The 57,758-nt window shown below is 48.0% G+C and overlaps 5 protein-coding genes across 6 annotated transcripts; all 5 read right to left on the bottom strand.

The window, feature by feature from the left end:
* Positions 1-6,776: 6,776 nt before the first annotated feature.
* On the bottom strand, positions 6,777-11,190 carry LOC141042305 (uncharacterized). The gene is made up of 3 exons (XM_073510147.1): positions 9,319-11,190; positions 7,149-7,993; positions 6,777-7,044 (listed from the first exon to the last, which is right to left on the bottom strand). The coding sequence occupies exons 2-3, from the start codon at positions 7,987-7,989 to the stop codon at positions 7,031-7,033; spliced, it is 855 nt and encodes a 284-aa protein (XP_073366248.1). The 5' UTR covers positions 7,990-7,993; positions 9,319-11,190; the 3' UTR covers positions 6,777-7,030.
* Positions 11,191-23,625: 12,435 nt separating this feature from the next.
* LOC141042774 (uncharacterized) lies at positions 23,626-24,513 on the bottom strand. Its single transcript, XM_073511664.1, has 2 exons — positions 24,487-24,513; positions 23,626-24,414 (listed from the first exon to the last, which is right to left on the bottom strand). Exons 1-2 carry the CDS (start codon positions 24,511-24,513, stop codon positions 23,626-23,628), a joined length of 816 nt encoding a protein of 271 aa, XP_073367765.1.
* A 5,158-nt stretch (positions 24,514-29,671) lies between these two features.
* Positions 29,672-32,643, bottom strand: LOC109739348 (cytochrome P450 71A1). The gene is made up of 2 exons (XM_020298436.4): positions 31,586-32,643; positions 29,672-30,362 (listed from the first exon to the last, which is right to left on the bottom strand). The coding sequence occupies exons 1-2, from the start codon at positions 32,552-32,554 to the stop codon at positions 29,742-29,744; spliced, it is 1,590 nt and encodes a 529-aa protein (XP_020154025.1). The 5' UTR covers positions 32,555-32,643; the 3' UTR covers positions 29,672-29,741.
* A 3,717-nt stretch (positions 32,644-36,360) lies between these two features.
* On the bottom strand, positions 36,361-40,068 carry LOC109739347 (ras-related protein Rab7). The gene is made up of 7 exons (XM_020298435.4): positions 39,799-40,068; positions 39,663-39,689; positions 39,470-39,569; positions 37,271-37,417; positions 37,103-37,183; positions 36,873-37,018; positions 36,361-36,720 (listed from the first exon to the last, which is right to left on the bottom strand). The coding sequence occupies exons 1-7, from the start codon at positions 39,849-39,851 to the stop codon at positions 36,651-36,653; spliced, it is 624 nt and encodes a 207-aa protein (XP_020154024.1). The 5' UTR covers positions 39,852-40,068; the 3' UTR covers positions 36,361-36,650.
* A 1,034-nt stretch (positions 40,069-41,102) lies between these two features.
* On the bottom strand, positions 41,103-46,005 carry LOC109739345 (proline-rich receptor-like protein kinase PERK15). 2 transcript variants are annotated; one of them, XM_020298434.4, is made up of 8 exons: positions 45,107-46,005; positions 43,946-44,446; positions 43,205-43,291; positions 43,029-43,099; positions 42,665-42,741; positions 42,337-42,484; positions 41,699-41,860; positions 41,103-41,577 (listed from the first exon to the last, which is right to left on the bottom strand). In XM_020298434.4, exons 1-8 carry the CDS (start codon positions 45,636-45,638, stop codon positions 41,257-41,259), a joined length of 1,899 nt encoding a protein of 632 aa, XP_020154023.3. In that variant the 5' UTR covers positions 45,639-46,005; the 3' UTR covers positions 41,103-41,256. The 2 variants fall into 2 exon arrangements, with proteins under 2 accessions (XP_020154023.3, XP_020154022.3); XM_020298433.4 differs by having other exon boundaries at positions 43,029-43,291; positions 45,107-45,956.
* Positions 46,006-57,758: the final 11,753 nt, after the last annotated feature.

The raw sequence follows: 57,758 nt of genomic DNA, 5'->3' as shown, positions 1-57,758 counted from the left end.
GCTGGAGTCCGGCTACTCATGCGACGTGTATGTGTTCCAAGAGAGTTCGAGACCACGCAATGTGTTGAAAGCTATTTCTAGAGAGTTCGAGACCACACAACATGTATATGTTTCATTAGCTGGTTGGAACTGACGCAAGCACAGCCAAACGCACCTCACACTACACTAGACATGACCACGACCTTCACAAGTTCAGGAGTACCGCACGCAAGATGCAGCTAAATAGAGATAAGATGTTGTTGCTCGACAATCATTATACATAGATGTTTCATTAGATGGTCATTTTGGCATCTGGCACTTGCACCATCCTGACACTGACGAGGACGGTACAAGCTCGTCCGTCAAACGAAGACCTTTTTTTTTTCTTATACGAAGAATACATCTCCAAACTTTGATTCACCCGCTCAGTTTGGTCATTGTATTACGGATGATAGGTTTATGTTCAATGTGCGTCAGTTTTAACAAATCAGGCGAAAAGATGCTAGTGATTCCGGTAAAAAGGAAAATGATGCTAACGAAGAGGCTATCCTGATCAGACAAAATGGATCGGGGAGGCCCATGTAGCTTCACCACATCTGCGGAATTGGATGAGCCTGGGGAATATCCTATTCGCCGCATTTTGCGTCGAACAGTCGAGGCTTCGCACAGACTCGCGACCGAGCCGTGTAATCTGGGCCGGCCCGTTAACGAGTTCAATCGTTTCCGATTTTGGGAAACTTCTAGAGTTTCCCAGCCGGTATTTTCTGGTTTTAGGAACCTTCTAGCAGGTTCCCTGAACCAGTTTTCTGGTTTTTCTTTGTTTTTTTTCGTTTTTCTGTTTATTGTTCTTCTTTCTTTTTTCTTTTCTATTCCTTTTCTGTTTCTTTTTTCGTTTCTTTTTTATATTTCAATTTCTTTTTTAATGTTCATGTTTGAAAATTTGTTTGGAAACTTCAAAAACTTTGTGCTTTTCAACAATTTCAATTTTTTTAAAATGGTAGTGTTTTCATAAAAAATCATATTAAAATATGTTCGCATTTTTAAAATTTTGTTCGGGAATTCCAAAAAAATGTTTCCGTTTTTCAAAAATTGTTCGAGATGTTTTTGTTCGTTTTTACAGAATTTTAAATAATGACCGCGATTTAGAAAAATGTTGCTGTTTTCAAAAATTGTTCACATATTTCAAAAAATGTTCTCATCTTCTATTTTTTGCTCATGTATTTAAAAAGTGTTCGTGTTTCAAATTTGTTTGGGATTTTCAAAATTGTTCTTCGTTTTCAAATTTGTTCTAAAAATTAATAATATGTTCATGATTTTAAAACTTGTTCCCATTTTGAAATTTTGTTTGAAAATTCGAAAAATGTTCATGTTTACGAAAAAAGTTTAGAAATTGTTCACAGATTTCAAAAAATATTCATGTTTTCTAATTTTTATTCGCGTATTAGAAAAATTGGTATTTCAATTTTGATTAGGATTTTCAAAATTGTTCTTCATTTCGAAATTTGTTCTAAAAGTTCAAAATATATTCATGACTTTAAAAATTGTTCCCATTTGGAAATTTTGTTCAAAAATTCGGAAAATGTTCATGTTTACGAAAAAAGTTCAGAAATTGAAAAATAAATCGACATTTCAGAGAATTGTTTGGGTTTGTCAAAAATGTTTCGTAATTTCGCAAACTAAATCAAATTTTGGAATATTGTTCGGGATTCTTTTCAAATAGGTTTAAGTCTGCTACCGCTATTTAGTCTTAAAACCTCGTGATGCGTATTTGTCACGAGTCCTCTTTAGTTATAGTGGCTGACAGCGAGCGCACTTGAGATGGTAGTCCAGGGTTCGATTTCCAGGATGAGCAAACTGCGAACTACCTTTTTAGCATGACATTCGCGGGGCACTGTAATGGGCCGGCCTAGTGGGGACACACCGTGTGCGTTAGGCCATCTCTTTGCCGCAGAATGCGGCACATAGGGGCTCCCGGAGCCTGGAGCTTAGAGCATCTCCAGCCGCGTCCCTAACAGGCCTCCCCAAGGCCCTTTTTATCGCCGGCGCTGAAAAAACGGCCCAGTCGCACCCCCAGAAGCCCAATTTTCACAGGTTCGACCCAAAACTGGTGCCGGCGGACCCAGGCCGAACCCGACGCGCTGCGGGCGCCCGGGGGCGCCGTGGGACGCGTTTTTGGCGCGAAAGAACGGCGGGCCCGCCGTGTCAGCGGCCCCCACGCTTCGTCGTTCTCATCGCCTCGGTTCCCGCGGGAATCAATGAGAAGGCTTGTTGGGGAACGTAGTAATTTCAAAAAAATTCCTACGCACACGCAAGATCATGGTGATGCATAGCAACGAGAGGGGAGAGTGTTGTCCACGTACCCTCGTAGACCGAAAGCGGAAGCGTTATGACAACACGGTTGATGTAGTCGTACGTCTTCACGATCCGACCGATCCAAGTACCGAACGCACGGCACCTCCAAGTTCAGCACACGTTCAGCTCGATGACGTCCCACGAACTCCGATCCAGCAGAGCCTCATGGGAGAGTTCCGTCAGCACGACGGCGTGATGACGGTGATGATGTTGCTACCGACGCAGGGCTTCGCCTAAGCACCGCTACGATATGACCGAGGTGGATTATGGTGGAGGGGGGCACCGCACACGGCTTGAAACAATCAACTTGTGTGTCTTTGGGTGCCCCCCCCCCCCCCCCCCCGCCCCCGTATATAAAGGAGCAAGGGGGAGGCCAGCCGGCCTTGGTGCACCCCAAGGAGAGGAGGAATCCTCCTCCTAGTAGGAGTAGGATTCATCCTTTCCTAGTCCTACTAGGAAGGGGAAAGGGGAAGGAAAGAGAGGGAGAGGGAAAGAGGGGCCGCGGCCCCTCCCCTAGTCCAATTCGGACTCCTCATGGGGGGGCACCTCCTGGGCTGCTGCCCTCTCTCTCCCCTTAGGCCCACTAAGGCCCAATACTTCCCCGGGGGGTTCCGGTAACCCCTCCGGCACTCCGGTTTTCTCCGAAACCATCCGGAACACTTTCGGTGTCCGAATATAGCCGTCCAATATATCAATCTTTACGTCTCAACCATTTCGAGACTCCTCGTCATGTCCATGATCACATCCGGGACTCCGAACTACCTTCGGTACATCAAAACACATAAACTCATATTACCGATCGTCACCGAACTTTAAGCATGCTGACCCTACGGGTTCGAGAACTATGTAGACATGACCGAGACTCATCTCCGGTCAATAACCAATAGCGGAACCTGGATGTTCATATTGGCTGCTACATATTCTACGAAGATCTTTATCGGTCAAACCGCATAACAACATATGTTGTTCCCTTTGTCATCAGTATGTTACTTGCCCGAGATTCGATCATCGGTATCTCAATACCTAGTTCAATCTCGTTACCGGAAAGTCTCTTTACTGGTTCTGTAATACATCATTCCGCAACTAACTCATTAGTTGCATTGCTTGCAAGGCTTATAGTGATGTGCATTACCGAGAGGGCCCAGAGATACCTCTCCGATAATCGGAGTGACAAATCCTAATCTTGATCTATGCCAACTCAACAAGTACCATCGAAGACACCTGTAGAGCACCTTTATAATCACCCAGTTACGTTGTGACGTTTGGTAGCACACAAAGTGTTCCTCCGGTATTCGGGAGTTGCATAATCTCATAGTCATAGGAACATGTATAAGTCATGAAGAAAGCAATAGCAATATACTAAACGATCGAATGCTAAGCTAACGGAATGGGTCAAGTCAATCACATCATTCTCTAGTGATGTGATCCCGTTAATCAAATGACAACTCATGTCTATGGCTAGGAAACTTAACCATCTTTGATTCAACGAGCTAGTCAAGTAGAGGCATACTAGTGACACTTAGTTTGTCTATGTATTCACACATGTACTAAGTTTCCGGTTAATACAATTCTAGCATGAATAATAAACATTTATCATGATATAAGGAAATATAAATAACAACTTTATTATTGCCTCTAGGGCATATTTCCTTCAGTCTCCCACTTGCACTAGAGTCAATAATCTAGATTACACAGTAATGATTCTAACACCCATGGAGTCTTGGTGCTGATCATGTTTTGCTCATGAGAGAGGCTTAGTCAACGGGTTTGCAACATTCAGATCCGTATGTATCTTTGCAAATCTCTATGTCTCCCTCCTTGACTTGGTCGCGGATGGAATTGAAGCGTCTCTTGATGTGCTTGGTTCTCTTGTGAAATCTGGATTCCTTTGCCAAGGCAATTGCACCAGTATTGTCACAAAAGATTTTCATTGGACCCGTTGCACTAGGTATGACACCTAGATCGGATATGAACTCCTTCATCCAGACTCCTTCATTTGCTGCTTCCGAAGCAGCTATGTACTCCGCTTCACACGTAGATCCCGCCACGTCACTTTGCTTAGAACTACACCAACTGACAGCTCCACCGTTCATATAAACACGTATCCGGTTTGTGACTTAAAGTCATCCGGATCAGTGTCAAAGCTTGCATCGACGTAACCATTTACGACGAGCTCTTTGTCACCTCCATAAACGAGAAACATATCCTTAGTCCTTTTCAGGTATTTCAGGATGTTCTTGACCGCTGTCCAGTGATCCACTCCTAGATTACTTTGGTACCTCCCTTCTAAACTAATAGCAAGGCACACATCAGGTCTGGTACACAGCATTGAATACATGATAGAGCCTATGGCTGAAGCATAGGGAACATCTTTCATTTTCTCTCTATCTTCTGCAATGGTCGAGCATTGAGTCTGACTCAACTTCACACCTTGTAACACAGGCAAGAACACTTTCTTTGCTTGATCCATTTTGAACTTCTTCAAAATTTTATCAAGTTATGTGCTTTGTGAAAGTCCAATTAGGCGTCTTGATCTATCTGTATAGATCTTGATGCCCAATATATAAGCAGCTTCACCGAGGTCTTTCATGGAAAAACTTTTATTCAAGTATCCTTTTATGCTATCCAGAAATTCTATATCATTTCCAATCAACAATATGTCATCCACATATAATATTAGAAATGCTACAGAGCTCCCACTCACTTTCTTGTAAATACAGGCTTCTCCAAAAGTCTGTATAAAACCATATGCTTAGATCACACTATCAAAACGTTTATTCCAACTCCGAGATGCTTGCACCAGTCCATAGATGGATCGCTGGAGCTTACACACTTTGTTAGCATCCTTTGGATCGATAAAACCTTCATGTTGCATCATATACAACTCCTCTTCCAGAAATCCATTCAGGAATGCAGTCTTTACATCCATTTGCCAATTTTCATAATCATAAAATGTGGCAATTGCTAACATGATTCGGACGGACTTAAGCATCGCTACGGGTGAGAAAGTCTCATCGTAGTCAACTCCTTGAACTTGTCGGAAACCTTTTGCAACAAGTCGAGCTTTGTAGACAGTAACATTACCGTCCGCGTCAGTCTTCTTCTTGAAGATCCATTTATTCTCGATGGCTTGCCGATCATCGGGCAAGTCAACCAAAGTCCACACTTTGTTCTCATACATGGATCCCATCTCAGATTTCATGGCCTCAAGCCATTTTGCGGAATCTGGGCTCATCATCTCTTCCTCATAGTTCGTAGGTTCGTCATGGTCAAGTAACATGACCTCCAGAATAGGATTACCGTACCACTCTGGTGCGGATCTTACTCTGGTTGACCTACGAGGTTCGGTAGTAACTTGATCTGAAGTCATATGATCACCATCATTAGCTTACTCACTAATTGGTGTAGGAGTCACAAGAACAGTTTTCTGTGATGAACTACTTTCCAATAAGGGAGCAGGTACAGTTACCTCATCAAGTTCTACTTTCCTCCCACTCACTTCTTTCGAGAGAAACTCCTTCTCTAGAAAGGATCCATTCTTAGCAACGAATGTCTTGCCTTCGGATCTGTGATACGATGTGTACCCAACAGTATCCTTTGGGTATCCTATGAAGACACATTTCTCCGATTTGGGTCGAGCTTATCAGGTTGAAGCTTTTTCACATAAGCATCGCAACCCCAAACTTTAAGAAACGACAACTTTGGTTTCTTGCCAAACCACAGTTCATAAGGTGTCGTCTCAACGGATTTAGATGGTGCCCTATTTAACGTGAATGCAGCCGTCTCTAAAGCATAACCCCAAAACGATAGCGGTAAATTAGTAAGAGACATCATAGATCGCACCATATCTAGTAAAGTACGATTACGACGTTCGGACACACCAGTATGCTGTGGTGTTCCGGGTGGCGTGAGTTGCGAAACTATTCCGCATTGTTTCAAATGAAGACCAAACTCGTAACTCAAATATTCTCCTCCGCGATCAGATCATAGAAACTTTATTTTCTTGTTACGATGATTTTCCACTTCACTCTGAAATTCTTTGAAATTTTCAAATGTTTCAGACTTATGTTTCATCAAGTAGATATACCCATATCTGCTCAAATCATCTGTGAAGGTGAGAAAATAACGATACCCGCCGTGAGCCTCAATATTCATCGGACCACATACATCAGTATGTATGATTTCCAACAAATCTGTTGCTCGCTCCATAGTTCCGGAGAACGGCGTTTTAGTCATCTTGCCCATGAGGCATGGTTCGCAAGTACCAAGTGATTCCAAAAGTCCATCAGTATGGAGTTTCTTCATGCGCTTTACACCAATATGACCTAAACGGCAGTGCCACAAATAAGTTGCACTATCATTATCAACTCTGCATCTTTTGGCTTCAATATTATGAATATGTGTATCACTACTATCGAGATTCAATATAAATAGACCACTCTTCAAGGGTGCATGACCATAAAATATATTACTCATATAAATAGAACAATCATTATTCTCTGACTTAAATGAATAACCGTCTCGCATCAAACAAGATCCAGATATAATGTTCGTGCTCAACGCTGGCACCAAATAACAATTATTCAGGTCTAAAACTAATCCCGAAGGTAGATGTAGAGGTAGCGTGCCGACCGCGATCACATCGACTTTGGAACCATTTCCCACACGCATCGTCACCTCGTCCTTAGCCAATCTTCTCTTAATCTGTAGTCTCTGTTTCGAGTTGCAAATATTAGCAACAGAACCAGTATCAAATACCCAGGTGCTACTGCGAGAATTAGTAAGGTACACATCAATAACATGTATATCACATATACCTTTGTTCACCTTGCCATCCTTCTTTTCTGCCAAATACTTGGGGTAGTTCTGCTTCCAGTGACCAGTTCCTTTGCAGTAGAAGCACTCAGTCTCAGGTTTAGGTCCAGACTTGGGTTTCTTCTCTTGAGCAGCAACTTGTTTGTCGTTCTTCTTGAAGTTCCCCTTCTTCTTCCCTTTACCCTTTTTCTTGAAACTGGTGGTCTTGTTGACCATCAACACTTGATGCTCCTTCTTGATTTCTACCGCCGCAGCCTTTAGCATCGCGAAGAGCTCGGGAATTGTCTTATCCATCCCGTGCATATTATAGTTCATCACGAAGATCTTGTAGCTTGGTGGCAGTGATTGAAGAATTCTGTCAATGACACTATCATCCGGAAGATTAACTTCGAGTTGAATCAAGTGATTGTTATACCCAGACATTTTGAGTATATGCTCACTGACAGAACTATTCTCCTCCATCTTGTAGCTGTAGAACTTATTGGAGACTTCATATCTCTCAATCCGGGCATTTTCTTGAAATATTAACTTCAACTCCTGGAACATCTCATATGCTCCATGATGTTCAAAACGCCGTTGAAGTCCCGGTTCTAAGCCGTAAAGCATGGCACATTGAACTATCGAGCAGTCATCAGCTTTGCTCTGCCAGACGTTCATAACATCTAGTGTTGCTCCTGCAGCAGGTCTGGCACCTAGCAGTGCTTCCAGGACGTAATTCTTCTGTGCAGCAATGAGGATAATCCTCAAGTTACGGACCCAGTCCGTGTAATTGCTACCATCATCTTTCAACTTTGCTTTCTCAAGAAATGCATTAAAATTCAACGGAACAACAGCACGGGCCATCTATCTACAACAACATAGACATGCAAAATACTATCAGGTACTAAGTTCATGATAAATTAAAGTTCAATTAATCAAATTACTTAAGAACTCCCACTTAGATAGACATCCCTCTAGTCATCTAAATGATCACGTGATCCGAATCAACTAAACCATGTCCGATCATCACATGAGATGGAGTGGTTTTCAATGGTGAACATCACTATGTTGATCATATCTACTATATGATTCACGCTTGACCTTTCGGTATCCAGTGTTCCGAGGCCATATCTGCATATGCTAGGCTCGTTAAGTTTAACCCGAGTATTCTGCGTGTGCAAAACTGGCTTGCACCCGTTGTATGTGAACATAGAGCTTATCACACCCGATCATCACGTGGTGTCTCGGCACGACAAACTTTCGTAACAGTGCATACTTAGGGAGAACACTTATACCTTGAAATTTAGTGAGAGATCATCTTATAATGCTACCGTCGATCTAAGCAAAATAAGATGCATAAAATATAAACATCACATGCAATCAATATAAGTGATATGATATGGCCATCATCATTGTGTGCCTTTGATCTCCATCTCCAAAGCACCGTCATGATCACCATCGTCACCGGCGTGACACCTTGATCTCCATCATAGCATCGTTGTCGTCTCACCAACTATTTCTTCTACGACTATCGCTACCGCTTAGTGATAAAGTAAAGCAATTACATGGCGATTGCATTTCATACAATAAAGCGACAACCATATGGCTCCTGCCAGTTGCCGATAACTCGGTTACAAAACATGATCATCTCATTTAATAAAATTTAGCACCATGTCTTGACCATATCACATCACAACATGCCCTGCAAAAACAAGTTAGACGTCCTCTACTTTATTGTTGCAAGTTTTTACGTGGCTGCTACGGGCTGAGCAAGAACCGTTCTTACCTACGCATCAAAACCACAACGATATTTCGTCAAGTATGTGATGTTTTAACCTTCGCAAGGACCGGGCGTAGCCACACTCGATTCAACTAAAGTTGGAGAAACTGACACCCGCCAGCCACCTGTGTGCTAAGCACGTCGTAGAACCAGTCTCGCATAAGCGTACGCGTAATGTCAGTCTGGACCGCTTCATCCAACAATACCGTCGAACCAAAGTGTGACATGCTGGTAAGTAGTATGACTTGTATCGCCTACAACTCACTTGTGTTCTACTCGTGCATATATCATCTATGCATAAACCTGGCTCGGATGCTACTGTTGGGGAACGTAGTGATTTCAAAAAAATTCCTACGCACACACAAGATCATGGTGATGCATAGCAACGAGAGGGGAGAGTGTTGTCCACGTACCCTCGTAGACCGAAAGCAGAAGCGTTATGACAACGCGGTTGATGTAGTCGTACGTCTTCACGATTCGACCGATCCAAGTACCGAACGCACGGCACCTCCGAGTTCAGCACACGTTCAGCTCGATGACGTCCCACGAACTTCAATCCAGCAGAGCCTTGTGGGAGAGTTCCGTCAGCACGACGGCATGGTGACGGTGATGATGTTGCTACCGACGCAGGGCTTCGCCTAAGCACCGCTACGATATGACCGAGGTGGATTATGGTGGAGGGGGGCACCGCACACGGTTTGGAACAATCAACTTGTGTGTCTTTGGGTGCCCCCCCGCCCCCATATATAAAGGAGCAAGGGGGGAGGCCGGCCGTCCTTGGTGCTCCCCAAGGAGAGGAGGAATCCTCCTCCTAGTAGGAGTATGATTCATCCTTTCCTAGTCCTACTAGGAAGGGGAAAGGGGAAGGAAAGGGAGGGAGAGGGAGAGGGAAAGAGGGGTCGCGCCGTCCTCCCCTTGTCCAATTCGGACTCCTCATGGGGGGGCGCCACCTCCTGGGCTGCTGCCCTCTCTCTCCCCTCAGGCCCACTAAGGCCCAATACTTCCCCGGGGGGTTCCGGTAACCCCTCCGGCACTCCGGTTTTCTCCGAAACCATTCGAAACACTTCCGGTGTCCGAATATAGCCGTACAATATATCAATCTTTACGTCTCGACCATTTCGAGACTCCTCATCATGTCCATGATCACATCCGGGACTCCGAACTACCTTCGGTACATCAAAACACATAAACTCATATTACCGATCGTCACCGAACTTTAAGCGTGCGGACCCTACGGGTTCGAGAACTATATAGACATGACCGAGACTCGTCTCCGGTCAATAACCAATAGTGGAACCTGGATGCTCATATTGGCTCCTACATATTCTACGAAGATCTTTATCGGTCAAACCACATAACAACATACATTGTTCCCTTTGTCATCGGTATGTTACTTGCCCGAGATTCGATCGTCGGTATCTCAATACCTAGTTCAATCTCGTTACTGGCAAGTCTCTTTACTCATTCCGTAATACATCATTCTGCAACTAACTCATTAGTTGCATTGCTTGCAAGGCTTATAGTGATGTGCATTACCGAGAGGGCCCAGAGATACCTCTCCGATAATCGGAGTGACAAATCCTAATCTTGATCTATGCCAACTCAACAAGTACCATCGGAGACACCTGTAGAGCACCTTTATAATCACCCAGTTACATTGTGACATTTGGTAGCACACAAAGGGTTCCTCCGGTATTCGGGAGTTACATAATCTCATAGTCATAGGAACATGTATAAGTCATGAAGAAAGCAATAGCAATATACTAAACGATCGAATGCTAAGCTAATGGAATGGGTCAAGTCAATCACATCATTCTCTAATGATGTGATCCCGTTAATCAAATGACAACTCATGTCTATGGCTAGGAAACTTAACCATCTTTGATTCAACGAGCTAGTCAAGTAGAGGCATACTAGTGACACTTAGTTTGTCTATGTATTCACACATGTACTAAGTTTCCGGTTAATACAATTCTAGCATGAATAATAAACATTTATCATGATATAAGGAAATATAAATAACAACTTTATTATTGCCTCTAGGGCATATTTCCTTCAAGGCTGTCGTGCTGGTCAGCCTCCATTGATGCCTCACGGGCGGCGCAATGAAGGCGCGGAGGGCGGCATTGTCATCCCCGACAGGGACAACGAGGAAGCTCCCGGGCCATCCAACCCCCACGCATCGGCGACGCTGGTCAGGGGTGCAGCAGGGACGACGGCGGCATGCAGGACGGTGGCAACGATGACGACGACGACGGCGACTACACCCGGTTCAACAGGCTCCTTGGCATGTAGAAGGCGGGCGGCGACGACGCCGGCGGCGTAGTAGTGCTAGGCGTAGTTGTCGTTTTTAGTTAGTTTTTAATTTATGTTTTTAGTTTTTGTACAAATATCAATGAAATCGTCTTGTTTGACGAATTTGTGTCGTGTTTTGGCCAATTTTCTTTTTCCAAAAAACGTCGTGGGGGCGACCTTGGGGTGGCGGTTGGAAAACCTACCACACCACGCCGAATTTACCGCCGGTTCGCCCTTAGGCGGCGCTATTTCAAGCCCCTGGGGGGCCGAACGGTTGGAGATGCTCTTAGAGCATCTACACCCGTGCGCCTCATACGGTCGAGCGGGTCGTCCGCTCACTGACCGGTCATGATTTTTCGACCCAGACGGGCTCCTTAAACGGGCCTCGAATGCCCGGGCTGACCGACATCTCTCATATCCAGCCCAAATATGGGGTGAATATGCCCCCCCCGCACGTCCGCCACGTCGGACTGGCGGTGGGGTCCCACGTGGAAACGCCCAGAAACCCGATGGTCCGAAGCTCGTCTCCTTCGTCGGACCGGTGTCGTCGTGTGGCGCCGCTCCCTGGAGGGGGGTGATACGTCCATTTTGCATCATGCTTTTATATCGATATTTATTGCATTATGGGTTGTTATTACACATTATGTCACAATACTTATGCCTATTCTCTCTTATTTTATAAGGTTTACATAAAGAGGGAGAATACCGGCAGCTGGAATTCTGGGCTGGAAAAGGAGCAAATATTAGAGACCTATTCTGCACAACTCCAAAAGTCCTGAAACTCCACGGAAGTTATTTTTGGAAATAAAAAAATACTAAGCGAAGAAAATACCAGAGGGGGCCCACACCCTGGCCACGAGGGTGGGGGCGCGCCCTACCCCCTGGGCGCGCCCCCCTGCCTCGTGGGCCCCCTGGTGGCCCTCCGGTGCCCATCTTCTGCTATTTGAAGTCTTTCGTCCAAGAAAAAATCATAAGCAAGCTTTCGGGACGAGACTCCGCCGCCACGAGGCGGAACCTTGGCGGAACCAATCTAGGGCTCTGGCGGAGCTGTTCTACCGGGGACACTTCCCTCCTGGAGGGGGAAATCATCGCCATCGTCATCACCAATACTCCTCTCATCGGGAAGGGGCCAATCTCCATCAACATCTTCACCAGCACCATCTCCTCTCAAACCCTAGTTCATCTCTTGTATCCAATTCTTGTCTCTAAGTCTGAGATTGGTACCTGTAGGTTGCTAGTAGTGTTGATTACTCCTTGTAGTTGATGCTAGTTGGTTTATTTGGTGGAAGATCATATGTTCAGATCCTTTACGCATATTAATACTCCTCTTATTATGGACATGAATATGCTTTGTGAGTAGTTACGTTTGTTCCTGAGGACATGGGAGAAGTCTTGCTATTAGTAGTCATGTGAATTTGGTATTCGTTCGATATTTTGATGAGATGTATGTTGTCTCTCCTCTAGTGGTGTTATGTGAACGTCGACTATATGACACTTCACCATTATTTGGGCCTAGAGGAAGGCATTGGGAAGTAATAAGTAGATGATGGGTTGCTAGAGTGACAGAAGCTTAAACCCTAGTTTATGCGTTGCTTCGTAAGGGGCTGATTTGGATCCATATGTTTCATGCTATGGTTAGGTTTACCTTAATACTTCTTTTATAGTTGCGGATGCTTGCAATAGGAGTTAATCATAAGTGGGATGCTTGTCCAAGCAAGGACAGCACCCAAGCACCGGTCCACCCACATATCAAATTATCAAAGTACCGAACGCGAACGCGAATCATATGAATGTGATGAAAACTAGCTTGACGATAATTCCCATGTGTCCTCGGGAGCGCTTTTCTCTATATAAGAGTTTGTCCAGGCTTGTCCTTTGCTACAAAAAGGATTGGGCCATCTTGCTGCACTTTATTTACTTCTGTTACTCGTTACCCGTTACAAATTATCTTATCACAAAACTATCTGTTACTGATAATTTCAGTGCTTGCAGAGAGTACCTTACTGAAAACCGCTTATCATTTCCTTCTGCTCCTCGTTGGGTTCGACACTCTTACTTATCGAAAGGACTACGATAGATCCCCTATACTTGTGGGTCATCAAGACTCTTTTCTGGCGCCGTTGCCGGGGAGTGAAGCGCCTTTGGTAGGTGGAATTTGGTAAGGAAAAATTTATATAGTGTGCTGAAATTTACTGTCACTTGTTACTATGGAAAGTAATCCTTTGAGGGGCTTGTTCGGGGTATCTTCACCTCAACCAGTAGAGCAAAGAGTTACTCCTCAACCTACTGAACCTACTGAAAATGAAAATGTCTACTTTGAAATTCCTTCGGGTATGATAGAGAAACTGCTAGCTAATCCTTTTGCAGGAGATGGAACATTGCATCCCGATTTACACCTAATCTATGTGGATGAAGTTTGTGGATTATTTAAGCTTTCAGGTATGCCCGATGATGTTATCAAGAAGAAGATCTTCCCTTTATCTTTGAAGGTAGATGCATTGACATGGTATAGGCTATGTGATGATATGGGATCATGGGACTATAAGCGATTGAAATTGGAATTTCATCAGAAGTTTTATCCTATGCATCTTGTTCATCGTGATCGTAATTATATATATAATTTTTGAACTCACGAAGGAGAAAGCATCGCTCAAGCTTGGGGGGGGGGGGCTTAAGTCAATGTTATATTCATGCCCCAATCATGAGCTCTCAAGAGAAATGATTATTCAAAATTTTTATGCTCGGTTTTCTGACAACAATCGCACCATGCTCGATACTTCTTGTACTGGTTCTTTTATGATGAAGACTATTGAATTCAAATGGGATTTATTGGAAAGAATTAAACACAACTCTGAAGATTGGGATCTCGACAAAGGTAAGGAGTCAGGTATAACACCTAAGTTTGATTGTGTTAAATCTTTTATGGATACCGATGTTTTCCGTAAATTTAGCACTAAATATGGACTTGATTCCGAGATAGTAGCTTCTTTTTGTGAATCCTTTGCTGCTCATGTTGATCTCCCTAAGGAGAAGTGGTTTAAATATAATCCTCCCATTGAAGTAAAAGTAGTTGCACCTATTAAAGTTGAAGAAAAGACTATTACTTATAATGATCCTATTGTTCCTACTGTTTATGTTGAGAAACCACCCTTTCCTGTTAGGATAAAGGATCATGCTAAAGCTTCAACTGTGGTTCGTAAAATTAATATTAGAACTTATACACCTCCTGAGCAAGTTAAAGTTGAACCTAATATTTCTATTGTTAAAGATCTCTTGGCTGATAATATCGATGGGCATGTTATTTACTTATGTGATGAAACTGCTAGAATTGCTAAACCTGGTGCTAAAGATAAACATAGACATGTGGTAGGCATGCCTGTTATTCTGTTAAAATTGGAGATCATTGTTATCATGGCTTGTATGATATGGGTGCTAGTGCTACTGCAATACCTATTTCTTTATATCAATAAATTATGCATGATATTGCACCTGCTGAGATAGAAGATATAGGTGTTACAATTAAACTTGCCAATAGAGATACTATTTCACCGATTGGGATTGTTAGAGATGTTGAAGTCTTGTGTGGGAAAACTAAATATCCTGCTGATTTTCTTGTTCTTGGTTCCGCTCAAGATAGCTTTTGTCCTATTATATTTGGTAGACCCTTCTTGAACACTGTTAATGCTAAGATAGACTGCGAAAAGGATGTTATTACTATTGGTTTGCGTGATATGTCTCATGAGTTTAATTTTTCTAAATTTCGTAGACAACACCGTGAAGAGGAATTGCCTAGTAAGGATGAAATTATTGGTCTTGCTTCTATTGTCGTGCCTCCTGGTGATCCTTTAGAACAATATTTGCTAGACCATGAAAATGATATGTTTACGAATGAAAGAAGGGAAATAGATGAAGTATTCTTTAAACAAGGACCTATTCTGAAACACAACTTGCCTGTTGAAATCCTAGGGGATCCTCCTCCACCCAAGGGTGATCCAGTGTTTGAGCTTAAACCATTGCCTGATACTCTTAAATATGCTTATCTTGATGAAAAGAAGATATATTCTGTTATTATTAGTGCTAACCTTTCAGAGCATGAAGAAGAAAATTATTGAAAACTCTGAAGAAGCACCATGCTGCTATTGGATATACTCTTGATGATCTTAAGGGCATTAGTCCCACTCTATGTCAACACAAAATAAATTTGGAGAAAGATGCCAAACCAGTTATTGATCATCAGCGATGGTTGAATCCTAAGATGAAAGAAGTGGTAAGAAAGGAAATACTGAAGCTCCTTGAGGCAGGTATATTTATCCCGTTGCTGATAGTCAGTGGGTAAGTCCTGTCCATTGTGTCCCTAAGAAGGGAGGTATTACTTTCGTTCCTAATGACAAAGATGAATTGATTCCGCAAAGAATTATTACAGGTTATAGGATCGTAATTGATTTTCACAAATTAAATAAGGCTACTAAAAAAGATCATTACCCCTTACCTTTTATTGATCAAATGCTAGAAAGATTATTCAAACATACACATTTTTGCTTTCTAGATGGTTACTCTGGTTTCTCTCAAATACCTGTGTCAGCTGATGATCAAGCAAAGACCACTTTTACTTGCCCTTTCGGTACTTTTGCTTATAGACGTATGCCTTTCGGTTTATGTAATGCACCTGCTACCTTTCAAAGATGCATGATGGCTATATTCTCTGATTTTTGTGAAAAGATTTGTAAGGTTTTCATGGACGATTTCTCCGTTTATGGATCCTCTTTTGATGATTGCTTAAGCAACCTTGATCGAGTTTTGCAGAGATGCGAAGAAACTAACCTTGTCTTGAATTGGGAGAAGTGACACTTTATGGTTAATGAAGGTATTGTCTTGGGGCATAAAATTTCTGAAAGAGGTATTGAAGTTGACAAAGCTAAAGTTGATGCTATTGAAAAGATGCCGTGTCCCAAGGACATCAAAGGTATAAGAAGTTTCCTTGGTCATGCCGGTTTTTATAGGAGGTTCATTAAGGACTTCTCAAAAATTTCTCGGCCTCTGACTAATCTATTACAAAAAGGTATTCCTTTTGTCTTTGATGATGATTGTGTAGAAGAATTTGAAATACTTAAGAAAGCATTAATCTCTGCACCTATTGTTCAGCCACCTGATTGGAATTTACCCTTTGAAATTATGTGTGATGCTAGTGATTATGCTGTAGGTGCTGTTCTAGGGCAAAGAGTTGATAAGAAATTAAATGTTATTCAATATGCTAGTAAAACTCTAGACAATGCCCAGAGAAATTATGCCACTACTGAAAAAGAATTCTTAGCAGTTGTATTTGCTTGTGATAAGTTCAGACCTTATATTGTTGATTCTAAAGTAACTATTCACACAGATCATGTTGCTATTAAATATCTTATGGAAAAGAAAGATGCTAAACCTAGACTTATTAGATGGGTTCTCTTGCTACAATAATTTGATTTGCATATTATTGATAGAAAGGGAGCTGAGAACCCCGTTGCAGACAACTTGTCTAGGTTAGAGAATGTTCTTGATGACCCACTACCTATTGATGATAGCTTTCCTGATGAACAACTAAATGTCATAAATGCTTCTCGTACTGCCCCATGGTATGCTGATTATGCTAATTACATTGTTGCTAAATTTATACCACCTAGTTTCACATACCAGCAAAAGAAAAAGTTTTTCTATGATTTAAGACATTACTTCTGGGATGACTCACATCTTTATAAAGGAGTAGATGGTGTTATTAGATGTTGTGTACCTGAGCATGAACAGGAACAGATCCTACGCAAGTGTCACTCCGAGGCTTATGGAGGACACCACGCTGGAGATAGAACTGCACATAAGGTATTGCAATCCGGTTTTTATTGGCCTACTCTCTTCAAGGATGCACGTAAGTTTGTCTTATCTTGTGATGAATGTCAAAGAATTGGTAATATTAGTAGACATCAAGAAATGCCTATGAATTATTCACTTGTTATTGAACCATTTGACGTTTGGGGCTTTGATTATATGGGACCGTTTCCTGCCTCTAATGGATATACACATATTTTAGTTGCTGTTGATTACGTTACTAAGTGGGTAGAAGCTATTCCAACTAGTAGTGCTGATCATAACACCTCTATTAAGATGCTTAAAGAAGTTATTTTTCCGAGGTTTGGAGTCCCCGGATATTTAATGACTGATGGTGGTTCACATTTTATTCATGGTGCTTTCCGTAAAATGCTTGCTAAGTATGATATTAATCATAGAATTGCATCTCCTTATCACCCACAGTCTAGTGGTCAAGTAGAATTGAGTAATAGAGAGCTCAAATTAATTTTGCAAAAGATTGTTAATAGATCTAGAAAGAATTGGTCCAAGAAACTTGATGATGCATTATGGGCCTATAGAACTACATATAAAAATCCTATGGGTATGTCTCCGTATAAAATGGTTTATGGAAAAGCATGTGATTTACCTCTCGAACTAGAACATAAGGCATACCGGGCCATTAAAGAGCTCAATTATGATTTTAAACTTGCCGGTGAGAAGAGGCTATTTGACATTAGGTCACTTGATGAATGGAGAACCCAAGCCTATGAGAATGCCAAGTTGTTTAAAGAAAAAGTTAAAAGATGGCATGACAAAAGGATAAAAAAGCGTGAGTTTAATGTAGGTGATTATGTATTGCTATACAACTCTCGTTTAAGATTTTTTGCAGGAAATCTTCTCTCTAAATGGGAAGGTCCTTACGTTATCGAGGAGGTCTATCGTTCCGGTGCCATAAAAATCAATAATTTCGAAGGCACAAATCCAAAGGTGGTGAACGGTCAAAGAATCAAACATTATATCTCAGGTAACCCCATAAATGTTGAAACTAATATTATTGAAACTATAACCCCGGAGGAATACATAAGGGACACTTTCCAGAACGTTTCAGACTCCGAAAAAGAATAGGTATGTGGTACGGTAAGTAAACCGACTCCAAAACAGTTCTAATGGCAATTTTTCTCCGTTTTGGAATATTTAGAAAAATAGGAAAATAAGAAGCAGTCCGGGAAGGACACGAGGCCTCCACGAGGGTGGAGGGCGCGCCCTACCCCCTGGGCGCGCGCCCCTTCCTCGTGGGCACCTCGTGCGCTCTCCGGACTCCGTTTTATTGCACAATACTTCTTTTGGTCGGTAAAAATTCATTATATAATCTCCCGAAGGTTTTGACTCTCGTATCACGCAAATATCCTCTGTTTTTGTTTCGAGTTGTTGCTGCTGCAGATTAGAGCAAGATGTCTTCTCAAGGGTCAGTCGGGGAGAGCCGGGTGTCTCATCCGGCATCGAGATCAAGGACAAACAGTGATGCTGACCACTTTGGGCCAGCAACGGAGGAAGAGATGGAGGCTGATTTGAAGAGGATAGATGCCATGGAGGAGGATCAAGAAGTCACTTCTCGCTTCCGAGCTGGATTCACGATGGGGGAACTACAAAGCTCGGCTATTCCAAACTCGGTTATCCCTTCCAATGTTAGATTTCTTTCTTACGAGAATATGAAAAGGAGTGTTACTTGTTCCCCCGCAGCTATGCAACATCCATGGGTGCAAGGAGCTTTAACCATCACGGGTAAGCTCCTTAAGGAGATAATGGATCTCAAGCAGCAACTCAATAAGCTCGAGGAAGAGAATCGTATACTGAGGAGTATCATCGCCAAGAATATCACACCACCACCTCCGAAGAAAGAGATATAATCACATGGGTATGGGCACTCCCCTTGGCAACTGCCAAGCTTGGGGGAGGTGCCCCGGTATCGTATCACCATCACACTCCTATCTTTACCGTTTTTCTTAGTTCGATCCTTTTTAGTAATATCTTGATCTAGTAGAATAAAGTTTTAGTATGATTTAGCTTTGAGTTTTGAGTTTTGCTTTATGATCCTTCTATGTAATCGAGTCCGTGAGCTATATAATAAAGATTAGTGTTGAGTCAAGGGCTTGATTATCTTGCTATGATCCTGAGTGAATAAAAGAAAAGGAAAGAATAAAAAGAAATAAAAAGAGATCATATTGATCTTATGGAGAGTAATGACTTCACATATAAAGAGTATGATGATTAAAAGTTGTTGAGAGTTGACAAACATAGCTTTGGTCATCGTTGCAATTAATAGGAAGTAATAAAGAAAGAGGGTTTTCACATATAAATATACTATCTTGGACATCTTTTATGATTGTGAGCACTCATTAAAATATGACATGCTAAAGAGTTGATGTTGGACAAGGAAGACAATGTAATGGGTTATGTTTTCTTATATCTGAAATAAAGTATATTGTCATGGATCATCCAACATGTTGAGTTTGCCTTTCTCCCTCATGCTAGCCAAATTCTTTGCACCAAGTAGAGATACTACTTGTGCTTCCAAATATCCTTAAACCCAGTTTTGCCATGAGAGTCCACCATATCTACCTATGGATTGAGTAAGATCCTTCAAGTAAGTTGTCATCGGTGCAAGCAATAAAAATTGCTCTCTAAATATGTATGATTGATTAATGTGGAGGAAATAAGCTTTATATGATCTTGTGATGTGGAAGAAATAGAAGCGACGGACTGCATAATAAAGGTCCATATCACAAGTGGCAATATAAAGTGATGTTCTTTTGCATTAAGATTTTGTGCATCCAACCCTGAAAGCGCATGACAACCTCTGCTTCCCTCTGCGAAGGGCCTATCTTTTACTTTTATCTTCTACCTTATGCAAGAGTCATGGTGATCTTCACCTTTCCTTTTTACATTTTATCTTTTGGCAAACACAGCATGTTGGAAAGATCCTGATATATATATATATATATATATATATATATATATATATATATATATATCCAATTGGATGTAAGTTAGCATGAACTATTATTGTTGACATTAGCCTTGAGGTAAAAGGTTGGGAGGCGAAACTATAAGCCCCTATCTTTCTCTGTGTCCGATTAAAACTCCGTAACCACAAGTATTGCGTGAGTGTTAGCAATTGTGAAAGACTAAATGATAGTTGAGTATGTGGACTTGCTGAAAAGCTCTTATATTGACTCTTTCTGATGTTATGATAAATTGCAATTGCTTCAATGACTGAAATTATAGTTTGTTAGTTCCCAATGAAGTTTCTGATTCATACTTTGCATTGTGAATAGATTATTACTTGAGGATAAGAAATCATATGACAATATCCATATATGTTGCTGTTATAAGAATGATCATGATGCCCTCATGTCCGTATTTTATTTTATCGACACCTCTATCTCTAAACATGTGGACATATTTATCGTTATCGGCTTCCGCTTGAGGACAAGCGAGGTCTAAGCTTGGGGAGTCGATACGTCCATTTTGCATCATGCTTTTATATCGATATTTATTGCATTATGGGCTGTTATTACACATTATGTCACAATACTTATGCATATTCTCTCTTATTTTATAAGGTTTACATAAAGAGGGAGAATGCCGGCAGCTGGAATTCTGGGCTGAAAAAGGAGCAAATATTAGAGACCTATTCTGCACAACTCCAAAAGTCCTGAAACTCCACGGAAGTTATTTTTGGAAATAATAAAAAATACTGAGCGAAGAAAATACCAGAGGGTGCCCACACCCTGGCCACGAGGGTGGGGGCGCGCCCTACTCCCCTGGACGCGCCCCCCTGCCTCGTGGGCCCCTAGTGGCCCTCCGGTGCCCATTTTCTGCTATATGAAGTCTTTTGTCCGAGAAAAATCATAAGCAAGCTTTCGGGACGAGACTCCGCCGCCACGAGGCGGAACCTTGGCGGAACCAATCTAGGGCTCTGGCGGAACTGTTCTGCCGGGGACACTTCCCTCCGGGAGGGGGAAATCATCGCCATCGTCATCACCAAGCTCCTCTCATCGGGAGGGGGCCAATCTCCATCAACATCTTCACCAGCACCATCTCCTCTCAAACCCTAGTTCATCTCTTGTATCCAATTCTTGTCTCTAAGTCTGAGATTGGTACCTATAGGTTGCTAGTAGTGTTGATTACTCCTTGTAGTTGATGCTAGTTGGTTTATCTGGTGGAAGATCATATGTTGAGATCCTTTACGCATATTAATACTCCTCTGATTATGAACATGAATATGCTTTGTGAGTAGTTATGTTTGTTCGTGAGGACATGGGAGAAGTCTTGCTATTAATAGTCATGTGAATTTGGTATTCGTTCGATATTTTGATGAGATGTATGTTGTCTCTCCTCTAGTGGTGTTATGTGAACGTCGACTACATGACATTTCACCATTATTTGGACCTAGAGGAAGGCATTGGGAAGTAATAAGTAGATGATGGGTTGCTAGAGTGACAGAAGCTTAAACCCTAGTTTATGCGTTGCTTCGTAAGGGGCTGATTTGGATCCATATGTTTCATGCTATGGTTAGGTTTACCTTAATACTTCTTTTGTAGTTGTGGATGCTTGCAATAGGAGTTAATCATAAGTGGGATGCTTGTCCAAGTAAGGACAGCACCCAAGCACCGGTCCACCTTAATACTTCTTTTGTAGTTGCGGATGCTTGCAATAGGAGTTAATCATAAGTGGGATGCTTGTCCAAGTAAGGACAACACCCAAGCACCGGTCCACCCACATATCAAATTATCAAAGTACCGAACGCGAACGCGAATCATATGAATGTGATGAAAACTAGCTTGATGATAATTCCCATGTGTCCTCGGGAGCGCTTTTCTCTATATAAAAGTTTGTCCTGGCTTGTCCTTTGCTACAAAAAGGATTGGGCCATCTTGCTGCTCCTTATTTACTTATGTTACTTGTTACCCGTTACAAATTATCTTATCACAAAACTATCTGTTACCGATAATTTCAGTGCTTGCAGAGAGTACCTTACTGAAAACCGCTTATCATTTCCTTCTGCTCCTTGTTGGGTTCGACACTCTTACTTATCGAAAGGAGTACGATAGATCCCCTATACTTGTGGGTCATCAGGGGGGCGCATAGTGCCTAGCCCGGCTATTAAGTCGACCGGCGGCACCGAAACCCTATCATCCACATTCTTCTCCGTCTGTCTGCCGTCGCCGCTACTTTTCACTCCCCCGTCCGCCTAGTAGCCATGCCCCCACGCCACCGGTGAGGAGCGAGCCATTTCTGACGCCGGAGCGCCGGCTCAAGCTCCTTGAGCAGATCCGGGCAAGGCACGAAACCCGGATAGCCGTGGGGCTAGCTCCGAATGCAGTGGATCCGGAGGAGGAGGTGGGAGGATGTGGGGGACGCTGGCAACGCGGATCTGCAGGCGGAGTAGCAGGTCATCCTCGATTCCCTCCGCTCAGAGTCGACTGTGGAGGCCAGACGCCATCACTGGCAGGAGATGGAGGCCGCGGAGGAGACGGAGATACTCACCTACATGGATGAGGTCGAGCAGAAGGAGGATGAGCCGGAGCCCTCCTACCTGCCTGTCCAGCCGGCGCCCGGCACCATTGTCGTGGACATCTCCGACGACGAAGAATAGTTAGGGTAGCACCTAGTATGTAGTACGAAGGATTTCTTTTGCATGCTTTGTATGGATCTAGGGGTCGAAATATGAGAGACTCGAATGCAGAGTGGCTAATTTGAGACATGACTGGTCATTGTCTGCGAACGGACTCGGTCGTGTCCATGGGCGTTTGAGGGGCCGTATTTGCAAAGTCCTGCTGTAGATGTTCTTACCAAGCCGGAGACGTGTGCTAATGTTTCACGAGATGACAAGTCTTGTATTGACACAACATTCTCCACATCAAGCTTGCTATAGGGCTAGTAAAAGGATCACTTGAGGCATTCATAATAAGTTGCATGAATTGCAGAGTGCCCACCGACAATAATAATCATATACTTTTCCCGTTCCTAAATATTTGTCTTTCTAGAGATTTCAACAAGTGACTACATACAGAGTAAAATAAATGAATCTACATTCTAAAATATGTCTATATACATCCGTATGTGGTAGTCCATTAGAAATCTCTAAAAAGACCAATATTTAGGAACAGAGGGAGTAGCAATTTGGTGCACAGTAGTGTTCCGTGCCACCTAGACTTGACCGCAACACTTGGCACAAATCTCTAAGCACCAATAGACGGTGGATACATGCATGATAGAAAATCATTTCTTTTTTTTTTGAATTTTCAAAGGGGGGGGGGAACGCCCCCACCTGAATATATTTCTCAAACCCAACATTCAGTACAATGGCACAAATGCCGGGGTGGCAGCAGAGAGAGAGAAAGAGGCAGGGGGCGAACCCCCTCTGCTATGTCACATGCAGTTTTGTTCTACCAGCGCAGGGCCAGTAGCCACGCATCAACATGTCCACGATCCGCAGAGCGATACCGGCCGCGCCAGAGGATGGCATCATCGCGACAGGCTTTCAAAGTGGCGTTCAGGGACGGCGTTTCCCGCCTGAACACAACCGCGTTCCGCCGCTTCTAGAGGTGCCAGCAGCACAGCTGCACGAACGCATGCGGCGAGGCTGAGCCGACCGCCATGGAGGCGTCGAAGAGGTGCAGGGCACGCACAGAGGCCCCCGAAGTGGAAAGGCGCAGAGAGCACCAGAACGCACGCGCGAAGGGGCAGCCGAAGATCAAGTGATCTGGCGTCTCCAGGCTCGCCCCGCACTCCGGGCACCCGGCGCCCTCACCGCCCAGGCGGAAGAGCCCATAGGCTGCGCTCGACGCCAGCCGCCCGCCTTTCTGATCGCAAAGGATCAGGCTGCGATGGTCAGCTTCGCCCTCGCCCTCCCCCGCCCGCCCAACGAGTGGGAGCAGGAGGAGGCGTTCCCGGGCGGCAGAAGTGGACAACCGCGGCACGAGCACCGCATCTAGGCCCAGGTTACGAACAGCCCAGACCGAGACCTCCGAGCACGTCGCATGCGAGGCCAGTGCCGGGAAGGCACACCGCATGGGCCCACAGGGAAGCCAATGATCCTCCCAGAAGGCCGTCATCCTGCCATCCCCCAGGGAGACGCGGGTGAGAGCGCGGTAGACAGGCATAAGCCCCCGAAGCGCAGCCCAGTGCTCGCCGGCGAGACCCGAGCTACGGGGGTCCAGTAGAAGACGCTCCCCCAGGCAAACCCAGGTCGCCCAGCGAGACAAGGGGATAGAGTGGAGTCGGTGCAGGATCTTCAGAAGGAGGGCGTCATTCTGCGTGGCGAGGTCGCGGACCCCCAGGCCTCCCTCCTCCTTGCCGCGGCACACTAGCTCCCAGGCGACGAGACACTGTGCACCGGAAGCTCGCTCGGCCGCGTTTCAGAGGAATGAGCGACGGAGGGAGTCCAGCGCGCGCACTACCTTGGGAGGCAGCTTGAGCGCGCCCATGGCATAGGTCGGGATGGCGTCCAGCACGGCGTTGATGAGGACCAGCCGCCCCGTCGGGCAGAGGAGACGGGCATGCTAGCCAGCAAGGTACCGGTCGACCTTGGCGATGATGAAGTGGAAATCCGCCAGGGAGAGCTTGTGGCACGACAGAGGGAGCCCCAGGTACGTCTGCGGGAATCCCTCCACCCGACACCCCATGACCTCCATGATCGCGGCCAGGTTGTCAGTCTCCACATTCATCGGGACCAACGTACTCTTCGAGTAGTTGATGACCAGGCCGGTAGCCGCAGCGAAGTCGTGAAGGATAGAGCGCAACCGGGCTGCCGTGGTCGGACACGCGCGCATGATGATGAGCGTGTCGTCCGCGTACTGCAACACCAGCAGCGGCTCCCCCTCCAGCAGTAGGTGGTGTAGCAGATCGTCACGGCGGATCAACCTCTGGAGCACGTCGGCGACGAGGAGGAAGAGGTAGGGGGAGATGGGGTCCCCCTGCCGCAGCCCGCAGCGAAGGGGGAACCACTTCCCCGGGACGCCATTGAGCAGGATCGCGGAGCGCGAGGAGCGGAGGATCAAGTCCATCCAATCGCACCAAAGCTCAGGGAAACCCCTAGCCAGCGAGATCACGCGTAGACTCGCCCAGTTGATGCAGTCGAAGGCTTTGGAGAAATCCAACTTGAAGACGATGGTAGGGCAGCACGCTTGAAGTAGCATTGCACCATCTCTGCAGCGTAGACGAAGTTTTCGGCAATGCTTCGCCCTGGGATGAACCCGGATTGGTCCTCGTCGATCAACAAGCTGATCTGCTTCTGCAGCCTGGTGGTGAGGCCGCGGCACAGGATCTTGATGTCAGCGTTTTGCAAGGAGACGGGGCGGAACCCGCCCGGCGTCGGCACCCCCCTCGCTCTTCGGGAGGAGGGCGATGAACGCTCTGTTAATCCCGTCTAGCCGAGCCGACCCGTCATAGACAGCGGCGAACAGGCGCTCGACGTCGCGCCCGACCGTGCCCCAGGCGGCATGGTAGAATGCCGGGCCCAACTCGTCGGGCCCCGGGGCGCTCGAACGATCGAGGGAGAGGACCGCACGCCTGATCTCGTCGGGGGAGAAGGGGGCCACAAGCGAGGGCCCGTGGACGCGGGGGGCAGCGGCGAGGAGGCCCATCACGTCGAAACGCTAGACGGGCGTCGTCGCACGGCCCAGGAGGCTGGAGTAGAAGCCCAAGAGCGCGCCCGCCTTTGCTGCATGCCCCATGACGTGGGAGCCGTCGACGTAGGACGCGGATGCAGTTCCCGCGTCGACGTTGGGAGGCCTGCGCGTGGAAGAAGCGGGTGTTTTCATCCCCCTCCCGCACGCCACGGCACTTCCCCCGCTGCTTCCAATATGCCGCCTGCCTGAGGATGGAAGCGTCCAATGCCAGGCGGGCATCCGAGCGAAGAGCAGCCTCATCTGTAGAGAGACAACGGTATTCCTCTAGGAAATCCATGAGATCAATAATAAAGGAGCAGTCATTCCTAAAAGTTGGGACGTAGCGGTGTTGCTTTTTCCAAGCTTTGGCCGCCGACCTGAAAGCTTTTTTTCGCGTGGCCAGCGCTCCGGCCGCGTCTCGGTCGCTAGTGCACCCCGTCCAGGCAGGGAGAGTGGAAGGGAGGAAGAGGGGGTTAGTTAACCAAGCAGTCTCAAAGAAGAAGCGAGTGGAGGCTGGGATTTTTGACGCGGCAGAGACGACCAGGGGGACGTGGTCACTGGTCGTGCGGGGGCGAGAGCAGAGCGAGGAGTCCGGAAAAAGGGCGTCCCACCCAGAGTCGAAGAAAACCCTGTCGAGGCGAGCGAGAGTGGGGGGAGAGCGTTTGTTGGTCCAGGTGAAAAGACGGTCAGAGAGCGGCAGCTCAAGCCACCCAAGGCCATTAATCATGGCGTTAAAGGCGCCGCCCGGGCGGCGTCGAAACGATCATTGTTCTTCTCACCCGGGCTCCGGATGAGGTTGAAATCACCTAAGGCAAGCCAGGGGCGCGAAATAGAGACGGCAACCGCCTCCAGGTCGTCGACCAAGGCCTGCGTGTAGGAGTGATCAGCGGGAGCGTAGACGTTCGTGAGAGCGAAGGAGAGGTCCGTGGAGACCGAGCGAAGGACCGTGGTTAGAGAGTAACCGGAGGGGGTGGAAGAGAGTAAGTCGAAAAGGCGGGGATCCCAGGCCGTAACAATCCCCCCGTGACTCCCGTCGGCGTCCTTAACGGTGAAAGTCGAGAGGCGCCCTGGGAGGAAAGAGGCGAGCTTCAAGGAGTCTAGGTGAGCGAGTTTCGTCTCCTGAAAACAAGCGATACAGGGGTTGATTGATTCGACGGCCGCCCGGACACGGGCGCATTTATCGGGATCGCCTAAACCTTGCACATTCCAGGAGAGGAGGGAGAGTTTGACACAGGGGGGCTAGCCATGGAGACACAACGGCGGCACCCGAGCACAAGCAGAAGAAAGAACCGATACAAGCCTCCCAAACAGGCGGGGTGAAACAACAACAACAACGGTGCTCGGGGCGATACAAGCAAGCCGGGGGTGTCTACACATCGTCGGGACGGCGCACCGGGGCAGCCGGGATGGCCGCAGCAGAACGGAGCTCCGCCACCGCTTTCCTCCCGAGAGGGCGAACCACGGCCTCGACCACCTGGTTACAAATGGCTTTCCCCTGGAGCCTAGGAGAGCAGCCGAGAGGGCCTCTTTCAGAGCCCGACGCTTCACCGCCTTCTCCTCAATGCTGACAAAGGTGGCCGGCTCGAGAAGGGCGAGGCGGGGGCTGCGGCGTTGCACCCCGAGCGCAAGGGAGGCCTTGGCGCTATCGGCATCATCAGCTTCGCCCGGCAATGACCACGGATGAGCGGCCATGCCCAGAGCTGGCCGGAGAGGACAGGAAGAGGCCAGCTGCCCCCCGCCGCCACCCCCCCCCCCCCCCCCCCCCCCCCCCCCCCCCCCCCCCCCCCCCCCCGCCCGGTGCTCCGCCAGCACCGGCCCGGCGCCCAGAGAGCACTGCACGGGGCGGCCGAGGAGGGGGGGCTGGTTATGAGCGAACGGAGGCGGCCCCTCGGGAAAGAAGGGAATGTACTCGCCGTCTTCGCCGAACGACGCATCCATGTCCCAGAACTTGATAGCTTCGATGGAGACCACACGAGCCCCCCAGCGCCCACCCCATGGCCAGACGTCGGAAGGGAGGTCGCGCGGCCGCTCCATGAGGACGACGGCACGAACCATGGCCAGCTCGCGCCCAGAGATGACCCGCGGGTCCACCTCCAGCAGCTTGCCGAAGCCGGAGAAGGCAGCGCGGATCCCAGTAGGGTTGAGAAACTCGACGGGGAAGGCGGAAGCAGCGAGGAGGACGCAGAAGCGAGCGCGTTGGGGGACACGCCCGAATTCTTCCTCCCGGTGCAGGTCGATGCGGGCCTCCTCATGGAAGAACGGCTGGCGGCACATGGCGGCCTCACGGTCCGCCCACGAGGCGAACCGCAGGTACGTGACGCCGACCGAGGAGGGTACAACGTCGAATGAGAGGTCCCCCACGCCACGCGCGAGCGCCGTCTGCACCGCCACCGTCGAGTTGATGAACACGGACGGCGGCTCGATGGAGACGACGGCGAGGCGACGAGCAGCCCCGTAGTCGCCCCGACGGCGGCTCGACGGCGAGGCATGTAAACCTCGACGAAGGCGGGGCGATCAGAGTCGTTGCCGAAGGACGGGGCCCCGGAGGAGACCACCGTCCCGGCAGAGGAGGATGAGAGCGACGAGCGGCTCGAGGAAGATTGCCCGAGCGGCAGCAAGAGCTCCGGCGGGGGTGGGGCTGGGGCCGCTGGGATCATCAGCGACGCCCTGGGGTGGCTTAAAGCCGCGACGTCGTCCGGCGAGGGCACCGGAGACGCGCAGACCGTGGTGATGGAGACGTCGCGCGCAGGGGGCGGGGGGGAACCGCCAGCGCCACGTTCGTCCCCGGGGGAACCAATGCGGCGGGGGCGGAGGGATGGGGGGACCCCCGCCGTGCGCCGGCCAGCACCAGGGTAGGGGGTTGTGTGGGGGCGGGGGCGGTGGTGGAGGCACAGGAGAGGCGGTGGGAGCGGGAGGGCGCATCGCAGCGGTGCGAGGGTGGGGAGGAGCCATGGGGCAGGAACGGGAGCGAGCTCTGTGGCCGGAGCGGCGGCACCGGCGACAGCGGACGGGGTCCCTACAGTCGACTACAAAATGCCGCGTCGAGAGACACCGGAAACACCCGTCGAGGGAGAGGGGCGCAACAGGCGGTGGGTGGCGGTGAACGGGCGGGGCGGGGGGAGATAACAGCGCCTGGAGAAAGGAAGGACGCTGGGTAGGCGAGACAACGACGGGCGTTGAAGGCGCGGCGTCAATGCTTCCCTTCTCGCCGCGCGGGGACAGAGGGGGGTTCCCTCCGACGACAGCAGCGGGTTGGTTTTGGGAGACGGGGAACCACGCGGGGGCTCGTAGGAATGGGCAGCAGCGGAGGCAGAAGAGACCTAGGGGGAGGGCGGCGACGCCGAGCCGAAAGGCTACGAGCGGTAACTCCCACAGTAACTCCACGCCCCGCGGTGGGTGGGTGGGTGGGCACGGTGAATGCGGAGACTGCCAGCATGGCGTCGGTGCGAGACGCGTGGAGGAGAAGCTTCACGGAGGCACCGGCGGGAAGCCCGCCGGAGACGATAGCCTGAGCAATATCCGGGCTGGCGACAGGGACGGAGAAAACCCAATCCCCGACCGCGGTCGCCACGAGCTTCTCGGGTGCATGGCAAAAAAATATGGACACGAGGCCCGAGACCGTCGATGCACTGAAGCAAGCTGCCGCCGAAGGCGGCGTGACCCAGACGACGCTGGGTTCAGAGAGGGCGGGGTATGCGACGGGGTCGAAGGCAACCCCATGCGAGTGGACGGAGAGGATGCCGGCATGGAAGGCCGAGCCTGGACGGGGAACGACGACGAGCGCGGGACGCGTACCTGGGGGGCGCGTGGGGCGGCGACGGCCGCCAGGTCGTCGGCCAACGGGCGGAGCAGGCGGTCCCGCAACGACGGAGGCGGTGGCTACAGCTAAACTACGCGGAGGCGCCGCGCCGGCGGCGTCGCCAGGCTCGTCGCCTGGGGCGTCGCCAGACGCAGTCTCCATCCCTTCTACCATGCCTTTGAGCCTAGAAAATCATTTCTGGCAGCTCAAGCAATCCCAAAGTCGTGTCTACAGAGGCAGGTGCAGCTCAAGGAGACCACGGCCTAGCAACCAGATGCAGCGTGGCCTTGAGCCGGACAGACAGCCCATACAGCTCGCTCATGTCCAACTTCGACGCCCCGGCCGCCGCCGGCGGTGGCAGCTCCCAGTCGAAATGGTACAGCAGGCTGGCGAGCGCCAGGTCGATCGACGGCACGGCGAAGCCGACGCCGGGGCACCCCCTCCTTCCGGCGCCGAACGGCACGAACCTGAAGTCCTGCCCCAGCACGTACTCCGCCGGGCCGTCCGCGAACCTCGCCGGGACGAACTCCTCGGCGCGCTCCCACGTCGCCGGGTCGCGGCCGATGGCCCACGCGTTAACGACCACGCGCGTCCGCGCCGGGACGCGGTAGCCCAGCAGCTCCGTGTCCTCGAGCGTCTCCCGGGGCAGGAGGAGCGGCAGGGGCGCGTGCAGCCGGAGCGTCTCCCTGATCACGGCCCTCAGGTAGCTCATCTTCTCGAGGTGGTCCTCGGTGACGTGGCCGGCGCCATTGACGGCCGCGCGGACCTCGTCCTGGAGCTTGTGCATCTCGGATGGGTTGTTGATGAGCTCCGCCACGGCCCATGTCAGAGTCGTGTAGGTCGTGTCGGTGGCCGCGGCGAACATGTCCTGTTTCATCGACATCAATCGTGTAGAAAGAACATGAAGTTACAGGGTTTTGGGAAACCAAAATGAAGACGTAGAGTTTCATTTCATTGATCTGATGAAGATAAATAGTTAACTCTCGGGACTCAGACTATCTGAGGTCGAGCTCAAATAATCTGACATAAACAGTAAAATCCGAAAATTTCAAAATAAATTCAAACAGTTCGGATTTTCCCTTTCCAACAAACACTGAAAAAATGTTTTACATGCGTACAAAAATTCGTGATGAAATCACTTTCCTAGAAGTGTAGACAAAAAAAAATTAGTGGTAAAAAAAGACTATTTTTGGAACATGGAGTTTGTTTTTTTGCCCACAGCTCCACAAATGTGATTTCATCACGAAATTTTGCATGCATGAATTTTTTTCTCAACGTTTGTTCCAAAAAAAAGTTCAGATTTTTCTTTAAAAGAACAAAAAATTCAGATTTTACTCTTCATCCAAGCTCATTTGAGCTCGAGCTGAGAAGAGCACTTTCGTAACTTTCGCTGCTTTGTTTCGGGCCATCGAGGCAGAATAAAAAGACCATGAAAGCACGAAACGGGAGAACCAACCTATGTCGTTTTGCCATGAGTGACACGCTAAACAATTTTGCTGGACGTCAGCCACATGAATATCGATTTTGGGTCTCACCAGAGAAGCAGCAGCCTCTAGATCTATAGTATTAGGGTGGCAGGCTCGCCGAGTGTCTATCTTAAGATGACAGCTGGCTTCAAAATTCATTTTGAATCGATTGGTCTCTAGCCAGTCCCCACGCTGAAACACTAAACGCCACCCGTTGGATCGAGAACCAAAACATCAGTGTCTACCAACATTGGCTACGATGGTCATGCCATCGATCGGGCACGTGGTGGCCGCTGTCAAAGCACCTCCATACGCTAACGACGATCATTGTGCGCTCGACGTTTTTGTCACTAACTTGTAGCGACAAGGAGCCGGATACGTACGCCGGCCGCTGCCCACCGCTTGTGAGCACCGTCGGCGTTTGCATCACCGGACGGCCGTCGTACGCGCACATGCGTGGAGCTGATCGCTACCGTACGCTCGCCGCGGCATGCACATCTTCGTCTAGCTTGTTCCCTTGACTACATGCTCTGCACCTACTGTATCTACCCAAAAATGCTAGACTTAATGGCGAAATTTGTATGCGAGCACACACTACAAATGTACAGGTGCCAGCGTTACGTACCAGGATGATGGCCTTGATGCCGACCGTGTCGAACCGGACTCCTCCGGAGTCTTCTCCATCGTCCTCGCTGACGTCCAGCAGCACGTCCACGAAGTCCCGGTGATCGTCCTCCCCGTCGCCAACGAGCCGTCGCCCTCCGCCGAGACGCCGCTGGCGGTGGTCCGAGATGACCCGCTCGAGCAGCCTGTCCATCACCTTGCCCGCCCGTGCCACCTTGGCGTCCAGCCCCATGAGCGCATCCACCCACGCCAGCCACGGGACGAACTCCCCCACCGCGGCCGTCCCCAGCAGCTCCTCGAACTCGGCGAACACCTCCGTCAGGTCGTCGTCGATCCCGTACCCGCCATCGTCGCCGAACGCAGCCCGCGAGATCACGGCGCTGGTGTAGGATATGAGCTCGTCGGTCAGGTTCACGACGTCACCCTCGGGCCGCGAGCAGCTGGCGGCAGCGCGCCGGACGCGGTCGACCAGGGCGCCGGCCTCCTGCTCCCGGACGCGGCGGAAGGAGGCCACGCGGCGGGCGCTGAGGAGGTGGAGCACGCACACGCGGCGCGCCTGCCGCCAGTACTGGCCGTAGGGGGCGAAGGCCATGTCGCGGCCGTACAGGAGGCGCTCCGCCATGCGCACCGCGGGGCGGCTCGCGAAGGCCAGGTCGTGGGTCTTCATGACCTCCAGCGCCGCGTCCGCCGAGGAGGCCACGACGGTGGGCACGCCGCCGAGGCGCAGGAGCATGACGGGGCCGTGCGCCTCGGCCAGGGACCGGAGCTTCCGGTGCGGCAGGGAACCGAGAAGAGGGAGGTGGCCGAGGATGGGAAGGCCCCACGGCGACGGAGGCAGACGTGGGCCGCCATTGCTTCCGGAAGGCTGAGGTTTCTTGGCGAAGAAGAGGACGAAGGACACGATTGGCACAAGCAGGGCGAGGATGAGCAGGGGTGAGTGCAACAATGCAAAAAGCGACGAGGCGTCCATGTCTATACCGCAATGCGACGGACGGTCCCAATGCGACGCAAATACAGTGCACTCTGCTCATGTTTATATACTGTTATTAGTTCATGTGCGTATCCTTCTTTCTTTCTTGTGTCACGTCTTGCATCTTTTCAACTTACGTGATGTGCATGTGTTCTAATTGGATGTGCGACAACAATAAGGTTCACTCTTCGGTGGCCGCCCATTTGTGCCTGTCCACTGAGTCCACTCTAACCTTATCACTTCAAACGCTCCATCCCTTTCATAATCTCTATCCAAAATACAGAGAATGAATCACGCAGAAAAAAATCTCTAAAGGCCAAGAATGGGGAGAAAACGGTGAGTTTGCATATAAATGTCAGAAATCATCTCTACCCGCACGAGTAGATCGTAGGGAAAAGAAACACCAACGCTCACAAAAAGGGCATTCCACCTTTCTAATCTATCTACCGTCTAGCACCGGTTTCTCATCACAAGTTGTGCAAACATCTTGCACATGGCCAGTGCTTGGGAACGCCAACAATGTCGGTGTTCTCCACCCGACCAGCAAAGGGCACCCGGTAGGTGGAGAGAGCAGAGAAGTGGGTGTCGCTCTCCCATGCCCAAATTAGAGCGTCCTCAATGCCCTGAAGAAGTTGCACGATCCACCAGCCAAATGAACAACACCCCAAGACTTCCCTCGCGTCGCCCCCGCCCTGGGCAACTCGGGGGATTCTCCAACCCTAGGCGCCGCCGCCGCCCTCTCCTCCTCCCCTCCTCGCGCCGCCGCCGGGTGAAACCCGTGTGGCAGACGACGGTGGCGGGGGGACTTCCTCTCCCGACTCCCCTTCCTCCGCGGGCGACGGATCTAGGCAGCAGGCGGTGTCCTGCGGCGCACGCGGTCGGGCGCGAGGTGGCAGAGCTTGGCGAGCGGTGGCGGGGCGTGGGGCAAGCGGCGGCAGGCCTCGGGAGGTGGTGGCGGGCGCTGGGCTCACGGCGGCGCTCCGGCGTGTGCAGGCGGCGGTGGCACCTGTGCGCGGTCGGCGGCTCCCTCTTCGGCCCGAACGGCGCGGGGGGTGGCTGCGGCCCGGCGTGGTCGGCGATCTGGATGCGGTGGGGCCGGTGGCTCGCTGCAGGATCTCCTCGGCTACCTAACTCTTTCATTTCTTGAGTAACAGAAGCAGAGGCAGAAGAATGCCTTCTGGAGTCAAAAGTCAACTTGATCTCAGCCTCGATATCCAACACGGTATTCTGATGTGCCGAAAAATTTGAGGAGCCTATCCCCTTTGTTATGGTATCCCCTAAGCAAAATGGCTTCTCTAGCTGGCCAAACGCTTGGGCGCTCTACATACGATGTAGAAAAAATCAGATACATAGAACTAATATATAGATAATCGAAATTGAAAAGAACTGTCTTTTCTGTATACTTTCCCGTTCTATTGCTACCGCGGGTCTTATGCAATTGATCGGATCATATAGATATCCCTTCAACACAACATAGGTCATCGAAAAGATCTCGGACGACTCACCAAAGCACGTCTGCCGGAGATCCAGGGGCGTCATCGTCTCCGACTCGATCTGCTTCGGTTCGTGCTAGATCCGGTACAAGGATACTATCATCATCTCCCGGTGCTGGCTACATGGATCTGACGGCGACGGCTGGACCCTTGGTCTAGTCTTCGACAGAGAAGGCGGCGGCCGTGCACAAGAAGCGGATGGAGTTCTTGGAATAGATCTAGGTGAAAACCTGCTCTTGGCTAGATGCCAAAGCTGGCGGTGGCGGCGCTCTACGGTGTCGTTCCCTTCTTGAATGCATCACCGTGGAGAAGTTCTAGACTACGATCTGCTACCTCCGGGGGAAACCCTAGATCGATATATCAGAAGACGGCGGCGCGTTTCTGTCGTTTCCCCCTTGGGGCGTCTTTCTTGGAGCTGTACGCGGGCTCGAGGGACCAGTGGACGACGTCTTTGGTGGAGCGGTGCTTCATCATGCACTTTGATGGTGACAGATCTCGATGGCATGGCGCTCTGGAGGTTAAGCGTCTGATGTGTGATGCTGGACTCGCGCAGGAGGGTGACGCTTTCTGGCATCGTGGTGGCGTTGACGGCAGCTAGACCGGGCAAGGTAGATGCAGCAGTACAACTCTGAAGATGGATTGGTGGCAGGTGGCTGCGGCGGCCTCATACCCGGCAGGCGTCCTGGTTGAGGAGTGCGCCGGACTGGTGGGTGCCCTATACTCGGCAGGCGTCCTGGTTGGGACCTCGGTCTTAGATGTTAGGTTTGGCTGCGAGGTCTGTTTGGTATTACACCCAGACTATCAGCATCCCTTCATCAAATGGATAGGAGTAGCGACAGATGTTGCCTAGATGATGACTTTAGTCTTACTGTTGGATGACTTTGTAAGGTCTTGTGTAAATAATTAATAAAGTGGCTGCATGCATCGTCCAGATGCCGGGGGTCCTCCTCCTTTTCTAAAAAAATGAATTCGTTGAGCACCTCTCATACATAATAGGCGCAAAAATGCTACACTCACGGACAAGTACGGGCTGATTATGGACCCCATAACGTAAAATCTCTCTCACCCCTGATTTCAGGGGGTGGACCCTGCCTCCCCCTTAATCTCCAACTAGAAGATGCCACCTAGCAGTAATCCGTAGGATCCGTAAAATTGATCCGTGAGTGTAGCGTTACTCTGTTAGGCGTCACATCCACCCACCAGCTTCTGTCCAACCCCTCACATAGGATGTGCCTTTGGATGGCCTTCTTAACGCAAGCGAAGAGGTTGGGCACGATATCTTAAAGCCTCCCCTTGCTCAACCACCTGTCCAGAAGAGCGCCGAGGCGACATTCCCCAACCTACACCCAGTAGCGGACTTGTAGACCATTGCGGTTTGCATGATTTCCTCAAAACCAAGGTGCGCCACGTCAATGAATGTCATTCTCACGTTGTTTTCTTTCGATGATTGTCATTGTCCCTCAAAACCCCATCCCACTTACAGAAACCTTTCAAAACTTGTGACTGGAAATTGCCCATACTTGTCGGCTTAAAATTGCACAAACTGAAGCTTTCCAAAATCTGACACTGGTTGAAACCTGCTAATGCAACCTCCGATTTGTTTTCCCCCTCCTAACTTCTGAAACTAAACAAAACCGGTCCAGTTTGGAATGCATTTCAACGGTGTAGCGCAGCTAGAAGCTACCGCAACTTTTGGCGAGTGGCTTCTAATTCTGATCGATGCGGACAAATTGTTGATTTGGCAGTTTATTTTTGGGAGTTCTCAGCATGACCACGACTTTCAGAAGTTCACGAGCACCGCACGGAACATAGACCAGATGTTGCTGCTCTGTAGTAGGAAATGAATATGAGTTGGTCGTATTGCATTTGGGCACATGCATATCGCTGACGGGAAAGGCGAATTGAGTAGTTCAAATGGCAGAGTAGTCGAGTATGTTCTCGCTGGATCCGCGAAAAGAAAGAGTATGCTCTCGATGGAGATGTCAACAACAGAAATCAAGACAAACTGTAGCACTCGTTGAAAGTGAGCATGATCCATCCAGAAATTTGATAAATGAACACAATCAGGGACCTACACAGCACACAAGAGTGGGATCTGCAAAGTCCAATCTTGGAAACCATCGAAATCGTTGCAGCAAACAACAGCATGAATACACAGATATGAAAACCGTAGTGGCTGATCATATATACCATGGAAGACGGGAATGGAATGAAAAAGATGGGTAAAAGATGAACCATATAGATATAGATCTGGATCTACCATCAAAATGGTTAGAAGAGGAAAGCACGAATATTGGGCCGTTCTTCTGTCCATTTACAACCTTCATAAATATATATTTGATCTTTCTGAGATATGTACGCACCACGACAACCAAAACCTCGCAAAAACTAAAAAGAATGCCAACTCTATACCATCTAACCCTCATACAAAGAATCAGAAGTTATGAATGAAATTTCTCCCATCTCGCTGGAAGGGAGTGAATACTAGACAACCATATGTAGCAACTGATACAAGATAGCAGCTTTCAAACTAAATATATATATCAAACTCGGGAAGAGCGAGCATCACCAAGCCAATCGAAACTGAGGAGGATCCGTATCTTCTAGCATTCACAGCCTGACGAGCGTTGTTGCCTTCCAGCACCGCCCATGTCGATTGTATCAGGGAGATATCTAAAAGAATTTAGCAAAACGTCAATATAACTGCTAACATACTGTTAGTATCTCTGTGTTGCTATTTCGAAATGCCCTCCCCTCCGAGGAAAATAATAGAGAGAATTATCCTTTTGTATAAACAATGCATCTACTGCAAGAAGTAAACTTACATATCTTCTTCAGGTTCATTCTTGATAGCATTCCTTGCTATACACTCGAAAGCTGCTTCCACATTGAAGCCTTCTTTAGCAGACGTCTCAAAATAAGGGATGTTTCCCTTGGAAGCACACCAAGCTTTAGCCTTTTTCTCGGAAACCTAAAAGACGAATAATCTCAAAAATATCAATATATATCAAGTCAAAGCAAGAAAAATAGGCACTTTGTCGTGAAGAATACTCACAGTCCTGCTGTTACCACCATCAACATCAATCTTGTTTCCAAGTAAAACAAAAGGGAAATTCTCTGGATCTGATGGGCTAGCCTGCAACCAGAATGACAGGCCAAACTTTCAATATACCATACATATTGCAGTATATTTGATTGACTGGCAACTAAGCAAGCTACTTACTTGAATTAGAAATTCCTCACGCCAGTTGTTGAGTTTTTCAAATGACTTGGTAACATTGACATCATATACAAGAACACAACAGTCAGCTCCCCGATAAAATGCCACACCAAGACTCTGAAAACGTTCCTGTCCTGCCGTGTCCCATATCTAAGTTCCAGGAAAAACGAAAATGTGGTACGATTAAATGCGAGTGGAACTATTGTTTCACAAGGAACAAAGTAGACAGATGTACATTCAGTGTTCTTATATAAAATTAATCAGGCTATATGTAATGATTAACTACACACACACAATCCATGCTTCTTTGCAATAGAAGAAAGACACAAAGCAGCAAGCACTACAAAATGAAGGCTTCACAGCAACCAAAAACAATATACATGCAAAAGCAGAACTAACAAAAAAAAACTATAAGCTGCTAGGCCATTTGCACTAGCAAAATAACCTCAACCATATTAAGCGTCCGGTGATTGCACACAGAGTTACTTCACTGAATTGTGCAATATACACAATTTAAGTAATAAAATCATTGGACGGATATTAACGAACCGTAACAGAATGTTGTTCAAATTTGTTTCCAGCTTTTTTAAAGATAGTACAATTATTTTCACTTGCAGTCAAGATTATTATCTATACTTCAGTTCATTTCATCTTAGAAAAGTATCTAATGTTATTAACTAGTACTCACAGCCATAAGATAATTTGTAAATCAAGTAAAATAGTTAAAATCAAATCAACCAGCATACCAAGTTTTTTTTAACAGGCATACCAAGTACATAGTTTGATATTATATAACTAAAAAGACAGCAGTCTCCGAAAAATATCCATTTGTTTATGCTTATTCAAATAAACTATCTGGCGGGATAAAAAGACAAATGTCTGAACCTCAGGTATAGGTATAAATGAATTGTTTAGCTATCCCATATGGTCATATCCTTGATTTAAATATGATGAATGAGAGATAGGCCATAGAGAACGCAACTGAACAGCCTGTTTCATTGCTGTCCTGTTAAATAGAAAGGATGGCAGGGTCTCTGAGCGTTCAATACTCTAGTCCAGATTTAAGGAAGTTGAGTGCCAGCAGATAACAGCTCAAAAAGTAGTTCATTCCCAGTCATAAAAATCTGGAAATTTCTTAGTCTTAACCAAAGCAAGCATACCGGTACATGGTCCATAAGTTTGAGTAATACTACCTATGTGTTCATCAATTTATGACAATCAGAGACTGGAGGATTGGGGTGCATCAATTATACTATATGTAACAGAGTAACAGAAAGAGACCCCATAGTAAGATAAAAAAAAAGGATAGGACCTATGGCTACAATATAAGTAATATTGCATAGCTTATTAATAGTAACTCACATTATGACATTAGTGAAGCCATAACTTAGCAAAAGTCGTGTTTCCTCTGGACTTGGACATATTTTATTTTTCTTTGTTCATGCATATAGTGTTGGGCCACTGGAAGTGTTAAGACAGCTTTCTCTCTGTCTTAAACTCTTAATGCACTGACATGCAATTCCCCTGCATCATATCTAATTAGTATTTTTCCCTCTGAACTAGGTCTCAGTCCTCTAATCCTTGAGAAATTGTGATATAGAGGTAGTGCAAACCAAGTGGACAACTGAACTAGAGCTGAACTGATGTAATTTCTTATGACATATCTACCCCCAAACAAATCCAACCATCTGTAATCGCATTAACCTATCCAATAAACACCTACCAGCAGGATGTTTACAGAAGTACATAACTCTATAATAAACCAAAAATGTCACTTATGTTGACCTGAGTAACTCAGGAATCAACCTGTCATAAACAAACTGCAGAGTACAAGAGTCCTAGTTTAGTACCACTAAACTTGATCATCATCAAACCTACTCCCTCTGTTCCTGAATATAAGATGCTTTAGCATTTTTTTATTCCCATGTACCCATTTTAATGTGCATTAAATTATCAAAAACATCTTATATTTTAGGAACGGAGGTAGTGTTCAAGAATTCAGAACACTAACCAGACAATAAGAACTTCGCAAATTGATTTGACGCAAGTTCACATCTCAAACAGCATAAAATCCGTTAGTGCTAAAGATCTAAGACACCCAGAACTAACTACCCAACAGTAAATAAAAGCTAGCACCAAGCATGTCAATCCAATGGCAGTTGAGCTAGGGAAAAAAATCAATGAATAGAATGAATGAAGAACCTGTAGAGTGAAGAGGCGGTCGTCGATCTTGACCTCCTTGGTGAGGAAATCGGCGCCGATGGTGGCCTTGTACTGGTTGCTGAACTTGTTGTTGACGTACCTGCACAGGAACCGCCCAAATCGTTCAAACCCCCGCACAGAAATAACCAGAATTAGACGAATCAGACAGGGCGCGATTGCCGTTCGGCCTTACTGGTTCATCAGCGACGTCTTCCCGACCCTGATGGCGATCCGAGAACAGAAGCGCACAGGTTGATCAGAGGACAGTGGAAAATCACGCAAAAAGGAAGAAAAAAACTGGGGAAAAGGCGTGACTGAGTTCCGCGCACCCGCTGTCGCCGAGGATGATGACCTTGAGGAGCATTCGCCTGCGCGACGCCATGGCCGCGGATCTGAGGAGAGGGGGCGGGGCTACGCGCGAGGCGGGGAGAGGGGGCTGAGGAGATCGGAAGATTTTTGCGCTGTGTGTTGGTCTGGTTCGGCCTTGCTTTGGTTCGGGATTGGTGTGTGCGCGCCGTTGTCACGGAAAAGGAGAAAGAACCAAAGGCGTTTTTGTTGGGTTGGAAGGTTTCGCCGCTCCGCCTCCACCTGTTTCGTTTGGGCGGACGCGTTGCCGGGCGGGCGAATTATTATTCCGTCAATTTTTAGAGTAGCGACAGACAGACAGCAGTATTGTTTTTTTTTTGCGAGGTAAAGGGAAATTTTATTCAAAATAATAGGGTTACAATCTAGAGGTAACAATTCCTCAATACATGAAGGACCTCTGTTCATCCAAACAGCCGTGCAAGACTCAGTACGACTGTAAACAGCCAATCAATTTGCTACCCTATTTTGCTCTCTTCTAAATTTCTATATGAAACAAACTCCCTCCCTTCCATAAGGGCCTTAACCTCAGTATTGTTTCATATTTATCGTCGATGATGATAAAAAATAAGATTGATTGGGACAGGCAGATTTTGTCCAGCTGATGGCTCTGTGCTACCTACAAGTATGATAATTAAAATTATTATTGTACGCGGTTCATCCGCGTCTGAGTGACACATATGTGCATGTGCACACGGTGTCTCGAGTGCTGGAAAGAAGGGATTAATGTACTACTACTGCCGACTACTGCACCTACAGATTTTACGGAGAAAGTTAGACTAGAATGAATGCAGGGGTCGTCTGGTTTGAGGCTAAAATTGACACACCTACCCCGCAAAAAAAAGATTGACACACCTAATGTTTGTTAGCTCAATATATGAAAATTGGCATGTAACGGAAACAACGTTGAAACTCAACGGTCTTGCACAAACCGACCAGCACCTTTTGTAAACAGATTCTGAATGCTACTTAGTTTTATCTTGGAAAAAGTATATCATATACGCTAGCTCACTGGAACGCAACCGCAGCTGCATGATTGCAGCAGACGTTGGGATGCTTCGGCTGCACCAAAAACAAATGAGAAGGGAAGCATACACCCTGGTCCAACGTACCCATGTCTGTATCTCGTTGGCCAGTTACCTTTCTTCCAAGCATGAAACCAAGTTCAGACGGCCGGCAGCCGATGTATGATCATGCATCTACGGAAAAATGCAGTGGAAACGGAGGTAGAAATGCAGAGGGAATTGGTGAACAGAAAGAAGAACGTAAATGCGGCTACCAAAAGAACTATATATCTCAAGAACAAAATATCATTTTTGTTCGTTGCAACCAAGTCAAGTCAGCTGGCAGCTTATGTGAATTCAGCTATGCTGTGGATTTACAAATGTTCTGAAGTCAAATCTCTCCGACGGAAGGGAAAGTGGTCATCTCATGGAAGCCTGGCTCTCGACGTCACCGTCGTCTCTCTTCCTAGTCCCCAACTCCACCTCCTGCGTCTGCTGATGGCCGTCGCTGCTCGGGACGGACGGCTCCTGGTGCTCGTGCTCGCCGCTGGACGGCGTTAGCTGGCTGCTCTGGAAGCTGCTGGTCCCGAGCGCCATCTTCCTGAACTTCTTCAGGTCCTCGTTGTACTGGCTCGTGTCATACTCGGAGCTGGCGTGTGATCCCATGAACCGGCTGTGGCCAGGCCGGACGCCTTCGTGCAGATCATCCAGCGACACGTCGCCTTCCAGGGCCCGAACAACCTGTTCCTCACAGAGGATCGAGGTTAGCTCAACTCTATCTAGGATACAACAGCGATGAGGTCGAAGTAAATAGTGATGAATTTGTGTCGACGAGATGAGGATACAAGGGGTGAAAATGTACCTGGCTCATGCGTGGACGTCGCCGCGCAGAATGGCGTACGCATGCGGCTGCGCAGGCGATCATCCTTGCCATCTCGTTATCATTGAAATCGATTCCTAAGTGGGGATCCACTAAAGCATCGTGATTACCATCCTCGAGTGCTTGTGTCATCAAAGGCCTTGCCTGCAAGGAGAAAGGTAGAGGATCCAACTCAAATAGATGTATCCAAGATTAACAAAGAAAGGGACAGACAGATGCTCGTTGAAGAGGCACAGAGTACTCCGCATCGAAAAGTTGGAAGATGGTAAAACACTCCGACAAGAATAAATACAACGAGTGAAATATGAAGTGCAAAGGCCAAGGCACCACATACAGAGAAAATCGAGTCCAATTTAGTGAGGAATAGCAAGTAACTTATGAAGAAATAGATCCATCGTTGTTACTTAAATAGTCCAAGACAGCCCTCAAGTCATAAACCCTTAGGGGGTGTTTGGAAGGATGGTGTTTCTTGGTAAAGTTTTGTATTTAAGTCAAAGTTGAAGTAATCACAAAACTTTACCAAAAAATACTCTTCCAAAAAGACCCATATAGGACTAGAAACAACAAGAATGAATTTGACCCTGCTAGTTACAGCACGGTGGACAACAAATTTAACTTACCCAGTCAACCAAGCTGTCATCCATATGCGCTTGTTTTGAACTTACAGGACGGCGCCCAGTTATTAACTCGAGAAGCATTACTCCAAAAGAAAAGACATCTGATTTCTCAGTTAGCTTGCCAGAAGAAGCATACTCTGGTGCAAGGTACCTAAGGGGAAAACCAAGACTATCAGGGCAGTAATTTTCATACAGCAGATCTTGCACATTAGCAACATGTCAATTTCTTACTATATATATCATCATGATTGATCTCATTTTCAAGCATTTGAGATACTGTTTCACTGTCCCGGAAAGCAAAATGATAGTTTCACTGGAAGATCGAACTTACCCAAATGTGCCCATTACTCTGGTGGAAACATGAGTGTTATTATCAGAGGTTAACTTTGCAAGTCCAAAATCTGCCACCTGTAAAAAAGAGGTTTGCTTACTGAATTACACGTCCAACAGTTTTGTATTAGTACGCTGATATTAACTATGTTTATGATCCCGCAAAAAAAACTATGTTTCATGATGATTGGTTAGACATCAGTTTATCAAAACTGTAAACCTTAGTTTCTGAATTTACTCATACCAACCACTGACATTCAAGATTTTACACTACACTAGCAGCTAAACTTAGTTGGGACCAGGGGAAGAAAGACGGTCTCAGAATTCAAGTAGAAATGAAACAAAAAGGAAAATGTGTATCATACCTTAGCTTCACATCTGTAATCCAGAAGAATATTTGATGCCTTTATGTCACGATGAATGATCTTTGGATGGCCTACGAAGTACAGAAATAAAATCATGACAGAACAGCTACATACCTTTTTGAACGTGAAAAAGAAAAAGAAAAGCATAACAAGTAGGTATGTGTGTGTGAGCTCACAGTCTTCGTGAAGATACGCCAATCCCTTCGCAGAACCCAAAGCAATACGTAGTCTTGAAGGCCAGTCCATAGTTGGTCCACGCCTTCCTGAAAAAGAGGTGAAAATAACCTGAAGACATTACCAAATGCCCAAGAGAATGCAAACCAAATGAAGATAGAAGATTTTTTGCATGACAGGAGCTTCAGAGCAATGTTTTCTGAATCTTCAAGACAAAGGTAACCAATAAACCTGGAAAGCATTGTACCTTTCGGGTGGTAGCAAAAACGAAGTTGTATCTTCCCAGTTTGACAAAATCGGGGGAAGTTATTAAAGACTAAAGAAAAGGTGGCGATAAAGCTGATATCTTCTGGAATGGGTTTGGTTGTGCTTATTATTTCCATTAATGAAACTCTCTTGCAGTCATGGTATTTCATTTTATGAACAATGCAACTGCTCAAATTGTCAATTTACTCGAACAAGGTCTCTTTTTCATAGCCAAAATAATATTAATTTAAATCATGTAGTATCACAGGTTTAACTTTGTAAATCACCCGGATATTTACCAACCGTCAACTCATACGGCAACTCCAACTCATACGGCAACTCATAAGTACAAACTGGCAATATCTAGGATATTTATGAGTAGAAAATATGGAACAAAAAAATACAGAAGATGTCGTAGTTCACTTTTACGGACAATATTAAAGAGCATTCTGAAAGAGAAGAAACAATCATGATTGAAACATAGCAAGAAGCCATACCATGTATATGGAATTCTAACGTGTTATTGGGAACAAACTCATAGACAAGCAACCTCTTGTCTTCAGAAATGCAATAACCAACCAATGTCACGAGATGTTTATGATGTACTCGGCTGATAATCTCAACCTCTGCCTGGAACTCACGCTCTCCCTGCCCACTTCCATCTCTTAATTGCTTCACAGCAACTTCTGTGCCATCTGGCAGCACTCCTTTGTGAACAAATCCAAAGCCACCTTGCCCGAGAAGATTAGCATCGGAGAATTCATTGGTCGCCACCGCTAACTCTTCATAAGTAAAAGTGCATTTCGAGAAGCTGAGGGCGTTGCCAAACGGTGATTGCAGGGGTCGGTTCTCACCGCCGCCTGAGAAATGTGAACCCGAACCACTGCTGTTTACATTGACCGGAGGAGGCGGCGGCTTAGTGGAAGGATGTGAATTCATCTTCACAACATGATCGGGGGGTGGTGGAGGGGCATTATGCTGCCACCCATATTGATCCCCTGCAGAAGAACAAGAATCGTACTTAAAGATGAGAGTGACTCGTGTTGAACAATAACAATTACAAATGGATTCCCCTGTTGCAAAATCTAATAAACAAAAAATGATAGCACGAAGTTTAAGAATGAAGTAAACTCATTTTCATTGCTGACAATAGGTTACCAACTCACTTCGAAAAGGAGGGCATACTTCCCCCCACAGATTTGCCTTGTATAAATCAGATTCCATGCAGAACAATGGGAAAAAATGCAGACCTGGTGTTTATTTTATTTTATTTTCCAAAATTTCCATTTGGATTATATCAAACACAGATGAAGATTCCTGTGATCACTACTACCCGATTGCTAAAATTAGCTATATTTAATAAGCATAGGTTAAGCCATACTAATATATTTCTGACGGAAATTTTGATATTTTTATGTCCATGACGCCATAATAGCATGATTAAAAGAGGACCCTTCTTGAAGTCACCAAAAACTCGAGCGTAAGTCATACTTGTACGTCACAAGCCAACGCACATTTGCCAAGAACAGCGGGATAATTGCAAGCGACAGCGATGTGACTTGCTAGTGAGACAAATAACGCACATGAGATCTGTAGTGTACTGTACTGTATCTGCTCCGAGACAAAGAGTCATGGAGGATGCACAGTTGCCATCTCACCTTTGAACGGCGGCGGGGGCGGTGGCGGTGGCGGATGCCCATAGTAGTGCAGGTGGTGGGGCGGCGGGGGAGGCGGAGGGTGGTGCGGGTGGTGCCGCCTCTTCTTCTTGAGCATGCAGAAGCAGAGCAGGCTGGCGAGCAGCAGCGCGATCAGGCCGCCCACCGCGATCCCAGCCACCGTGGCCGTGTTGAGCGCCGAGCTCGGCGGCGGCGGCGAGGCCTGGGCGGACGGCGTCGGACGATCGGTCGGCGGAGACGGCGTGGTCGACGGGGGAGACGGCGCGGCGGGCGCCCCGGGGGCCGTGGGAGGCGGGAGGGAGGGTGTCGCGGGGGTGGTGCCGGAGGACGGGGGCGGCGCGGCGGGCGTCGACGGCGGTGGCACGGGAGAGGAGGGCGGCGGCGCGGAGGCCGGTGGCGCCGGCGGCGAAGGGGGCGTCGAGTTGGTAGCGGGTGGCGCCGAGGCCGGTGGCGGTGCCGTTCGATTCCCAGGCGGCGAGGCCGGGCCCGGCGCGGCGGGCGGCGACGACGACATCAGAAGGCGGCCGCCTTGGCCGCTGGCTCACCCGCTTTGCTTCCTTGTTACAGTGGTACGTACTACTGCAGCACCAGTCCTAGTGCGGCAGCGGCTTGAGCGAGAAACGGAAGGAGCGGGGCGAAAGATAAGCGAAAAGGGAGGAAAGGTGCCGCTTTCCGCTCGCGCTCGCGGTGGCGGTGGTGGTGGTGGGGAATTCCGAGCGGGGATTGCGACCGGTGGCAGTACGTCGTACGTACGTAGCAGCACTAGTTGGCGGCGAGTGGAGTCTCTAATGGTGGTGGGTGCGTGGAGGTGGAGCCGGCGCGACGCGACGACGGCGGGAGGAAGGAGAGGGCCGGGGTGGGAGTGGAATAAAAGCGCGAAGGAAAGGAGCGACAGCGCGGCCGTGGCCGGTAAACGTGCGACGGCCTTCACGTCACGCGGCGCGGCCTGCCCGCGCTTTCCGCTTCGCCCGCGAACGAGAATCGCATTCCCCCGGTCATGTCGAGCCCGGCCGTCGCTGACAGGCGGGGTCAGGGCTCAGCTGGCCCCCGCATGTCAGCCAGCTACTAAGGAGACAGGTTTTCGGTTCCCTTGCCGCTCAAGATACTAATCGCGATTACGCGGCGGGATTACACGCGACGGTTACGCTGATGGCGAAGCCTGAGTTGTGGGCCTACCCTGTCAGCGACCGGTTGGAGCGGGTTTCCTCCTTCCGGGCGACAGGTGTGCCTCGTGGCTTGAGGGAGAAGTCTCTACAGCTGCATGTTACTAGCATGACCCGTTGGGCCGTGCAGCTCCGTGGTTTGCTCCCTCTTTTTCCTCCCAACAATGCTAAACATACAAAGATTTACACGCACTTACATGCTTAGGATTTTTTCTTTCTAACTAACCATTCCTTCCCTGATTTTCATGAGGATGGGCCCCTCCTCTCCCTTAACCTCCAATCACAACCCACCTGTTTGTAAAATCCATATAAACTTATGTATGTATAGCATTACTCTTTTCCTCCTACTAGGAGAGCTGCAATGTCAAGTAGTGTCCTGATAAATGGCAGCTTTCCTGCGAGAAAAAAATGGCAGCTTTCATAAAGCAGTGCACGAATCGATTCGTATAAATGCTTGCGATCAGATCAGGTCGATCGGATTGGATATGTATCCACAATAAAGCGTACCGTGCTTACCGCTTCTGTGAATTGCTGGTTGATGATTCCACTGCAGTCTTCTTCTTAAGTAAGAAAATTAGTTGTATCACCTTCCTTTCAGGTATTTCACGGAGGAAAAAAAAAACACGTGACATGCGTGTAGCACGAATGCAGAAACACGAGGTGAGTGTGAGCGAGGCGGCGTCGCATCGCCGGTGGCAGCCAGGTTGCCGGCGCGGACCTCGAGTCAACCAACCGTCAGCACAGTTTTTCTTTTTTTGTTTGAGCAACGACCGTCAGCACAGCTAGCCGACGCGTACAAGCCGTCTTCTGAAGACGGTGCAGCTCGAAAGGGGGCAGCCACGCTACACATGCCGCGACCTTCAACGGCGGTGGTATGGGTGCTCTTTTGGGTTCGTCTGAAATAATTTGTTTCCATAAGGTTGTAAGAGCATTTCTAGCGGATCCTTTAAAAGTTGACCCTTAAAAACGTGTATAAGGGGCACTGTAAACTATTTTTACGGTGAGCAGACCCCGTGATTATTAGTGAGGAACAAAGTGCTTTCGTTCCCGGAAGACTCATCACAGATAACGTACTTGATGCATACGAAAGTGTACACACGATGAAGAGGAGGAAGAAGGGGAAAAAATTCTTGTGCGGTTAAGCTTGACATAATGAAGGCTTACGACCGTGTCGAGTGGCATTACCTCGAAACAATATTGAGTCGGTTGGGTTTCAGTATGTGCTTCATCACATTGATAATGAAATGTGTTTCTTCTGTCCGGTTTTCGATGAGAATCAATGGGGAGCTACTTCCATATTTCACACCTACCAGAGGGTTTCAGCAAGGCGATTCAGTGTCACCGTACTTATTTTTTATGTGTGCCGACGGTTTTTCCTCATTGTTGAAATATTACAATGGTGGAACTATTGATAGGGGACTACGAGTGAGCTATAGGTCACCGTGGGTAACCCATTTGCTTTTTGTAGATGATAGTTTAATCTTCATCAACGCAAGTAACCCAAGTGCGCTCAGGTTAAATGAAATCTTGAGGATATATGGAGATGACTCGGGTCAGTGTATCAATAGAGATAAAAGTTCTATATATTCCAGCTCCAATACACCGACATCTTGGAGGCAACTTTTGAAGGCAACCTTGAACATTCAGGTTGAGGCGTTCAATGAGAAATATTTGGGTCTCCCTACTGTTGTTGGTCGGATCACAAGTGGAACCTTTGACCACATCAGTGAGAGGGCCCGGTCTAGAATTCAGGGATGGTCGGAGAAATTATTAGCTTGTGCAGGCCGCGAGACTTTGTTGAAATCAGTGGTTCAAGCAATCCCCACCTACCCGATGAGCACCTTTTTGCTAACCAAGAAAGTTTGCAAGAGTTTAACGTCTCCTATGGCCAAATATTTTTGGAGTAGTTCTCTTGACAAAAGATCAATGCATTGGGTGTCTTGGAAAGAGCTAGCAACACCCAAGTGTAAAGGCGGGATGGGTTTTAGAGACCTGCATCTTTTTTAATCTCGTTATGTTGGGGAAACATGGATGGCGTTTTTTATGAACCCTAAATCCCTTTGTGCAAGAGTATTGAAGGGGCGTTATTTTCCTGACACATATTTTATGCATGCTACTACGCCTAAGTCGGCCTCGGCCACTTGGAAGGCTATAATGGTAGGAAGAGAAGCCTTATGATGTGGCTTGATCTCCCGTGTTGGAGATGGCAACACTCTCGACGTCTGGACTGATAAATGGATTCTAGGTACTATATCCATGTCACCTATCTCCAGACCACCGAACACTACCATTCAGAGGGTGGCAGATCTTATTGATACATCAAACTGGTCTTGGAAACATGAGGTGGTCAGGGATACTTTCATTGCTCAGGATGCTGAGGCCATTCTTAATATTCCTATCCGGGAGGGTGGAGGCGATGATTATCTTGCTTGGGAATTCAAAAGATCAGGCAACTACACTGTGAAGACGGCGTACCGTGCTCTTGTGACTCAGAACGAGCGTTTGGCTCTAGACGCTGGTACCTCAAATGATGATCAACAGATGCGGAAAGCCTTGTGGAAATTGAATGTTATTCCAAAAGTGAGAGTTTTTTGGTGGAGAGTTCTTCGCGGGATTCTTCCAGACGAAGCCACTCTCAATTTTAGACATATTGCAGAGATGCAAAGTATGTCTAGCCATGGACGAGGATCTGAAACATGCACTAATTCATTGCTCACATGCCAAGCGCTTCTGAGAGGAGGAATGTGCATGGTTTGGACTTCGGCTTCCTTGTCTACATCCGGATTCGTGGGCTCGCGACATCTTATGTGACCCGCAGTTTAGTGATGGTGATCGTGCTAAGATCACTACTATTATGTGGTCTATTTGGCATTCCAGGAATCGTATCAAGCACGGTGAAGAAGGAAGAGATCCTACAACGACTATTAGAGCTACGAAGGAGGCCATTGCACTCCTTTACTTGCCGGGCTTTGGGTGGCGGCCTCCTGATGATGGTTTTGTAAAGATCACCACCGATGGAGCTCTCAATCTGGCAGAAGGCAGGGGGCGCGGGAGGTGTTGCCGTTCTTCTGCGGCCCTACTAGGTGCCTGGTGCAAGCCATACTTGGGGATCTCGGACCCCTTGATCATGGAGGGACTTTCTTCACGAGATGGAGTTCGTTTCGTTTTTCTTTGTGGATTCTCGCATGTGATAATGGAAGTCGATTGCTTGGTCGCTTGGAGTCGGTGACACTCTGGACTACTCGTCACAATTCTCGATCAATTGTGGCTCCTTTACTATTAGACATAGGAGAGCTTAATGTTCATTTTTTCTCTTTTGTTTTACAACATGTAAGCAGGTCAGCAAATCTCCCGGCTTAGTTGTGTGCAAAGCGTGCTTGCACACTCAATGTGATCGACAACTGGCTTGACGAGACTCCTAGCTTCTTGGTGTCCAGCCTTTTTGGCCGACTGTTCCAAGAATGCGTTTACTCAATAAAGCTCTCTGATTTTCCCCGCAAAAAAGAGAGCAGACCCCGTAAATAAAACTGTATCCCACTATAGCTCTTTTTTCTTCTTCTTCTTTTTCCTTCTTCCTCCCTCTCGCCCCGACCTTGCCCGACAAAGCCCATCTCTGGCCATGACGTGCCTCGCCCCCGCCTTGCCCCGGCACCGCCCGTCTCCGGCCATGGCGTGCCTCTCCCTGGCACCCCGGCTCACCCCGGCGCCGCCCGCCTCGCCCTTGCCTTGCTCCGGCGCCACCCGTCTCCGGCCACGGCGTGCCTCGCCCTGGCACCCCGGCTCACCCCGGCGCCGCCCGTCTCCGGCCACGGCATGCCTTGCCCGCCTTGCCCCGGCGCCGCCCGTCTTCGTGTTGGGGAACGTAGTATTTCAAAAAAATTCCTACGATCACGCAAGATCTATCTAGGAGAAGCATAGCAACGAGCGGGGAGAGTGTGTCCACGTACCCTCGTAGACCGAAAGCGGAAGCGTTAAGTAACACGGTTGATGTAGTCGAACGTCTTCGCGATCCAACCGATCAAGTTCCGAACGCACGGCACCTCCGCGATCTGCACACGTTCAGCTCGGTGACGTCCCTCGAAATCTAGATCCAGCTGAGGCCGAGGGAGAGTTTCGTCGGCACGACGGCGTGGTGACGGTGATGATGAAGTTACCGACGCAGGGCTTCGCCTAAGCACTACGACAATATGACCGAGGTGGAAATCTATGGAGGGGGGCACGGCACACGGCTAATAAATCAACTTGTGTGTCTATGGGGTGCCCCCCTCCCCCGTATATAAAGGAGTGGAGGAGGGGTCCGGCCGGCCTCATGGGGTGCGCCCCAAGGGGGGAATCCTACTCCTACTAGGAGTAGGTTCCCCCCTTTCCTAGTCCAACTAGGAGGGGAAGGAAAGGGAAGAGGGAGAGAAGGAAAGGGGGGCCGGCCCCCCTCCCAATTCGGATTGGGCTTGGTGGGGTGTCCCTCCACTTGGCCGCCTCCTCCTCTCTTCCACTAAAGCCCATGAAGGCCCATTAACCCCCAAGGGGGTTCCGGTAACCCCCCGGTGATGAAGCTATGTACCTAGGGTAGGGTGATAGGCCTGACCTAGATACCCTTCCCAAGGACATCACCCTAAAACCAGAAGCATTCGAAGAGGAGTCACCATCCACTCGACCACGAAGCATTCCACTCGGAAGACTTGAAGTCACTCGACCATGGAGACCGTCACTCGACCGCCAGAAGATTTAAAGCCACTCTGCACTGCAACGGTCAGACATTACACCATAGCTTTAATGGTGATTATGTCTCTTTATTACTAGCGTTACCAGTAACGCCCCTCTCTTGATGTGCTTTAAATCCCTTGTAACGTGGGCTGGCTGGGGTCCTGGCGCACTCTATATAAGCCACCCCCTCCACATGCACAAGGGTTCGCACCCCTGTAAACACACATACGTATAATCCAGTCGACCGCCTCCGGGCTCCGAGACGTAGGGCTGTTACTTCTTCTGAGAAGGGCCTGAACTCGTAAAACTCGCGTGTACAACTTCGCCATAGCTAGGATCTTGCCTCTCCATACTACCCCCCCCTATTCTACTGTCAGTCTTAGTACCACGACAGTTGGCGCCCACCGTGGGGCAGGTGTCTTAGCGATTTGTTGGAGAAGTTGCAATTTTTCCGATCCCCATCATCATGGTTTCTGGTGGAGGATTGGCCGAGGGCCGCGAGATCCGTCTCGGCGCGCTCTTGTTCGTCGCCGACGACTCCGCTTGGCTCCAAGAGGCTCCACTCGACGTCGAGGTGCTCCCCGTCCGCGGGGCAAAACACTTTCGCGCGTGCGTCCGCGGCGTCCTTCTGCGGCAGCCATCGACTCAATATTGGTCGGCTCCTATGGCGTCCTCACTCCCTGCTGCTCGCCGGCGCAAGCGTTCCGGTCGGTCGCGGCTCCAGCGGTGGGTGAGGCACGCGGTGGCTCGCTAGTCGGCCACCCCACAAGTCGCGGCAATCGAGCTCGACGAAACTCTCTACGGCCTGTTCGATCTGTCGACTGGCTCCGTCGAGACGGCATCCGAGTGTAACGCCCACGATGCGACTATATCTCCCACGTGTCGAGGCACGACTTAGAGGCTTAACCGCATAGTGGTTTTGTCGCAAGAAGGGTTATCTTCACACAATCCCATGTAATGAACAAAAATGGGATAAAGAGTTGGCTTACAATCGCCACTTCACACAATACATAAATATAATCCATACATCATCCAAAATACACACATAGACCGGCTACGGTCAAGATCCAAATGAAAATAAGATAACCCCAAATGCTAGATCCCCGATCGTCCCAACTGGGCTCCACTACTGATCATCAGGAAAAGACACATAGTAACGACCACGTTCCTCATCGAACTCCCACTTGAGATCGACCCATCATCTGCACTGGCATCGTCGGCACCTGCAACTGTTTTGGTAGAATCTGTGAGTCACGAGGACTCAGCAATCTTACACCCGCGAGATCAAGACTATTTAAGCTTATAGGAAAGGATGGTGTAATGAGGTGGAGCTGCAGCAGGCAATAAGCATATATGGTGGCTAACATACGCAAAAGAGAGCGAGAAGAGAAGCAACGGAACGGTCGTCATCTAGCAATGACCAAGAAGTGATCCTGAACTCCTACTTACGTCATTCATCACTCAAACCGTGTTCACTTCCCGGACTCCGCCGAGAAGAGACCATCACGGCTACACACACGGTTGATGTATTTTAATTGGGTCAAGTGACAAGTTCTCTACAACCGGACATTAACAAATTCCCATCTGCCTCATAACCGCGGGCACGGCTTTCGAAAGATAATACCCTGCAGGGGTGTCCCAACTTAGCCCATCATAAGCCCTCACGGTCAACGAAGGATAAACCTTCTCCCGAAAAGACCCGATCAGTCTCGGAATCCCGGTTTACAAGACATTTCGACAATGGTAAAACAAGACCAGCAAAGCCGCCCGATGTGCCGACAAATCCCGATAGGAGCTGCACATATCTCGTTCTCAGGGCAACACCGGATGAGACATCCTACGAGTAAAACCAGACCTCGAGTTTCCAAGAGGGGGCCCCGCAGTCTACTCAGTTCGGACCAACACTCGAAGGAGCACTGGCCCGGGGGGGGGGGGTTAAAATAAGATGACCCTCGGGCTCGCGAAAACCCGGGCGAAAGGCTTAGGTGGCAAATGGTAAAACCAAGGTTGGGCCTTGCTGGAGGAGTTTTATTCAAGGCGAACTGTCAAGGGGGTCCCATAAATCACCCAACTGCGTAAGGAACGCAAACTCAAGGAACATAATACCGGTAAGACAGAAACTAGGGCGGCAAGAGTGGAACAAAACACCAGGCAAAAGGCCGAGTCTTCCACCCTTTATCAAATATATATAGATGAATTAATATAATAAGAGATATTGTGATATCCCAACATATCCATGTTCCAACATGGAATTAACTTCAACTTCACCTGCAACTAGCAACGCTATAAGAAGGGCTGAGCAAAAGCGATAACTTAGCCAAACAACGGTTTGCTAGGAAAGGATGGTTAGGGGCTGACATGGTAATATGGGAGACAAGATATAGCAAGTGATAGGTAGCGCAGCATGGCAATAGAGCGAACAACTAGCAAAGCAAAGATAGAAGTGATTTCGAGGGGTGGTCATCTTGCCTGCAAGGTTCTCAGAGTTGTCGAAAGCTTGATCCTCGTAAGCGTACTCAATAGGTTCCTCATTAACGAACTCGTCTCCCGGCTCTACACGAGACAAGAACACAAGCAATGGAACCACAATCAATCACGAGAAATGCACAAGCAACATGATGCAAAACATGTATGATATGCGAGATATGATATGCGATGCATATGCGTGCTCCGGAGGGAAAATGATGAACAAGGCAGTAACTTGGCAAACCAAGCATGCCACTGGAAAGATGAGATGATTTCGGTCGAAATCGATATAAAGATCACCGGAAACGGATGCACGGTTTGCAAATGGCAAGCAAAACAAGAATGACACGAATCTGCGATTAACAGCATGATAAAACTTAGAATGCAACAAGAAACTATGCTACAGCACTCCAACATAGCAACAAAGCATATGGAAGTAATCTACAGGAGATGCTTGACAAAAGGTGAACACTGATCTACGGCTAGATCACAAAATAACAAGCTCAAACAAGCATGGCAAAAGTGCAAAAGATAACAGGTTCACAGACTTGGTGAAATTACTGGGCATGGCAGAAAACAGCATCAGGTAGCAATGTTCAGAGCACGAAATCAACATGCTACAGGAACTTAACATGGAAAAACAAGGCATGTCAGTATTCTACTAAATGCATATGACAAAAGTCCCTTAGTTACCATAATCCAAAAAGGACCAGAAGATATGATGGCAAGCATGTAAACATAGCAAGTTTCGTTATCAGGTTTCAGACTTAGCAGAAAACTGAGCATGGCAGAAATAATAATATGAAGGCATCTTGGTGAGCTTGATGCACTCACCACAAAGCAATGCATGACAAAACAAGTATACCTACAACAAGATGGCATGTTTATGAAGCTATCCATGGCAAGAACAAATGCATAGCATGTATGGATCAACTACAACAAGCTTGGCAAAAATGGATATCATGTTAAGAATCTGCCGGAAATATTTTATAGCAAAAGTAGAGCAAGATTGAGTCATGCTATGGCACTCCATAATTGGAAAAACGGGCAGGAATGGATCAATTACAATAATATCTACAGAACATCCTTACTGAACATCTCCAAAATATGCATGGATCTCTCTGTAGCATCAAGTTTACATGGCTACAAAATAACAGCAGACAAGGACTTAGAGAAATCACCAAGTCTCTGAAATCAGAAACATTACGGGGCCTAGTTTGCATGCTTGTGCTAGTCACCATAGAGATCACAAAAATACCTGGCATACACCACTGGAAATATGGCATGGCATACAATAAAACACATGTAGAGCTCATGCTCATAAGATGCACAGATTTAAAGATACAAAAATGACAAATCTCCAAGTTCTGATAAGAACCAGCAGATAACAGCAACTAGCACTCTTGCAACAGAGATTTGGGCATCAAGATGGCCTCTAATGAACATGGTGCAATTGAACAAAATGTAGAGCATCATGAGACGAACAATTTGACATATTACACGCGTGAAACGGAGCTATATGCAGAGAGTTATGCAATGTTGAACAGGGACAATTACTGTAAAATGATGAAGACTTGGAGGATTTTCGAGAACGGGAAAAGTCAACCTGCTACAGTGCCCGATCCAGATCTGGCCGGGCCGGGCCTCGAGCTCGACGGGGCGGTGGCCGGAGATGGCGGCCGGCGACGGAGGAAGGAGAGGAGGCGGCGGGGCGCGACGAGGAGGAAGGAGACGTCGGGCGGAGGGGGCGCGGTCGCCGGCGGGCGGCGGCCAACGCGGGCAGGCGGCGGCGCAGCGACGCGGGCAGGCGCGCGGGAGGCAGGCGGCGGCGGGCGCGCGGGCCGGGGAGGGTCCCGAACGGGCCGGCGGGCCGCGGCGGCGCGGGGCGATCGGGCGCTGACATGGCGTCCTGTGAGTGGGCGAGAGCGGCGGCGGGTTTGCGTCCGGCCGTTACGGACACGTCCAGCGGCGCGGAGGGAAGTGGGTTAGGGTTTGCCTGCGAACGTTTTTCGGGAGGGTCACATATAAATAGGTAGAGGGAGCTAGGAGGCTCCAAATGAGGTGCGGTTTTCGCCCACACGATCGTGATCGAACGTCCTAGAGCGTGGAAGAGAGTTTGGTGGGTTTTGGGCTGGTTTTGAGGGGGTTTTTGCTGCAACACACAAATGGACTTTGCGGATGCCTGGTTAACCGTTGGAGTACCAAACGACCTCCAAATGGAACGAAACTTGACCGTTGGTCTCCCGGTAGTATACCAAGGCCACTTGACAAGCCTCGGTCCATTCCAAGAATGTTTGACGCCTGCTCACGAAAGAAAACAAGAGGGGTGTACCGGAGGAGATGGGAGCGCCGGATTGCAAAACGGACAACGGGGAAAATGCTCGGATGCATGAGACAAACACGTATGCAAATGCAATGCACATGATGACATGATATGAAATGCATGACATGAACAAAATGCAAAACGAAAGACAAAACCCAATCACGGAGGGAATATCATAACACATAGCCGAAAATGGCAAGAGTTGGAGTTACAAATATGGAAAGTTACATGCGGGGTGTTACAACACTCCACCACTACGAGAGGATCTCGTCCCGAGATCTAGGACTGAAAGAACTCCGGATATTCGGAACGGAGATGGTCCTCGCGTTCCCAGGTGGCTTCCCAGTCGGAATGGTGCGACCACTTCACTTTCAGGAATTTGATTGACTTGTTGCGAGTCTTGCGCTCAGTTTTTTCAAGAATAGCAACGTGGTGCTCATGATAAGACAAATCTTCTTGGAGGTCAATCTCTTCGAAGTTGATGGTGCGCTCAGGTGCCTTGAAGCACTTACGGAGCTGTGACACGTGGAACACATCGTGCACGTTCGCGAAGTTGGAAGGAAGCTCAAGTTGATAGGCGAGGTCGCCTCTTTTGCCAATGATCTTGAAAGGACCCACGTATCTAGGGGCAAGCTTCCCTTTGATACCGAAGCGACGAGTGCCTTTCATTAGAGAGACGCGGAGATAGACATGGTCTCCGATCTCGAAAGCCAAATCACGGTGCTTACTATCATAATAACTCTTCTGGCGCGATTGCGCGGCTTTGAGGTTATCACGGATGACTTTACACTTTTTTTCAGCCTCTGTGATTAAGTCATTGCCAAGAAGTTGGCGTTCACCAGTCTCTGACCAATTGAGAGGAGTACGACACTTTCTGCCATAGAGAATCTCGAATGGGGCCTTGCCCGAACTCGCTTGGAAGCTGTTGTTGTAGGAGAATTCGACATATGGAAGACAATCTTCCCATTTCATGCCAAAGGAAATGACACAAGCCCTGAGCATATCTTCAAGAATTTGATTGACTCGCTCGACTTGGCCACTAGTTTGAGGATGGAAAGCTGTGCTGAAGCGAATGTTTGTGCCCATGGCCTTCTAGAAGGAGTCCCAGAACTTAGAGGTGAAGATGCTTCCACGATCTGAAGAAATCAATTGTGGAATGCCGTGCAAGGAGACAATTCTGGAGGTGTATAGCTCTGCCAACTGAGCTGCTGTGATAGATTCTTTGATTGGAAGGAAATGAGCCACTTTAGAAAGCTTGTCAATGACAACGAAGATAGCATCATTTCCGCGCTTGGACTTTGGAAACCAGTCACGAAGTCCATTTCGATATGATCAAACTTCCATTCTGGGATAGCAAGAGGTTGGAGGAGACCAGCTGGTCGTTGGTGTTCTGCTTTCACTCTTCGACAGACATCACATTCATTTACGAATTGAGCAATTTCTTGCTTCATTCGAGTCCACCAATACGACTGCTTGAGGTCATGGTACATCTTCGTACTTCCAGGATGAATGGAAAGGAGAGAATTGTGTGCCTCGTTCATAATGACTTTCCTTAGATCACCTTTAGGAACCACAATCCGGTCCTCGAAGAATAAAGTGTCTCTGTCATCAATGCGATAGCACTTGTATTTGGAAAGACCCTTGTCGATACCACGTTTCACCTTCTTCACCATGGCATCAAGAAGTTGTGCCTCACGAATTTGATCTTCCAAAGTAGGAGAGACTATGAGGTTGGCAAGAAAGCCTTGAGGAACAACTTGGAGATTCAGCTTGCGGAAAGCTTCACAAAGATCCGGTTGGAATGGCTTGAGAATTAAGCTGTTGCAATAAGCCTTCCTGCTTAAAGCATCTGCAATGACATTGGCCTTGCCTGGAGTATATTCAATACTTGGATTGTACTCTTGAATCATTTCGACCCATCGAGTCTGCCTGAGGTTGAGGTTGGGCTGAGTGAAGATGTACTTGAGACTCTTGTGAT

The sequence above is a fragment of the Aegilops tauschii genome, chromosome 3, assembly GCF_002575655.3.
Source record: "Aegilops tauschii subsp. strangulata cultivar AL8/78 chromosome 3, Aet v6.0, whole genome shotgun sequence".
Taxonomy (NCBI): Eukaryota; Viridiplantae; Streptophyta; class Magnoliopsida; order Poales; family Poaceae; genus Aegilops; species Aegilops tauschii.
The sequence above is the reverse complement of the archived record's forward strand: the minus strand, read 5'-3'. Positions and strand labels throughout refer to the sequence as shown.

Excerpts from the sequence above, each read along its gene's own strand:
- LOC141042305 (XM_073510147.1), bottom strand. The coding sequence starts at position 7,989 with ATGGCCCGTGCTGTTGTTCCGTTGAATTTTAATGCATTTCTTGAGAAA.
- LOC141042774 (XM_073511664.1), bottom strand. The coding sequence starts at position 24,513 with ATGGGCGCGCTCAAGCTGCCTCCCAAG. Across the intron at positions 24,415-24,486 it reads CGCTCAAGCTGCCTCCCAAG|TGTCTCGTCGCCTGGGAGCT; the intron begins GTAGTGCGCGCG and ends TCCGGTGCACAG.
- LOC109739348 (XM_020298436.4), bottom strand. The coding sequence starts at position 32,554 with ATGGACGCCTCGTCGCTTTTTGCATTGTTGCACTCACCCCTGCTCATC. Across the intron at positions 30,363-31,585 it reads GCATCAAGGCCATCATCCTG|GACATGTTCGCCGCGGCCAC; the intron begins GTACGTAACGCT and ends TCGATGAAACAG.
- LOC109739347 (XM_020298435.4), bottom strand. The coding sequence starts at position 39,851 with ATGGCGTCGCGCAGGCGAATGCTCCTCAAGGTCATCATCCTCGGCGAC. Across the intron at positions 37,184-37,270 it reads GTGAGGAATTTCTAATTCAA|GCTAGCCCATCAGATCCAGA; the intron begins GTAAGTAGCTTG and ends TTCTGGTTGCAG. Across the intron at positions 37,019-37,102 it reads ATGGTGGTAACAGCAGGACT|GTTTCCGAGAAAAAGGCTAA; the intron begins GTGAGTATTCTT and ends TTCGTCTTTTAG.
- LOC109739345 (XM_020298433.4), bottom strand. The coding sequence starts at position 45,638 with ATGTCGTCGTCGCCGCCCGCCGCGCCGGGCCCGGCCTCGCCGCCTGGG. Across the intron at positions 44,447-45,106 it reads GCCCCCGCCGCCGTTCAAAG|GGGATCAATATGGGTGGCAG; the intron begins GTGAGATGGCAA and ends GTTCTTCTGCAG. Across the intron at positions 43,292-43,945 it reads GTTAGAATTCCATATACATG|GAAGGCGTGGACCAACTATG; the intron begins GTATGGCTTCTT and ends CCTCTTTTTCAG.